Source organism: Coenobita brevimanus, chromosome 55 (genome assembly GCF_032717465.1).
Source record: "Coenobita brevimanus isolate Jiangsu-jjx chromosome 55, ASM3271746v2, whole genome shotgun sequence".
In the NCBI taxonomy this organism is placed as follows: domain Eukaryota; kingdom Metazoa; phylum Arthropoda; class Malacostraca; order Decapoda; family Coenobitidae; genus Coenobita; species Coenobita brevimanus.
The window spans coordinates 29,287,912-29,360,000 of NC_137008.1; positions in this window are offsets into that span (position 1 = coordinate 29,287,912).

Genomic DNA, 72,089 nt, shown 5'->3' on the forward strand with positions numbered 1-72,089 from the left:
AGTAGTGTGTGACCTTCTTAAGTCTTTTCAAGCAATGGGGTGCGATATGTCATTAAAGGTTCGTGTTTTAGATTCTCACTTGAGCTTTATTTCCAGAGAACCTGGGTTCGGTGAGCGATGAACACGGTGAGCGTTTTCATCAGGACGTTTCTTATATGGATGTGTGTTACCAAGACAACTGGAACTCCATTATGCTGGCTGACTACTGCTGGACTCTTAGGAGGGACATTCTTCAGGCAAAGTACCAAAGAAAATTAAACAAAGCTACTTTTTAAACTACAAGGTTATAGCTTTTAATGAGTATGTAAATATACGTTTTTGTCACCGACTCTCTTCAATCCTTTTCTATACGCCAAAAGGTTGCATGCTTTCTTCTTTTCTCTCACTATTATGATAACTGTTCCTCTGAATTCTCTGTCTTACTTTCCTTTCCATTACGGCCAACACACAGCAGCCATTTAGTTACAGAATCTCAACCACTCTCCGATGCAAGTCAGCCAGCACTCTCAGTCCTTCGTACCTGTATATGCTACTGGTCATCTCTGCAGTTGTCTTACACAGTCTGTCTTCCCCACTCCAAATAACCCTCAGTCGTTGAAAAGCGAATCTTAATTTTATTAATCAAAGACAAAAAGCAGGATTTGCATACTTTATTCCTTGGGTTACTTCAATCTTGTATATAGAAAGCAAAATCACACTTCGTTTATTTTAGTGGGCGCTAAGTTTGAAAGACAAATACGGTAAATAAACCGAGTTTTACATGTATTACATAATCTTACAATCAGCAATACTCTTATGATATTTAAAAAAAAAAAAAAAAAAAAAGGAAATTTATAGAAGAGAAACCTTTACTGAACGGAATACATTTAGAAAGGAGCACATTTATTATAGCCTCTTCACTCCAATGACGTTTTTATTCTCTTATTTTACTACGATATAGTTTTATTCAACTCCAGAGAAATTTTACGAACTAGTGGAAATAAATAAGACCTTGAACCCCGCCCCCTTCCCCACTTCAGATGGTCTGTGCTAAATTAGAAAAAATTTCATGGGGTATCAGGAATAAAGATTTAGAAGAACATTTGAAGTGGTCAGTTTTTGGCGATGAGTGCACACAAAGATGTTGAGTGGGAATGGGAAATGCATCTTGAAAAAGTGGGAGAAAGCAAACTGGTTATGTTAGGAAAAGACAAAGGAAATAGCTGCCCTAAGTTTTGTAACATAATTTTTTGGTTAGTTCTGCAACCTCCAAACTATTTTGTCCAGCATGGGAAAAATCTTTTGTTGTCAAAGGGTTTTTGAACCCTGCCTCATTATCCTTCAGTTCAGAGTCTCATAAGATGAATATTATTATCTGAAGGCAGTAAAAATATACTGCATAACAAGGAATAATCTTATTGACAGGACAAAAGGGGAATGAGGAAGGCCTTGGGGGTCAGCAGTTGGAGGTAAACAAGGGGTGAGGACGACAGTAATGGCAGGGTACACGGTCGCACGTCAGACGACGAGAGGGAGAGGAAAGCTGCTGGGGTTGTGGTGAAGGGACAGGAGAGATTGGGAGCTGCTTAGGAAGGGTAAGATTGTGAGCTGTCTTGGAAGGGAGGTCGGAGAGGATTGGGAGTTGCCAGGGAGGGGAAGGATTGGAAGCTGCCATGGAGGGATGGGATTGGGAACTGCCATGGAGGGAGAGGACTGGAGCTGCCATGGAGGGAGAGGATTCGAGGACGTCGTAGACGGAAAGAATGAGAGCTGACCTGGAGCAGGAACGATTGAGATCTGCAAGGATCTGAAATGAAGAAATGAGGAGGGATTGCGAACTATCGGCGTCTGAGAGAGAATTATAGAGGAAATCTGGGAACTGGTCAGACGTGTATTGGTGTGCTCCATTACCACGTAGCTATGTGTCTAATTTTTGTGTTAATTTTCGGCTTTACTTTATTTTCCTCGTGATATTGCTGCATTAAAGTGATTGGAGTTACTGTTTCGTAGGCAAAAATAATGTATGCACTATATTAACTGTTGATTTATCATCCGAATTTTGTTTAATGTGTATTGAAATTCCTGGCATTAATTTTAATGTTTGGCTGTATTATACTGATTAAGTGAATTGCTTTATTTCTGTTTGTGCTCTTTTGTGACTTTGTGTTGAATAGTTTCCAGTCGGTGTCCTTTATTGCTCCACTGAGAGAAATAAACCATATCTAAACAGCTTAATTACATTAGCTAGAACTTGGGTAGTAAGTGTAAAGTTACACTGACTTTCTTGTCATTTTTATCTTGTGATTTCATTGAATTTTTATATGTGCGAAAAGCGTAAATTATGAATATAAGTCGAGATATAAGTATTGAAATTTCTCATTGCCTAAATATTCACATCATATTATTATCATTTTAAATGTTGTAGGATTTCAAAACGAAAGTATTATGGGTCATAGAAACAAATGTGTCATATATTTTATATATTTAGAATGAACTATAACAGACAGTAATTTCACGTAGGTGTTCTTCATCGTTTTCAGTCAAACTGTATTGAATAAGGTTGAAAACCGGCAGCAAAGTTCCCATTTTCAGAGAATATATGTTTGACTAAATATTCTGAACTTTTTTGAGAGAAATCTTTGTAAATCGCATACAGTCCTCTATTTGCTGTGGAAGTTTTGCCATCTTATGCTGTATTACCCAGTGTTACGATCTTCTAAACTCTTTGTGTGAATCCGTGGTGTTTTTACAGCGTCCCCGTGGAGGTCTGTGAGTAAATATTTTTTTTTTTAATCATTTCAACTCGTGTTGAGAAATTCTGCAATGATGTAGTAAGATGGTGTTTCATTGTTGTTTATTTACTGCCTCAGTACTACGAAATGATTTGATAAATTTGTGAACTAGGTGTTTACATTAGCATCGTAGTGCTTTCAAGTTTCGACAACAGGTCATCATCTGTTATGCCGATTTTGGCAGAGTATAATCGTAATAATCAGTAATATTACCTTGAGGTAACTGACATGAAATATCGTTTATCATCACTGATTACATAGATAACAAATATTTACAATATTTTCCCTTTCTTTCAATATCAAATTTGTAGTTTGCTTTAATATTTGGAGTTACATCCATACATCATTAAATTTTCAAGAAATTAATTCATGTGTTAGTTAACACTGCACTGGTGACTGATTCAGAGGAGAGATTGAGACAGTTGGTAGAGGAGTTTGGAAGGGTGTGTGAAAGGAGGAAATTGAAAGTAAATGAGAATAAGAGTAAAGTGATGAAGTGTACGAGGTTGATAGATGGTAGGGGGATGAATATAGTTTTGAATGGTGAGTTGCTTGAGGAGGTAGATTGTTTTAAATATCTAGGGTCACATGTTGCTGTGGATGGAAGAATAGATGCAGAAGTGAAGTTTAGAATAAATGAAGTAGGAAAGGTGCTGGGAGGAATGAAAAAAGTGTTTAAATGTCGTTCGCTTAGAATGGATGTAAAGAGAAGGCTGTATGAGGGTGTTGTGGTACCGACTGCATTATATGGGGCTGAAACATGGAATATGGGTGTAGCAGAGAGGAAAAGTTTGAATGTAATGGAGATGAGATGTCTGAGGAGTATGTGTGGAGTGACGCGTATGGATCGGGTGCGAAATGATGAAGTGCGAAGGAGAACTGGAGTTGTTCGGGAGATGGCTGGCAGAGTTGAGCAGAGGGTGTTGCAATGGTTTGGGCATATGGAGAGAATGGATAATGAGCGATTGGTGAAAAAGATAACTAGATCTGATGTGAGAGGTGTAAGGCTGAGAGGAAGACCACGAATAGGATGGATGGACAGTGTGAAGAGAGCGCTGGATGCGAGAGGGATGTCTGTTGAGCAAGGAAGAGTGGCTGTGCATGACAGAAATAAATGGAGAGAAATTGTGAATGAATAAGTGATGACGCAGCCCTGAGGGGATATTCTCCCGCATTTGGTCTGATCAGCTAGTCAGGTCAGGTGCGGGTAAGGGGATGGGTCTGTTATGATGTGGCAGGGGTAAACCAGTTCTGCTGTCGGGCCCTGCTGCGGATGTCACTGATTGCATTGCCCAGTTGACCCTTGTGCGGTGTGGTGCGGTGAGGATCTGTCCGTTCTCCCCTTTGGGGCTAAGATGCGAATGAATGTGTTTGAATGGATGAGTAAATGGAGAGTGAGTCGTCCTGTCTCCGCTACCTCCCTTTCCTTGGGGGAAGCAGCCTAGGTATATAGATAGATAGATAGTTAGTTAACAATTGGATTCTTTCAGATATGGATTTTTCTCTTACTGCACCTGTAATATGACCTTCTTTCCCTTTCTCGCATGAAATAATAATTATGTATTTTCTTTGTGGGTACAGAATAATTAGCAAAGCTTTTTATACACAGGTGCTAACAAATAATTGAGATATTTCTCTCAAGAAGTGACACCCAAACCTAGCCAATAAAGCCTCTCACCTATGGCTACGGTACTAATATTACCAGTATTAAGCACTTTTTGTGCATAACGAGTAAACGACATTTTGTCATTGTTTTCCCTTTTGCACAAAGTATTGGCGCGGTAATGGGTCTGTGAATAATAAAATCCAAAATTGAATTCATTGACCTAGCATTTAGAGACAAAATTGCTGCTCTTCATTTATTAGGTGAAAAGTTACTAGTCTCTGAAAAGTGTGACGGTCGGATTGGGCTTAATGTAATTTTCCACCCAGATACAGACAGTAAACTTCGCTCGTTCGCTCAGTACTAAAATTTCTGGTTGTAAGTACTGTTAAACTAAGAACTTGCATAATAGTGCCGGTAATTGTTTTCACTCCTTAAGCAGTATACACTTCTTCGTCTTACATTCCAAGGGTGCTTGAGAAGGATGTCTTCACAGGGTGGCACCAACATAACAAGAAAAAGCACTCACTGCAACGGCCCGCGTCATAAAATGTGTAAAGGCCAGGGAGACGATCAGTGGGCATCTGTGGTTTTAGAGTATGGTACTGAAAAACTGTTGGAAAGTAATCGTGTATATACGATGAATTGAAGCACCTTACCCACTTCTGATCATGTGCTTTTAACACTAATCGTCATCAAGCTTCGAAACTGACGAGCAACGTGCTCAAACACAACAGGTCTCCACTGATCCAGTTGAAGGACGAATGTTTGTACACGCCCTGAACAACTGACCTTTGATTACTTTGAAAACCAATCAGTTCATCTCTACCAGATCATACAGCCATTCACCAAGCTGGGTTTAAACCAGATCAGAAGTGTTAGTTGACCTTATCATGTTGACCTTTTGCATATTGTTCTAAAAACAAATTATTTTCATCCTCGCTTAACCTTAAACCCTTCCGTCAAGCCTGATCCAAATCGAATAAGATCTGTTTAAATTCAAAGGCCGAATCTTTGAGCTTGTCCTGTGACCTTTACCTTATAGTGATTGTTTTGAAAACTCCATCGTTTCACTCCTTCTTGCAACCCTTCCATTAAGTGTGATCAAAACTGCATCAAGAGGTTTGAGATCACCTTGCCCTTCACTACCCAAGACCTTTTTAAAGATCATTCACGTTTCTTTCCAGTGGTCCTCATTCATTATGCCAAGTCTGGTGCAATCCCATCCCATCTTTTTAATGGAAGACAGATATACAGGAAAGCAGACATACTGGACCAAACACGTGATCCTCTCGCGCTGCGTGTGAATCTGTAACTGTGGCAGCTCTGATGCCCAGTTATACAAACGTTTCTCAACATCTTCCCTATCCCCAGAAAAGAGAATGGTGAACTGCATGTAATGCCGGAAAAGGGTCGTTTCTGACTGTAATCCAGTGAGTTCATGTTCTGAAGGACCTAGGGCCACAGATCCCACTAGTTTCCGTGATATGACATGCTAACTTTCATATTCAGAAAGATTCGTAATCCTGCCCGCATATGTGGCTCATTACCGAAGTCTGTAACAAAGTAACGTGAGCACAACATGGAAGGATGTACTGTTGTCCAGTTAAAAACTGAGCCTGTCTAAGGCAGCAATTCTGCCTCCCTCCTTTCTCCCACTGCACTCAAGCAGAGTGCATTTCAACCAGTGCAGGTTAGTTGCAAGAGTGATGAAGAAGCGACACACCATACCTGTCACCACTTCAGATCTTAGCTGATGGTGAAGAAGAGTCCTATGAGTGACAACCGAGGAGAAGGGACACCCTAACATTCGTGATCAGCTGGTAGAATTTTCTGGTAGGGCTTCTGGTAACAGTAGGCACTTTTGTATCCTAGGCGCAGGACTACATGATGTAACTGAGATAGTGGATGTTGTTGCTGAGAGAGCAATAAATGACAGTCTTATTATTCAGTTACATCCTAACAGCATAGTACGATCGCAGATATTACAGCTTCTGGAGATGAAGAAAAAGATGATCTATCATTATAAAGCAAAAGCTAAAATAATTCCAACTTCCGGTGCACAAGTTTAAGAACTACTGCAGAAAACAATCAAGTAAAGTCACATTGTCTGCAGGAATGTGTTGATTCGTCGGCACCAGGAACGATTTTAATAAAGAGTAAGCTATATTTTCTAATGACGTTCTCCAATTGAACACAGTTGGCTCTACTTGGCTTGGAATATCTCAGTCTGTCTGTATATCTGTCGCCAGACTCCTTAATCTTGTAAGGGCTGACCACAAACGAATCGTCTCCATGTCACCCTGTACTACCCTGTCTCCGTAATTCATATGCTTCTCCACACTGACCCTCCGTCTTACGCTTGGTTTCCTCATCCAACTCACTCACATGCACTCTCCTAGTCAGCCTTTCATTCTCCAGCCCCTCCGCACCGCTAAAGCATCTCAAAGTATTTTTCCTAATATTTCTAGCGCATCGATATCACCACTATAGAGCTCCGTAACATCCTTGTTTGCATGTTCATCTCCGCACGTAAAACTACATATTCCTCTTAGGTAACTATTTTCCACTGATCCCACTCTTAATTTCTGTCCTGCCAACAAGGTCTAAGCTTCAGGGCGGATCACAATGCTGTCATGCAGTAACGTTTGTACTCCCGTTCTCACTTCCCTGTTCATTATTACTCTTTTCAATGATATATGCAGTATGTATATTCTGGTGAAGAACCCTCACCAAAGGAGGCAAACAGACGAGTCAGCGTAGACGTTGTGTCTACAACCACAATAATTTAGGTAACCAAAGCTCTCTCCTTCAACAGTGTAAACATATTAACACCCTTGAGGCCCTGGCTCACATTTTATCTAATTTAGGATACTGCACCAAAGAAACTTGATATTGTCTGCGTCATGAGGCAGAAATCATGCCTTGGAACTTTTCATGCCCCCGATCGCTTCTCAGCAAGTGGACGTAGTTTTATTGTTATGAAATCTATGTAATCGAACGTAAAACAGCCTGAATTTTGTCGTGAACACATCCATACAGATCAATGAATAAATGCAATTTTGATTAGTATAAGTTAAAAAAGGTAGAGTAACGGTCACTTCCTACCCTCCCTGTACCGCCGGAAGTTGATGTATTTTCACAAACTTTGTATGGATAGATGAAGGAAGTAGTTAGGTGTCTAATGCAATAAGCAAAAATGAAAGGAACCCAAAAGTTTCGGGGCTGAATGAGTGTCAAGATAATTATCTTAGTTGCTCATTGAATGTATAAACATGTAGCACTCATAGCGGGTTTTAATTTTTATTGCAGATTCATACAGTAACAGTCTTTACGAGGAGAATAAAGTCACTAGATGTACATATCATAATTTCAACAAGAGATAGAGATTTTATTTTATACCAGGTCACAGAAAACAGCAGATGAAACGTTTCTCATCTTAACCGCTCGGATAGTAATGGTTCACTTCCCACCTTCCTCATATCGCCCCTAACTTGTATCATTGATATTGTTTACAAAGGCTCCAACATGCTTGCATGCGTCGGTCTTGGTCACCTAATGGCGGCTCTCCACGTTGTTTGATTTCTGGCAGCCTCCCTGTTCAATCTTTATCCCTGAGGTCAAACATTATGACCCGGTCCCAGGTCTTTTCTGGTCTGCCCTTCACAACCCTACCCTCGACGTCATTACACACACTGCACCTTCTCCACCCAACAGGCATCTTTCATCCTCTCAACATACCAAACCCATCTCAATTAACCCCTCCTCATCACAACACCCATCTTTCCTTTCAACTCTTCAATCGCAGTTCTAACCCCCTCAGGCCTCACATTCAAGGACACACTACATCTCCATCTAACCATTGCTATTTCTATATGTTTGATCCTACGGATATCCTCTTCCCCTTACTGCCCACGTCTCACTATCGTACAGCATTACACGCCTAACATATGCTGAATACAGGGATCCCTTAGCACAGAGGGAAAGTCCTCTCAGTGTTAGGAGAGACAACTCCCTGAACTTCCATCAACCACCTCTCACCCTAGCCTCAGAGCTAACCCTATTACCAGCACATAACATATCCCCGAAATAAGAATCTTCACACACTCAAACTGCACACACGAAATCAGCATTTATCTCGCAGCCTACCTCTTATACCATAAAATCTTTTACTCACCCACTTATCACAGAAACTGCACAAAATGCAATTACTCCCTACACTCTTGTGGGAAACTGTACAAGACCACACTCCCTCTGCTTTGACAGTACCCACACCAGCCGTACTTATCACCACTAATATTTTATCAACATTTACTCTTAATCCATTTGTGCCCCATTGTGTTTCTTCACATCCTATATCTTTCGTCTGCCTCCAGTTCATTATCTACAGTATAGTCAACACCAAGTCATGAGCATACACCATGTCCCATGGGAGTCTATTTCTGAAGTCACATGGGAGAGCTTCAAGCACAATGACAAACAATAAGATGCTCAAGACTGTCCATTGATGAACGCCAACATTCACGGAAAAACTCATCACGGAATCCTCGGTTCCCTATCACCTGGGTGTGAACACTCACATAAATAGTTATAACCACTCTCATCAGACACTCCTCGATCCCAAGCTTTCTTACAGTCCACTTCACATCCTCCTTAGGGACTCTGTCTAAGGCCTTCTACAAATCAACAAAAACAAAGTACAGCTCCATTTTCTTTCCTATATTTTTCCTGAAGCTGTCGCACAGTGACTATGGCATTAGTTGTCCCTTTGCCTGGCATGAACGAAAACTGCATCTCATTAAATTCACTCCTTCATTTTCATACCTTCTATGAAACTCCCCATCACCGTCATTATCTAGTCCAAAAGGTTTATGCCTCTATAATTTCCTCTTTCCGGGACATAACGATCCCCTTTATACACATTTACCTTCACACTCTTCAGTCGGTCATCAGGGGCAACACACTCATATATAATCGAGTTTATCAGTTCAGAAACTAAACCCACTCCTATAACTCCTGATGTTTTCAACATTTCAGCAGTCAACTCAGACAAACCTGCCACCTTCCCCAACTGCATCCGGCGTATTGCCGTGCTAATAGTAGAAGCATCAATCGAAGGTCAAGGGACACACACTGGATCTGCTGACTCCAAACCTTCCCTATTCCAGTCAAACCACTTATTCACCAGTTATAATGTTCTCTCCACTCCCCTTTAATTTACTCACTGTCCACCATTACCTTTCCTTTATGATTCTTCACACAGTGCTTGCAAATGGTATCTCTGTTTCCCCTCTTCAACTTATTTGTCGTCTTAAATACCACATAGTTTATTTTAGCGCGTTTTAGGTTATCCAGATAAGGTCTCTGAGACTCAGACTTTATCCTGCATATATACCTCCTTTCTGTCCCTCTTCTTAGCAGCCTCTCTGTTACCACCCCGTTTTTGTTCCCGGAAAAGTATTCTTTTCTCCTTTCTGCTGCGTCGTCACCCTCATCTCACCACCATGATGCCTGATGCTTAAAAAAAAAAAAAAAAAAAAGCTAGTATGGATGGCAAGAAGTCTCGGAGCATAATGCAGTGATCATACAAATAAATTAACTAAACCCAATAGAAACTAGGGGGCACTCAGGAGCGTATCTCTCCGACAAGGGCAACGTAATTTCCAAACCACTCATCAAAATGGGTTAGGGTTTCTCATCACTGATTAGGATTTCGTAAAAAGGTTTCTTTTTCAGGATCCAGAATTTGTATTACTATCCGGATCGGTGCCAAAAGTTAAACGATTTCTCCCCGGGACATGGGCTATCTACCCACCATATTTGGTCCAACTCTCTTTTAGTTTTTGAGTAATCCTGCTAACAGACAAACAAACAAACAAACAGGATTGAAAACATACTCTCCTTGTTAGAGATAATAAAGATCCAAGTTGTGCACGCGATAGTATACAATTGTAGCTACAGTGCTCATGGCGAGTTTTAACCTGTATAATGTCGAAAAAGTATCGATTTTTATTGTTGAATCGTACTGTATCCCTCATTATGCTTCCATTCACTCATCATTCAAGCTCCCGGAATCCTGGCTCTATCGAATACGCCAAAAACATTCACCACGTTCTGTAGCTTCACATAATCGTATCCGATAGAGTCAATCCAGATGCTGCCATGTTAAAAAGGGGTGTGGTAGGTGGGGGCGCCCACCATCCACTCACTCAATATAGAGGTGCCATATGATCTCTACACTGAGTGACAAACAAATGGTTTCCTGTACCCAGGAACCCATTTACTAAGCTGGATGGTAACCATATATGCTGGGTTTCTGGAAGGGTTAAGTGTCCCCCAGATCCCCCAATCCAAATTCACTTAATCTTGGCAGTCGTTGTTCTCAGTAACTTTGTAAAAAAATATAAAAGTACTTTTTCGACATTATACAGGTTAAAACTCGCCATGAGCACTGTAGCTACAATTGTATACTATCACGTGCACAACTTGGATCTTTATTATCTCTAACAAGGAGAGTATGTTTTCAATCCTGTTTGTTTGTTTGTTTGTCTGTTAGCAGGATTACTCAAAAACTAAAAGAGAGTTGGACCAAATATGGTGGGTAGATAGCCCATGTCCCGGGGAGAAATCGTTTAACTTTTGGCACCGATCCGGATAGTAATACAAATTCTGGATCCTGAAAAAGAAACCTTTTTACGAAATCCTAATCAGTGATGAGAAACCCTAACCCATTTTGATGAGTGGTTTGGAAATTACGTTGCCCTTGTCGGAGAGATACGCTCCTGAGTGCCCCCTAGTTTCTATTGGGTTTAGTTAATTTATTTGTATGATCACTGCATTATGCTCCGAGACTTCTTGCCATCCATACTAGCTTTTTTTTTTTTTTTTTTTTTTTTAAGCATCAGGCATCATGGTGGTGAGATGAGGGTGACGACGCAGCAGAAAGGAGAAAAGAATACTTTTCCGGGAACAAAAACGGGGTGGTAACAGAGAGGCTGCTAAGAAGAGGGACAGAAAGGAGGTATATATGCAGGATAAAGTCTGAGTCTCAGAGACCTTATCTGGATAACCTAAAACGCGCTAAAATAAACTATGTGGTATTTAAGACGACAAATAAGTTGAAGAGGGGAAACAGAGATACCATTTGCAAGCACTGTGTGAAGAATCATAAAGGAAAGGTAATGGTGGACAGTGAGTAAATTAAAGGGGAGTGGAGAGAACATTATAACTGGTGAATAAGTGGTTTGACTGGAATAGGGAAGGTTTGGAGTCAGCAGATCCAGTGTGTGTCCCTTGACCTTCGATTGATGCTTCTACTATTAGCACGGCAATACGCCGGATGCAGTTGGGGAAGGTGGCAGGTTTGTCTGAGTTGACTGCTGAAATGTTGAAAACATCAGGAGTTATAGGAGTGGGTTTAGTTTCTGAACTGATAAACTCGATTATATATGAGTGTGTTGCCCCTGATGACCGACTGAAGAGTGTGAAGGTAAATGTGTATAAAGGGGATCGTTATGTCCCGGAAAGAGGAAATTATAGAGGCATAAACCTTTTGGACTAGATAATGACGGTGATGGGGAGTTTCATAGAAGGTATGAAAATGAAGGAGTGAATTTAATGAGATGCAGTTTTCGTTCATGCCAGGCAAAGGGACAACTAATGCCATACCATCATAGAAGGTATGAAAATGAAGGAGTGAATTTAATGAGATGCAGTTTTCGTTCATGCCAGGCAAAGGGACAACTAATGCCATAGTCACTGTGCGACAGCTTCAGGAAAAATATAGGAAAGAAAATGGAGCTGTACTTTGTTTTTGTTGATTTGTAGAAGGCCTTAGACAGAGTCCCTAAGGAGGATGTGAAGTGGACTGTAAGAAAGCTTGGGATCGAGGAGTGTCTGATGAGAGTGGTTATGACTATTTATGTGAGTGTTCACACCCAGGTGATAGGGAACCGAGGATTCCGTGATGAGTTTTTCCGTGAATGTTGGCGTTCATCAATGGACAGTCTTGAGCATCTTATTGTTTGTCATTGTGCTTGAAGCTCTCCCATGTGACTTCAGAAATAGACTCCCATGGGACATGGTGTATGCTCATGACTTGGTGTTGACTATACTGTAGATAATGAACTGGAGGCAGACGAAAGATATAGGATGTGAAGAAACACAATGGGGCACAAATGGATTAAGAGTAAATGTTGATAAAATATTAGTGGTGATAAGTACGGCTGGTGTGGGTACTGTCAAAGCAGAGGGAGTGTGGTCTTGTACAGTTTCCCACAAGAGTGTAGGGAGTAATTGCATTTTGTGCAGTTTCTGTGATAAGTGGGTGAGTAAAAGATTTTATGGTATAAGAGGTAGGCTGCGAGATAAATGCTGATTTCGTGTGTGCAGTTTGAGTGTGTGAAGATTCTTATTTCGGGGATATGTTATGTGCTGGTAATAGGGTTAGCTCTGAGGCTAGGGTGAGAGGTGGTTGATGGAAGTTCAGGGAGTTGTCTCTCCTAACACTGAGAGGACTTTCCCTCTGTGCTAAGGGATCCCTGTATTCAGCATATGTTAGGCGTGTAATGCTGTACGATAGTGAGACGTGGGCAGTAAGGGAAGAGGATATCCGTAGGATCAAACATATAGAAATAGCAATGGTTAGATGGAGATGTAGTGTGTCCTTGAATGTGAGGCCTGAGGGGGTTAGAACTGCGATTGAAGAGTTGAAAGGAAAGATGGGTGTTGTGATGAGGAGGGGTTAATTGAGATGGGTTTGGTATGTTGAGAGGATGAAAGATGCCTGTTGGGTGGAGAAGGTGCAGTGTGTGTAATGACGTCGAGGGTAGGGTTGTGAAGGGCAGACCAGAAAAGACCTGGGACCGGGTCATAATGTTTGACCTCAGGGATAAAGATTGAACAGGGAGGCTGCCAGAAATCGAACAACGTGGAGAGCCGCCATTAGGTGACCAAGACCGACGCATGCAAGCATGTTGGAGCCTTTGTAAACAATATCAATGATACAAGTTAGGGGCGATATGAGGAAGGTGGGAAGTGAACCATTACTATCCGAGCGGTTAAGATGAGAAACGTTTCATCTGCTGTTTTCTGTGACCTGGTATAAAATAAAATCTCTATCTCTTGTTGAAATTATGATATGTACATCTAGTGACTTTATTCTCCTCGTAAAGACTGTTACTGTATGAATCTGCAATAAAAATTAAAACCCGCTATGAGTGCTACATGTTTATACATTCAATGAGCAACTAAGATAATTATCTTGACACTCATTCAGCCCCGAAACTTTTGGGTTCCTTTCATTTTTGCTTATTGCATTAGACACCTAACTACTTCCTTCATCTATCCATACAAAGTTTGTGAAAATACATCAACTTCCGGCGGTACAGGGAGGGTAGGAAGTGACCGTTACTCTACCTTTTTTAACTTATACTAATCAAAATTGCATTTATTCATTGTTCTGTATGGATGTGTTCACGACAAAATTCAGGCTGTTTTACGTTCGATTACATAGATTTCATAACAATAAAACTACGTCCACTTGCTGAGAAGCGATCGGGGGCATGAAAAGTTCCAAGGCATGATTTCTGCCTCATGACGCAGACAATATCAAGTTTCTTTGGTGCAGTATCCTAAATTAGATAAAATGTGAGCCAGGGCCTCAAGGGTGTTAATATGTTTACACTGTTGAAGGAGAGAGCTTTGGTTACCTAAATTATTGTGGTTGTAGACACAACGTCTACGCTGACTCGTCTGTTTGCCTCCTTTGGTGAGGGTTCTTCACCAGAATAAACATACTGCATATATCATTGAAAAGAGTAATAATGAACAGGGAAGTGAGAACGGGAGTACAAACGTTACTGCATGACAGCATTGTGATCCCCCCTGAAGCTTAGACCTTGTTGGCAGGACAGAAATTAAGAGTGGGATCAGTGGAAAATAGTTACCTAAGAGGAATATGTAGTTTTAGGTGCGGAGATGAATATGCAAACAAGGATGTTACGGAGCTCTATAGTGGTGATATCGATGCGCTAGAAATATTAGGAAAAATACTTTGAGATGCTTTAGCGGTGCGGAGGGGCTGGAGAATGAGAGGCTGACTAGGAGAGTGCATGTGAGTGAGTTGGATGAGGAAACCAAGCGTAAGACGGAGGGTCAGTGTGGAGAAGCATATGAATTACGGAGACAGGGTAGTACAGGGTGACATGGAGACGATTCGTTTGTGGTCAGCCCTTACAAGATTAAGGAGTCTGGCGACAGATATACAGACAGACTGAGATATTCCAAGCCAAGTAGAGCCAACTGTGTTCAATTGGAGAACGTCATTAGAAAATATAGCTTACTCTTTATTAAAATCGTTCCTGGTGCCGACGAATCAACACATTCCTGCAGACAATGTGACTTTACTTGATTGTTTTCTGCAGTAGTTCTTAAACTTGTGCACCGGAAGTTGGAATTATTTTAGCTTTTGCTTTATAATGATAGATCATCTTTTTCTTCATCTCCAGAAGCTGTAATATCTGCGATCGTACTATGCTGTTAGGATGTAACTGAATAATAAGACTGTCATTTATTGCTCTCTCAGCAACAACATCCACTATCTCAGTTACATCATGTAGTCCTGCGCCTAGGATACAAAAGTGCCTACTGTTACCAGAAGCCCTACCAGAAAATTCTACCAGCTGATCACGAATGTTAGGGTGTCCCTTCTCCTCGGTTGTCACTCATAGGACTCTTCTTCACCATCAGCTAAGATCTGAAGTGGTGACAGGTATGGTGTGTCGCTTCTTCATCACTCTTGCAACTAACCTGCACTGGTTGAAATGCACTCTGCTTGAGTGCAGTGGGAGAAAGGAGGGAGGCAGAATTGCTGCCTTAGACAGGCTCAGTTTTTAACTGGACAACAGTACATCCTTCCATGTTGTGCTCACGTTACTTTGTTACAGACTTCGGTAATGAGCCACATATGCGGGCAGGATTACGAATCTTTCTGAATATGAAAGTTAGCATGTCATATCACGGAAACTAGTGGGATCTGTGGCCCTAGGTCCTTCAGAACATGAACTCACTGGATTACAGTCAGAAACGACCCTTTCCCGGCATTGCATGCAGTTCACCATTCTCTTTTCTGGGGATAGGGAAGATGTTGAGAAACGTTTGTATAACTGGGCATCAGAGCTGCCACAGTTACAGATTCACACGCAGCGCGAGAGGATCACGTGTTTGGTCCAGTATGTCTGCTTTCCTGTATATCTGTCTTCCATTAAAAAGATGGGATGGGATTGCACCAGACTTGGCATAATGAATGAGGACCACTGGAAAGAAACGTGAATGATCTTTAAAAAGGTCTTGGGTAGTGAAGGGCAAGGTGATCTCAAACCTCTTGATGCAGTTTTGATCACACTTAATGGAAGGGTTGCAAGAAGGAGTGAAACGATGGAGTTTTCAAAACAATCACTATAAGGTAAAGGTCACAGGACAAGCTCAAAGATTCGGCCTTTGAATTTAAACAGATCTTATTCGATTTGGGTCAGGCTTGACGGAAGGGTTTAAGGTTAAGCGAGGATGAAAATAATTTGTTTTTAGAACAATATGCAAAAGGTCAACATGATAAGGTCAACTAACACTTCTGATCTGGTTTAAACCCAGCTTGGTGAATGGCTGTATGATCTGGTAGAGATGAACTGATTGGTTTTCAAAGTAATCAAAGGTCAGTTGTTCAGGGCGTGCACAAACATTCGTCCTTCAACTGGATCAGTGGAGACCTGTTGTGTTTGAGCACGTTGCTCGTCAGTTTCGAAGCTTGATGACGATTAGTGTTAAAAGCACATGATCAGAAGTGGGTAAGGTGCTTCAATTCATCGTATATACACGATTACTTTCCAACAGTTTTTCAGTACCATACTCTAAAACCACAGATGCCCACTGATCGTCTCCCTGGCCTTTACACATTTTATGACGCGGGGCGTTGCAGTGAGTGCTTTTTCTTGTTATGTTGGTGCCACCCTGTGAAGACATCCTTCTCAAGCACCCTTGGAATGTAAGACGAAGAAGTGTATACTGCTTAAGGAGTGAAGACAATTACCGGCACTATTATGCAAGTTCTTAGTTTAACAGTACTTACAACCAGAAATTTTAGTACTGAGCGAACGAGCGAAGTTTACTGTCTGTATCTGGGTGGAAAATTACATTAAGCGGCCCGGCTTGGCCCAATCCGACCGTCACACTTTTCAGAGACTAGTAACTTTTCACCTAATATATGAAGAGCAGCAATTTTGTCTCTAGATGCTAGGTCAATGAATTCAATTTTGGATTTTATTATTCACAGACCCATTACCGCGCCAATACTTTGTGCAAAAGGGAAAACAATTACAAAATGTCGTTTACTCGTTATGCACAAAAAGTGCTTAATACTGGTAATATTAGTACCGTAGCCATAGGTGAGAGGCTTTATTGGCTAGGTTTGGGTGTCACTTCTTGAGAGAAATATCTCAATTATTTGTTAGCACCTGTGTATAGAAAGCTTTGCTAATTATTTTGTACCCACAAAGAAAATACATAATTCTTATTTCATGCGAGAAAGGGAAAGAAGGTCATATTACAGGTGCAGTAAGAGAAAAATCCATATCTGAAAGAATCCAATTGTTAACTAACACATGAATTAATTTCTTGAAAATTTAATGATGTATGGATGTAACTCCAAATATTAAAGCAAACTACAAATTTGATATTGAAAGAAAGGGAAAATATTGTAAATATTTGTTATCTATGTAATCAGTGATGATAAACGATATTTCATGTCAGTTACCTCAGGGTAATATTACTGATTATTACGATTATACTCTGCCAAAATCGGCACAACAGATGATGACCTGTTGTCGAAACTTGAAAGCACTACGATGCTAATGTAAACACCTAGTTCACAAATTTATCAAATCATTTCGTAGTACTGAGGCAGTAAATAAACATCATTGCAGAATTTCTCAACACGAGTTGAAATGATTAAAAAAAATATATATTTACTCACAGACTTCAACGGGGACGCTGCAAAAACACCACGGATTCACACAAAGAGTTTAGAAGATCGTAAAACTGGGTAATACAGCATAAGATGGCAAAACTTCCACAGCAAATAGAGGACTGTATGCGATTTACAAAGATTTCTCTCAAAAAGTTCAGAATATTTAGTCAAACATATATTCTCTGAAAATGGGAACTTTGCTGCCGGTTTTCAACCTTATTCAATACAGTTTGACTGAAAACGATGAAGAACACCTACGTGAAATTACTGTCTGTTATAGTTCATTCTAAATATATAAAATATATGACACATTTGTTTCTATGACCCATAATACTTTCGTTTTGAAATCCTACAACATTTAAAATGATAATAATATGATGTGAATATTTAGGCAATGAGAAATTTCAATACTTATATCTCGACTTATATTCATAATTTACGCTTTTCGCACATATAAAAATTCAATGAAATCACAAGATAAAAATGACAAGAAAGTCAGTGTAACTTTACACTTACTACCCAAGTTATAGCTAATGTAAGTAAGCTGTTTAGATATGGTTTATTTCTCTCAGTGGAGCAATAAAGGACACCGACTGGAAACTATTCAACACAAAGTCACAAAAGAGCACAAACAGAAATAAAGCAATTCACTTAATCAGTATAATACAGCCAAACATTAAAATTAATGCCAGGAATTTCAATACACATTAAACAAAATTCGGATGATAAATCAACAGTTAATATAGTGCATACATTATTTTTGCCTACGAAACAGTAACTCCAATCACTTTAATGCAGCAATATCACGAGGAAAATAAAGTAAAGCCGAAAATTAACACAAAAATTAGACACATAGCTACGTGGTAATGGAGCACACCAATACACGTCTGACCAGTTCCCAGATTTCCTCTATAATTCTCTCTCAGACGCCGATAGTTCGCAATCCCTCCTCATTTCTTCATTTCAGATCCTTGCAGATCTCAATCGTTCCTGTTCCAGGTCAGCTCTCATTCTTTCCGTCTACGACGTCCTCGAATCCTCTCCCTCCATGGCAGCTCCAGTCCTCTCCCTCCATGGCAGTTCCCAATCCTATCCCTCCATGGCAGCTTCCAATCCTTCCCCTCCCTGGCAACTCCCAATCCTCTCCGACTCCCTTCCAAGACAGCTCACAATCTTACCCTTCCTAAGCAGCTCCCAATCTCTCCTGTCCCTTCACCACAACCCCAGCAGCTTTCCTCTCCCTCTCGTCGTCTGACGTGCGACCGTGTACCCTGCCATTACTGTTGTCCTCACCCCTTGTTTACCTCCAACTGCTGACCCCCAAGGCCTTCCTCATTCCCCTTTTGTCCTGTCAATAAGATTATTCCTTGTTATGCAGTATATTTTTACTGCCTTCAGATAATAATATTCATCTTATGAGACTCTGAACTGAAGGATAATGAGGCAGGGTTCAAAAACCCTTTGACAACAAAAGATTTTTCCCATGCTGGACAAAATAGTTTGGAGGTTGCAGAACTAACCAAAAAATTATGTTACAAAACTTAGGGCAGCTATTTCCTTTGTCTTTTCCTAACATAACCAGTTTGCTTTCTCCCACTTTTTCAAGATGCATTTCCCATTCCCACTCAACATCTTTGTGTGCACTCATCGCCAAAAACTGACCACTTCAAATGTTCTTCTAAATCTTTATTCCTGATACCCCATGAAATTTTTTCTAATTTAGCACAGACCATCTGAAGTGGGGAAGGGGGCGGGGTTCAAGGTCTTATTTATTTCCACTAGTTCGTAAAATTTCTCTGGAGTTGAATAAAACTATATCGTAGTAAAATAAGAGAATAAAAACGTCATTGGAGTGAAGAGGCTATAATAAATGTGCTCCTTTCTAAATGTATTCCGTTCAGTAAAGGTTTCTCTTCTATAAATTTCCTTTTTTTTTTTTTTTTTTATTTTTTTTTTTAATATCATAAGAGTATTGCTGTTTGTAAGATTATGTAATACATGTAAAACTCGGTTTATTTACCGTATTTGTCTTTCAAACTTAGCGCCCACTAAGATAAACGAAGTGTGATTTTGCTTTCTATATACAAGATTGAAGTAACCCAAGGAATAAAGTATGCAAATCCTGCTTTTTGTCTTTGATTAATAAAATTAAGATTCGCTTTTCAACGACTGAGGGTTATTTGGAGTGGGGAAGACAGACTGTGTAAGACAACTGCAGAGATGACCAGTAGCATATACAGGTACAAAGGACTGAGAGTGCTGGCTGACTTGCATCGGAGAGTGGTTGAGATTCTGTAACTAAACGGCTGCTGTGTGTTGGCCGTAATGGAAAGGAAAGTCAGACAGAGAATTCAGAGGAACAGTTATCATAATAGTGAGAGAAAAGAAGAAAGCATGCAACATTTTGGCGTATAGAAAAGGATTGAAGGGAGTCAGTGACTGGAGGAGAGATGATGAAAAGCCCCTGCTCCCCATCCTGTTTAGAAGTTCTACAGGGTTTGTGCCTGCATAACGGCAGAGACATTTCGATGAAGGTCCTTGAAAACAGTCAACAGTTAAATGGGCTTAACAAATACATGAAGTCGATTTTGCCGGATAAATCTCTGCAAAGCAGTTTGTGACAGAAATTTGATATGACCTAAATTAGTTATCGAGATGATGATACACGAAGAATATGAAGAAATCGTAAAGGACTGAGTTGTGTGTCATTGAAGTTAAGATGATAGAAATGTTGAATGTAGTAGAAGATAGGGCTTTTGATGCAGTAAAACTAAGAGATTTCCTTTTATCCAAACAAAAATAGACAAATTAGGAAACAGGTGTGCCAAAGCCTCATCCCGAGATTGCTGTTCTGCTTGTGGTGATGGGCGCTATGAGAAGTGGGTGGGGGGGTGAAGGGTGGTGTTATCATCACTACAGTAAATAAGGCTAGAAGAAATGTGCAGCTCAAAAAGTCATTGATGAGTAGTGGACAGGGAATTGTTGGAAAGTTATATGCTTCAGAAAGACCACTATTGATAATTTTCGAAGAATGGAGGGCTTCAACAACTGCAGTTATAACAATGGAAAAAAATCGTGTCCCAAGGATGAGAATACCTGATTCTATTTTATTTTTTGTACTAAATCCAGATATGTTTGCAAAGTTTCTTTTTCCACTAAGGTTTTTGAGTGACATGAAGTTAAAAAAGCATCCATCCATCATCTAATTCTACGTTGCCCCATGAGGAGCTAGGAGCCCGGGGCTAGGAAAGTTGGTCCTAGCATTTAAGATGAGAGTGACCAGCCTCGCTCATCCCTGAGTGGCATTACGTTATGAGGAGTAGACTGTAGCACCAGTCGAACAGGGCAGTACTCCCGAGGTTGATGGCAAGCTGGTGATAGGGAGAGCTGGAGCTCCCGTTTCACCAGCCCTCAGGACTTGATCCTGACCATCTCCCTTTTCTGAACATTTTCAGTGCATTCATTTACACAGAGAGTAGGCCAGCATGCTCTCATAATACCTCTACCTTCAACTGTCTACACCACACTACATGCGCATAACATGTCACACCTTCTATTCACATCTTTAGTAATGGCCGCTGCAATCTTACAATCAAATGAGGTGGTACCTCGGATTGCCACCACCGGCAGGGTAGGGCTGGAGGCACAGGGTCCTCCCGGTCGCCATCAAGCAACTGTGCCGGCAGCGACTGTTGCTATTTCCGGGAATGCTCATCGGCGAAGAGGTGACGGTGCGGCCTTATTCTTTACCAACATCCGCGGCCTTACCACAAATTTAAACTCAGTTCATTTTTTCCTTCAGTCCATATCCCCTTTGGCCCTTTTGCTCACAGAACCACAAATCTCACCCTCTACCGATATATCTCCATTTTGTTTTCCCAGTTACCATCTCCTTACAAACTTTCGAAACAAGGGCGGGACCTGTTGTTATATCAAATCCCAATATGCAGTTGATACTATTTTAAACTTCACTTCATCCAGTTTTGATTACTCATTATATAAATTAAATTGCCAAAACATTACCAAATATATCTGTGTAGTTTATCGTTCCCCCAATGCTTCTTCGGAACCCAGTGTATTTGATTCCATATCCACTCAGTTGAGTAACCTTGACCTTGCCCTTGGCAATGAAATTACCATTTTGGGTGATTTTAACATACACAATGTTGAATGGTTATTGCATTCTGCCCGGACTGACGACGCTGGTCTAGAATGCGAGCTGTTTGCGGAATCGTTTAATCTCACCCAGTTGGTAAAGCAACCAACCAGAATACCTGATAATCCTGACCATAATGCCCATCTCTTGGATTTATTCTTGACAAATAATCCAGATCAATACAGGATAGAGGTACTGTCACCACTTGGATCCTCTGACCACAATCTCATCAAAGCCTCATTAGTTAACCCTCCTATACCTCCCCATTCCGAACCTGTCAGGGTGACCCAATGGCACTTTGACAGGGCAGACTGGGATGGATTTAGAAATTATCTTGCTGATGTTCCACGGCAGTCTTTCTTCTCTAGTGATCCCAATTCTACCCAGTCCCACATTTGCGACTTAATTCTAGCTGGTATGGATTTATTCATACCAAGTCAACAATTCACTAAAAGATCAAACTCTCCAAAATAGTTTGATGGCAATTGTGCCAGAGCAACATCTCAAAAGTCATTAGCATATAACTCTTACTTAAAATCAAAAACATCTGAATCGCTCTCCCAATTTAAAATTGCTAGAAATCATGCAAAAGCTGTATTAAATCTATCTAAATCAAACTTTCTTCAAAAGCAAGCATCAAAACTACTTAACAACCCTAATGACAATAGAATGTTCTGGTCAGCTCTTAATCCTTTCAACAATAACTTTAACAAGTCATCTTCCATTCCCCCACTAAAATCTTCAGATGGCAATATTACAAATGGCCCACGTGGGAAAGCAGATATCTTTGCTAGTACCTTTGCAAGAAACTCTACCATAGATGATACCAGCCAGAGTGTCCCAGGACTGGAACTTGATTCTCCCGAAATTGCCCCACTTAAAATACAGACAAGATTCGTAAAATCCATCCTAGACAATTTACCTACCAACAAAGCTCCAGGCCCAGATGGAATTCCGCCAATTGTTTTGAAAAAGTGTTCCCCTGAACTTGCCTCTGTCCTAGCTAAATTATTCAGACTATGCATACGTACTTCTTTATTCCCAAATTCATGGAAAGAAGCCAATATCCACCCAGTTCCGAAGAAAGGAAGTTCGTCTGACCCCTCCAATTACAGACCAATAGCTGTCACATCTTCTCTTGGTAAGGTATTTGAAACTTTAATTAATAAGCATATTGTTAAACATCTTGAATCCAACAACTTAATTAGTGATAGACAATACGGTTTTCGCCGTGAAAGATCCACCATTGACATACTCAATCTCTTAATTCATACCATCCATCAATCAACTGATCTTTTTAGAGAAACTCATGCAGTAGCTCTTGATATTTCTAAAGCTTTCGACAGAGTATGGCACCGTTCCCTGCTGTCCAAACTCCCTTGCTATGGACTAACGTCTTTTGTTCCTTTGATTTCTTCTTATCTTAGTGACAGGAAAATAATAGTAAAAGTAGATGATGTATATTCGAATTTCCACTCAATTAACGCCGGCGTGCCACAGGGATGAGTTCTGGCGCCAACCCTATTTCTGGTTCATATTAATGATCTCTTATCTGTCACTCACAATCCCATTCACTCATATGCAGATGACTCAACACTACATAGTTCATTCACACTCAGATATCCAATCACAAAGTCTAATATCTCTACCTCTCAACTCAGTACAGCCATCTCCATAAATCAAGATCTATCTACAATCAGTGAATGGGGACAAAACAACCTTGTCTCTTTTAATGCTAGTTAAACTAAATATATACAGTTTACTAATAGACAGATATTACCAGATTCGTACATTACCTTCAGTGCTACTAATATTCCCATCTCCAAAAGTATTGAAATTCTTGGTGTCTCACTTAACAGTGCCCTCAGCTGGACCTCTCATGTCAGATCACTTGCTAAAACCGCCTCAAAGAAACTTGGATTATTGTACAGAGTCAGTAACTTCTTCGCCGATGAGCAGTTGGCTATAATTTATAAGAGTCATGTGCGCTCTCAGCTTGAATATTGCTCACCCTTGTGGAATGGTTGTGGAAAGGTTGCATTAAGACAACTAGACAAAATTCAGAATAAAGCTGTTAGAATCATTAACAACCCTGCCATTACATATAAACTACCTCCCCTGCAAGTAAGAAGGAATGTTGCCTCCCTTGCATTATTTTACAGATATTTTTTTGGCAAATGCTCAGACGAAGTTGCGTCCATGGTGCCACCTCTCCATGCCTTCCCTCGTGCTACACGGGCATCTGGTAGCGCTCATGACTGGAATGTCACTCAACCATATTGCAGAACTTCTGCCTATCAGAATTCTTTCATTCCCCGAACTGCTCTCTGTAACTCGCTTCCCCGGAGTTGTTTTCCTCCAAATTTCAACCTACAACTGTTCAAGTCTAACTGTTACAGATATTTTATGAAAAGAGGACACCAGTAATCTGGTGTATGGATTATTTTTTTTTCCCCATTTGTTTTTCCTTCCTCCGTTCTGTTATTTAAAAAAATAAAAATAAAAAAATAAACCCCAACCATACCTTGGATATAAACCTTCACCGGCTCAATCCGATTGGAGCACCTTTATTACCCATTAAACCACCAGGAGCCAAATTTTGGTTATATGGTTACCACCCAGCGTTGTAAATGGTTTCCTGTTGTACAGGAAACCATTTGGATTGTCACTCAGTGTAGAGTCACCCACAGGCAGAAGGAAGAGGAAAGAATGAAGTAAAGAAATTCACAAGAGGGAGTGTAAAGTCACCCGCAGGCAGAAGAAAGAGGAAGGAATGAAGGAAAGAAAGACAGAAGAGGATGGATGGAAAGAAGGATGGAGGAGAGGAAAGGGCAGACACCCGAGAACAGCATTACATCAAGTGAGTGGATGGTAAGCGCCCCCACCTACCACTAAGTTAAAAAACAAAAACGTATATTTACATACTCATTAAAAGCTATAAACTTGTAGTTTAAAAAGTAGCTTTGTTTAATTTTCTTTGGTACTTTGCCTCAAGAATGTCCCTCCTAAGAGTCCAGCAGTAGTCAGCCAGCATAATGGAGTTCCAGTTGTCTTGGTAACACACTTCCATATAAGAAACGTCCTGATGAAAACGCTCACCGTGTTCATCGCTCACCGAACCCAGGTTCTCTGGAAATAAAGCTCAAGTGAGAATCTAAAACACGAACCTTTAAAGACATATCGCACCCCATTGCTTGAAAAGACTTAAGAAGGTCACACACTACTTCAGGATAGTTTTTGACCCTGCAATTTCCCAAAAAGATTGTGCAGACATTTTTGGAACTCTACCACGCTGCTTTCTTATCTCCATTCAACTCTCCTTCAGATTTCTCATCTCTTAATAATTCTCTGATCTGACCGCCTACAAAAGTACTGTACCATCTTAAATTTTGGCATAACTTATCTGGGGAAACTTACTTTTCGAGCATGTGAATCCGGTTTGCACTTTATCCATCACTTTCACAAAGTTTTTCATAAGTTCAAGCTTGATGTGCAAAGAAGGAAAAAAACACTTTCTTAGGCTTAACAAGTGAACTGTGTACAACATATTTCATGCCCGGAACAAGTGAAGTATAGTCACTCATAAAAGTTGTGATCCTTCCCCAGGCAGCCCCTCGCTTTTGATGTGATAACACTGTAAGCCTTGTAGCTTCATATGGTTTAGGTGATGTTCTGAACCTCTGTGCCTGTCTGAACCTCAGTCTAGAAAGAAGGATCACTTCCTACATTAGGAGTGTAAATACTCGGTGATGTTGCCTGCCTTTATCAAATACAGTGCTGAGAAAGAACAATGAATGCTAAACAGATTTTACTACTTCTGTCTGGGAAAAACAAATCGAAGCTACAGCCGCGCATGTCTAAAAAAAAAAAAAAGCAGCAGATTTCTATGAAAGGCGTATTGAGCAGATGGGTGGAGTCAAGGGGACAGGGCCAAACGCCGAAGCAGCCAGCCAGAGCAGTGTGCAGCAATTTGAAACTGATTTAGACTAAAACTTGCTGCGAGGAAGAAGGCGCCCCATCATACGAATGAGAGTGTTTTGGAATGCCCGAAGTTTACATTCAAGCCAAAATTTGTCGTTCATGTAACACATACATATGGTGTGAAATCCGCACACATTATGAGAAACCTCCCCCTTCTACGACATCGATAACACGCCACCACATTACATCTTACCGCACAATACACAGCAAACACCGAACACCATAACACAATATAGTGTACACCACACAACACATCATAAATTAACACATAGAACACAGTACACCATACATACCTTCAAAAGAACATAACACACAGCATACCCACACCAAAACACACTTCACATCAAAGCACATCAAACACAACATACCACGTCCAAAACACACTTCACACCAAAGGACATTACACAACACCCAACCAAAACCAGAGAACCCCACCACATCACACACATGAAAAACACACCACACACACACACACACACACACACACACACACACACACACACACACACACACACACACACACACACACACATATATAGAAGCTCGCTGGTGCAGTGGTAACGTTCTCGCTTGCCATCTGGTAGACGGGAGTTCGCGCCTCGCTCAGGTTGCGAAAAGTTTCACTGACGAAGTGGGTGGTTACTGTCCCCCTTGAGCAAGGGGACGGGTGTGTGCGTGTGTGAAGGTCACAGTCTTGCCCTTAGATCGGACTATATGAGCTCTCAGCTCCCTTCCGGGAGGGTAAAAGCTGACGATCACAACCATCACGTGATCCCGACCGACCCGGTGAATTACACACACACACACACACACACACACACTATAAAACACACCACACCACACACATCTCACACACACGATAGAGCACACCACACCACGCACATCACACACACACGACAAAACACACCATACCATGAACTTCACACACACAACACACACCACACCACGCACATCACGCACACTCGACAAAACATACCACACCATGCACATCACACACACAACACATCACACCACGCACATCAAACACACACGACAAAACACACCACACCATGCACATCACACACACGACAACACATCACACCACGCACATCAAACACACACGATAAAACACACCACACCATGCACATCACACACACGACAGAACACCAAACACATAACACACAAGACAAAACACACCACAGCACGTACATCACACACACGGCAAAACACACAACACCTCGCACTTCACACACCACCACGCCAAACCACACCTGGCACACCACTACGCCATATCACACCACACCACACCACACCACATACCACCACGCAAAACCACATCACACACAGCACATATACCACACCATACCACAACATGTCTTTTTTTGCTACTCAACACACACTACATCACACCACCCTACAAACGAGGACGCACTTCCAGAAACAATAAATTTCACCACACCGCTAAACACAAAACTGAGACAGCAAGCACTCCATACTACACCACACCACATCACACACCATACCACACCACAAAACATTACACCACAATACACCACACCACACCACACCACACCACGCCACGTCACACTACACACAACACGCTGCACCACACACACATTCACACCACACTACACCACACGCACACTCACACCATACCACATCACACCACATAACACACACATTTGGACCACATCACACAGCACCACACACACACATTCATACCACACCATACCACACAACCACACTCACACATTCACACCACAACAAACCACACCATACCACACCACACACGCATTCACACCACATTTCACCACACATAAATTCGCACTACACCACACCACACATACATTCACACAACACCACACCACCCACACACATTAACACCACACAACACAACACACACACAATCACACCATACCACACCACACACGCATTCACACCACACACCACACATATCACACCACATACACCACCACACTGAATACACCACATTGCACATATAGCACTTTCATACCACATCACACCACACACCAATTATCACACACACACACACACACACACACACATATACACATGCACATACACACATATGACGCACACGCACACACATGCACACACACAAGCACACACAGACACATGCATGCACACACAAACACACATACACACACAAACACACACACACACGCACATACACACACAAACAAGTGTTCTGTATCGAAAAATGGAATAACCAAATCACTTCATCACTTAATGGGAGGATGCGGACACGAGGTCTTAGGCAGTGGTTCGAAACCAAGGATAAATTTACTCTTAAGGATAAAGGGAACTATAGCTTGGGTTAAATAGACCAACTCCAAAATTACAAATAAATATAGAAGGATGACATAAGGCATTAAATAAAGAAAAGTAAGTTCCAGCTTTAGTGAAATGCAGACACTAAGTCTTCCAAGTTTACCAGTTAAGATAATGTCAGATTTACATATCTTTTTACTGACACAGCATAAAACTCGTAGCTGTATTATAAGACTGTGTCTGTCTGTTTCTACTGTAAAGTGTTTTTACATCGATATCTAATATATCCTACACCTGATGTGGCTTCTTCACGGGGTAGGAAAACATCGTTGATAAAGTCATTGGTTTAAAGGACTTGACAAATATTCTAGCATCAGTAATGGAGATAAGTTCATTGATAATGAAAAAAAAAAAAAGGTATGCCTGTATTCGTAACAACGGCACTTCAAACCCTACGTATTATAGGTATGATCTATCCTTTTTGACACGAATTGTATAATTAGGATATAATATTTAAACATTCGTTATGGTGCAGTTTTTTTTTACTAACATAAATGATTGTGCTTACGCTACAAAAGAAACAATAATGGTAAGGGTTTTTGAGCAATCTCCATTAGAATTTCAGTTCCAGAAAACTTCCCTAGGTTGAATAAGTAGCTCGTCAATAGTAGGAATAGACTAAGGACCAACGAAATGAAGTAGTTAACTTGCCAGGGTGTGATATAAATGCAACTAAGAATGTGTGGACCATGATGGTTAGGACAAGGGCATCGGAGATCAAAAGGACCCTTGCCACGACTATTAATTTTGCAAGAGACAAATGAAATGTCTTCGCACGCCTTCCCAACGATTCGCAGTGATTTGTGGGATTAATGCAGTGGAGGTAAGATATAATTAGATCAGAAAATGGGCTTTGGAGTAAGCATTAGATCAGAAATATCTTCACTGACCCTCGACGACTGTATTCAACAAGGACTTCTATTTATTTGCAAGAACTATTTATGCCCTATTTTGCTCCAGATTGCTTTTAAATAATCATTTGCACTCGTGTCATCATTAATATTTTGATTTTAGTCTTTATTAAACAAAGGGTCTGTAAACTACTGAAGATCACATAGCATGACATTACATGCTTCAGACTCACCGTTATCTTTTCTACCCGCCACCTGTCTCTATGATCACACAGATTCTGTCAAATGTGAGTCGGATTTGGTTAGACATACGCTGCCACTATTCAGTCCAATATCCTATTGAAATCTTACTTTCTCCCCAGAGGAAAACGTAATGTTTAAGATATTAATTACTTACTTGATAGTGTAGACTAATGCATACTGTATAAATGAATTACTGACTTTTTCAATACGCCTGAATTTGCTGAAATTTTAATGTATGCATGTAGCTAAATATAGCATTTTCAGTCAAGTATGAATATTAAAATTAAATGTAATTGTTTCATAAACGGATCACGAATTTCTGCGACATCTTTGCCATGGAAGATTACTACTTAACACGAATAAGATTAACATGCACATTATTAATAAATCTATATCTATATTTATCTATCTATTTATCTATCTATCGATCTATATAGATAGTTAGACAGATATATATATATATATATATATATATATATATATATATATATATTTATATAGTTACATAGCCTATGATTTCATCATCCTCTGTGTAATTTTAACGCACAGTATGCTGCATGTTTGATCATGAGCGTGTTCTGCCCCAGTCCCCCCCTTCTACCGTTATAGTAAAGTAAGTCGTCCTTTCTGTTGTTCAGAGTGGGATTGTCAGCTCTTTGTCCCCTATGGCTTCATTTGCGCGTCCTTCTTACAAGTTGTATCAAGCTCTGCCGGCCCCTATATAATGAGCTCAGTCTCTGCATCATTGCCACTTAGATCTACTCCTCATTTTGTTCACATCTCTGTCCTCCCCCGTACAGTGCTCAGGAAGTCTCCAACCATCTAGCAGCCGTGTAATTTGAGTATAAGTGTTATTGCATTTTTAATTGTACTGTGTAGTATAAGGTTAATTCTTAGGCCTAGTGAGGTTTTTGTAATTTGTGTAAGGTTCCTATTGTCAGCCATCATTAATAATATTTTGTATCTGTAATAATATATCTGGCATTCACTGAGTATTATCTGGTATCTCATTTTAACAGGGCTGACTTAGATAAATTTACTTATGCTAATTTCGTGTTAATAGAGGCTATTGCAGTTAACCATATATTTAACCTGTTTTTTGCCATTACATTATCCTCATGAGTCCTGAATGTTTTGTTGTTAGTTTGAGCATTAAACTTTAACTTGTAATTTTACCTAACTCTTTTGTTTTGAACCTGGAACTTTACGGGACAGTAGTGACTCTTAGTATTCTCACTTAATGTGTACATTATCTTTCTCTGTTCCGTAACATAAATTTGGCGACCTCGCCAGGATATTCAGGATATTGTCATATGGATATTGCTTGATATTTTGTGACTGTGATTTATTCATGATGTCTACTATTTCTACACTTGATGAAGCCAAAGATTTTTTGTCAAATGTGCAAACAGTGTGTGATGTAGAAAACAGAACAAAGAATGAACTTAAGCTTCTTGCTCAACAATTGGGAATTGCTGTTCGCTCTCATCATTCTAAAGATCAAATTGTTGACATGATTAATGAAAGCTTGTTTAATGTAACTCCTCCAAATGAGCAAACGCAGATTGAATTAGCTAAGTTACAGCTAGCCCTGCAGGAGGCCCGTGCTAAGGAGGCTGAATTTCAGGCAAATGCTCGAATTCAAGAGGCACAGGTACAGGCTCAGACACAAATTGAACTTGCCAGGATTCAGGCAGACCATGAGAATCGCATGAAACAAGGTGGAACTGGATCATCTAGCTCTGATGATTTTGATGTGGCTAAAAATGTTAAACTTGTCCCTCCTTTTAATGAATCTGATTTAACAAAGTATTTTCAGTTGTTTGAGAGGGTAGCTACAGGTTTTAATTGGCCCAAAAAGTATTGGCCAGTACTCCTTCAAACTGTTCTCACCGGTAAAGCTCAAGTAACTTATGCATCTTTGCCTCAGGATCATACAGCCATTCACCAAGCTGGGTTTAAACCAGATCAGAAGTGTTAGTTGACCTTATCATGTTGACCTTTTGCATATTGTTCTAAAAACAAATTATTTTCATCCTCGCTTAACCTGTGTATAAAAAGCTTTGCTAATTATTCTGTACCCACAAAGAAAATACATAATTATTATTTCATGCGCGAAAGGGAAAGAAGGTCATATTACAGGTGCAGTAAGAGAAAAATCCATATCTGAAAGAATCCAATTGTTAACTAACTATCTATCTATCTATATACCTAGGCTGCTTCCCCCAAGGAAAGGGAGGTAGCCGAGACAGGACGACTCACTCTCCATTTACTCATCCATTCAAACACATTCATTCGCATCTTAGCCCCAAAGGGGAGAACGGACAGATCCTCACCGCACCACACCGCACAAGGGTCAACTGGCCAATGCAATCAGTGACATCCGCAGCAGGGCCCGACAGCAGAACTGGTTTACCCCTGCCACATCATAACAGACCCATCCCCTTACCCGCACCTGACCTGACTAGCTGATCAGACCAAATGCGGGAGAATATCCCCTCAGGGCTGCGTCATCACTTATTCATTCACAATTTCTCTCCATTTATTTCTGTCACGCACAGCCACTCTTCCTTGCTCAACAGACATCCCTCTCGCATCCAGCGCTCTCTTCACACTGTCCATCCATCCTATTCGTGGTCTTCCTCTCAGCCTTACACCTCTCACATCAGATCTAGTTATCTTTTTCACCAATCGCTCATTATCCATTCTCTCCATATGCCCAAACCATTGCAACACCCTCTGCTCAACTCTGCCAGCCATCTCCCGAACAACTCCAGTTCTCCTTCGCACTTCATCATTTCGCACCCGATCCATACGCGTCACTCCACACATACTCCTCAGACATCTCATCTCCATTACATTCAAACTTTTCCTCTCTGCTACACCCATATTCCATGTTTCAGCCCCATATAATGCAGTCGGTACCACAACACCCTCATACAGCCTTCTCTTTACATCCATTCTAAGCGAACGACATTTAAACACTTTTTTCATTCCTCCCAGCACCTTTCCTACTTCATTTATTCTAAACTTCACTTCTGCATCTATTCTTCCATCCACAGCAACATGTGACCCTAGATATTTAAAACAATCTACCTCCTCAAGCAACTCACCATTCAAAACTATATTCATCCCCCTACCATCTATCAACCTCGTACACTTCATCACTTTACTCTTATTCTCATTTACTTTCAATTTCCTCCTTTCACACACCCTTCCAAACTCCTCTACCAACTGTCTCAATCTCTCCTCTGAATCAGTCACCAGTGCAGTGTTAACTAACACATGAATTAATTTCTTGAAAATTTAATGATGTATGGATGTAACTCCAAATATTAAAGCAAACTACAAATTTGATATTGAAAGAAAGGGAAAATATTGTAAATATTTGTTATCTCTGTAATCAGTGATGATAAACGATTTTTCATGTCAGTTACCTCAAGGTAATATTACTGATTATTACGATTATACTCTGCCAAAATCGGCATAACAGATGATGACCTGTTGTCGAAACTTGAAAGCACTACGATGCTAATGTAAACACCTAGTTCACAAATTTATCAAATCATTTCGTAGTACTGAGGCAGTATCGACATTATACAGGTTAAAACTCGCCATGAGCACTGTAGCTACAATTGTATACTATCACGTGCACAACTTGGATCTTTATTATCTCTAACAAGGAGAGTATGTTTTCAATCCTGTTTGTTTGTTTGTTTGTCTGTTAGCAGGATTACTCAAAAACTAAAAGAGAGTTGGACCAAATATGGTGGGTAGATAGCCCATGTCCCGGGGAGAAATCGTTTAACTTTTGGCACCGATCCGGATAGTAATACAAATTCTGGATCCTGAAAAAGAAACCTTTTTACGAAATCCTAATCAGTGATGAGAAACCCTAACCCATTTTGATGAGTGGTTTGGAAATTACGTTGCCCTTGTCGGAGAGATACGCTCCTGAGTGCCCCCTAGTTTCTATTGGGTTTAGTTAATTTATTTGTATGATCACTGCATTATGCTCCGAGACTTCTTGCCATCCATACTAGCTTTTTTTTTTTTTTTTTTTTTTTTTTTAAGCATCAGGCATCATGGTGGTGAGATGAGGGTGACGACGCAGCAGAAAGGAGAAAAGAATACTTTTCCGGGAACAAAAACGGGGTGGTAACAGAGAGGCTGCTAAGAAGAGGGACAGAAAGGAGGTATATATGCAGGATAAAGTCTGAGTCTCAGAGACCTTATCTGGATAACCTAAAACGCGCTAAAATAAACTATGTGGTATTTAAGACGACAAATAAGTTGAAGAGGGGAAACAGAGATACCATTTGCAAGCACTGTGTGAAGAATTATAAAGGAAAGGTAATGGTGGACAGTGAGTAAATTAAAGGGGAGTGGAGAGAACATTATAACTGGTGAATAAGTGGTTTGACTGGAATAGGGAAGGTTTGGAGTCAGCAGATCCAGTGTGTGTCCCTTGACCTTCGATTGATGCTTCTACTATTAGCACGGCAATACGCCGGATGCAGTTGGGGAAGGTGGCAGGTTTGTCTAAGTTGACTGCTGAAATGTTGAAAACATCAGGAGTTATAGGAGTGGGTTTAGTTTCTGAACTGATAAACTCGATTATATATGAGTGTGTTGCCCCTGATGACCGACTGAAGAGTGTGAAGGTAAATGTGTATAAAGGGGATCGTTATGTCCCGGAAAGAGGAAATTATAGAGGCATAAACCTTTTGGACTAGATAATGACGGTGATGGGGAGTTTCATAGAAGGTATGAAAATGAAGGAGTGAATTTAATGAGATGCAGTTTTCGTTCATGCCAGGCAAAGGGACAACTAATGCCATAGTCACTGTGCGACAGCTTCAGGAAAAATATAGGAAAGAAAATGGAGCTGTACTTTGTTTTTGTTGATTTGTAGAAGGCCTTAGACAGAGTCCCTAAGGAGGATGTGAAGTGGACTGTAAGAAAGCTTGGGATCGAGGAGTGTCTGATGAGAGTGGTTATGACTATTTATGTGAGTGTTCACACCCAGGTGATAGGGAACCGAGGATTCCGTGATGAGTTTTTCCGTGAATGTTGGCGTTCATCAATGGACAGTCTTGAGCATCTTATTGTTTGTCATTGTGCTTGAAGCTCTCCCATGTGACTTCAGAAATAGACTCCCATGGGACATGGTGTATGCTCATGACTTGGTGTTGACTATACTGTAGATAATGAACTGGAGGCAGACGAAAGATATAGGATGTGAAGAAACACAATGGGGCACAAATGGATTAAGAGTAAATGTTGATAAAATATTAGTGGTGATAAGTACGGCTGGTGTGGGTACTGTCAAAGCAGAGGGAGTGTGGTCTTGTACAGTTTCCCACAAGAGTGTAGGGAGTAATTGCATTTTGTGCAGTTTCTGTGATAAGTGGGTGAGTAAAAGATTTTATGGTATAAGAGGTAGGCTGCGAGATAAATGCTGATTTCGTGTGTGCAGTTTGAGTGTGTGAAGATTCTTATTTCGGGGATATGTTATGTGCTGGTAATAGGGTTAGCTCTGAGGCTAGGGTGAGAGGTGGTTGATGGAAGTTCAGGGAGTTGTCTCTCCTAACACTGAGAGGACTTTCCCTCTGTGCTAAGGGATCCCTGTATTCAGCATATGTTAGGCGTGTAATGCTGTACGATAGTGAGACGTGGGCAGTAAGGGAAGAGGATATCCGTAGGATCAAACATATAGAAATAGCAATGGTTAGATGGAGATGTAGTGTGTCCTTGAATGTGAGGCCTGAGGGGGTTAGAACTGCGATTGAAGAGTTGAAAGGAAAGATGGGTGTTGTGATGAGGAGGGGTTAATTGAGATGGGTTTGGTATGTTGAGAGGATGAAAGATGCCTGTTGGGTGGAGAAGGTGCAGTGTGTGTAATGACGTCGAGGGTAGGGTTGTGAAGGGCAGACCAGAAAAGACCTGGGACCGGGTCATAATGTTTGACCTCAGGGATAAAGATTGAACAGGGAGGCTGCCAGAAATCGAACAACGTGGAGAGCCGCCATTAGGTGACCAAGACCGACGCATGCAAGCATGTTGGAGCCTTTGTAAACAATATCAATGATACAAGTTAGGGGCGATATGAGGAAGGTGGGAAGTGAACCATTACTATCCGAGCGGTTAAGATGAGAAACGTTTCATCTGCTGTTTTCTGTGACCTGGTATAAAATAAAATCTCTATCTCTTGTTGAAATTATGACATGTACATCTAGTGACTTTATTCTCCTCGTAAAGACTGTTACTGTATGAATCTGCAATAAAAATTAAAACCCGCTATGAGTGCTACATGTTTATACATTCAATGAGCAACTAAGATAATTATCTTGACACTCATTCAGCCCCGAAACTTTTGGGTTCCTTTCATTTTTGCTTATTGCATTAGACACCTAACTACTTCCTTCATCTATCCATACAAAGTTTGTGAAAATACATCAACTTCCGGCGGTACAGGGAGGGTAGGAAGTGACCGTTACTCTACCTTTTTTAACTTATACTAATCAAAATTGCATTTATTCATTGATCTGTATGGATGTGTTCACGACAAAATTCAGGCTGTTTTACGTTCGATTACATAGATTTCATAACAATAAAACTACGTCCACTTGCTGAGAAGCGATCGGGGGCATGAAAAGTTCCAAGGCATGATTTCTGCCTCATGACGCAGACAATATCAAGTTTCTTTGGTGCAGTATCCTAAATTAGATAAAATGTGAGCCAGGGCCTCAAGGGTGTTAATATGTTTACACTGTTGAAGGAGAGAGCTTTGGTTACCTAAATTATTGTGGTTGTAGACACAACGTCTACGCTGACTCGTCTGTTTGCCTCCTTTGGTGAGGGTTCTTCACCAGAATATACATACTGCATATATCATTGAAAAGAGTAATAATGAACAGGGAAGTGAGAACGGGAGTACAAACGTTACTGCATGACAGCATTGTGATCCGCCCTGAAGCTTAGACCTTGTTGGCAGGACAGAAATTAAGAGTGGGATCAGTGGAAAATAGTTACCTAAGAGGAATATGTAGTTTTACGTGCGGAGATGAACATGCAAACAAGGATGTTACGGAGCTCTATAGTGGTGATATCGATGCGCTAGAAATATTAGGAAAAATACTTTGAGATGCTTTAGCGGTGCGGAGGGGCTGGAGAATGAAAGGCTGACTAGGAGAGTGCATGTGAGTGAGTTGGATGAGGAAACCAAGCGTAAGACGGAGGGTCAGTGTGGAGAAGCATATGAATTACGGAGACAGGGTAGTACAGGGTGACATGGAGACGATTCGTTTGTGGTCAGCCCTTACAAGATTAAGGAGTCTGGCGACAGATATACAGACAGACTGAGATATTCCAAGCCAAGTAGAGCCAACTGTGTTCAAGTGGAGAACGTCATTAGAAAATATAGCTTACTCATTATTAAAATCGTTCCTGGTGCCGACGAATCAACACATTCCTGCAGACAATGTGACTTTACTTGATTGTTTTCTGCAGTAGTTCTTAAACTTGTGCACCGGAAGTTGGAATTATTTTAGCTTTTGCTTTATAATGATAGATCATCTTTTTCTTCATCTCCAGAAGCTGTAATATCTGCGATCGTACTATGCTGTTAGGATGTAACTGAATAATAAGACTGTCATTTATTGCTCTCTCAGCAACAACATCCACTATCTCAGTTACATCATGTAGTCCTGCGCCTAGGATACAAAAGTGCCTACTGTTACCAGAAGCCCTACCAGAAAATTCTACCAGCTGATCACGAATGTTAGGGTGTCCCTTCTCCTCGGTTGTCACTCATAGGACTCTTCTTCACCATCAGCTAAGATCTGAAGTGGTGACAGGTATGGTGTGTCGCTTCTTCATCACTCTTGCAACTAACCTGCACTGGTTGAAATGCACTCTGCTTGAGTGCAGTGGGAGAAAGGAGGGAGGCAGAATTGCTGCCTTAGACAGGCTCAGTTTTTAACTGGATAACAGTACATCCTTCCATGTTGTGCTCACGTTACTTTGTTACAGACTTCGGTAATGAGCCACATATGCGGGCAGGATTACGAATCTTTCTGAATATGAAAGTTAGCATGTCATATCACTGAAACTAGTGGGATCTGTGGCCCTAGGTCCTTCAGAACATGAACTCACTGGATTACAGTCAGAAACGACCCTTTTCCGGCATTACATGCAGTTCACCATTCTCTTTTCTGGGGATAGGGAAGATGTTGAGAAACGTTTGTATAACTGGGCATCAGAGCTGCCACAGTTACAGATTCACACGCAGCGCGAGAGGATCACGTGTTTGGTCCAGTATGTCTGCTTTCCTGTATATCTGTCTTCCATTAAAAAGATGGGATGGGATTGCACCAGACTTGGCATAATGAATGAGGACCACTGGAAAGAAACGTGAATGATCTTTAAAAAGGTCTTGGGTAGTGAAGGGCAAGGTGATCTCAAACCTCTTGATGCAGTTTTGATCACACTTAATGGAAGGGTTGCAAGAAGGAGTGAAACGATGGAGTTTTCAAAACAATCACTATAAGGTAAAGGTCACAGGACAAGCTCAAAGATTCGGCCTTTGAATTTAAACAGATCTTATTCGATTTGGATCAGGCTTGACGGAAGGGTTTAAGGTTAAGCGAGGATGAAAATAATTTGTTTTTAGAACAATATGCAAAAGGTCAACATGATAAGGTCAACTAACACTTCTGATCTGGTTTAAACCCAGCTTGGTGAATGGCTGTATGATCTGGTAGAGATGAACTGATTGGTTTTCAAAGTAATCAAAGGTCAGTTGTTCAGGGCGTGCACAAACATTCGTCCTTCAACTGGATCAGTGGAGACCTGTTGTGTTTGAGCACGTTGCTCGTCAGTTTCGAAGCTTGATGACGATTAGTGTTAAAAGCACATGATCAGAAGTGGGTAAGGTGCTTCAATTCATCGTATATACACGATTACTTTCCAACAGTTTTTCAGTACCATACTCTAAAACCACAGATGCCCACTGATCGTCTCCCTGGCCTTTACACATTTTATGACGCGGGGCGTTGCAGTGAGTGCTTTTTCTTGTTATGTTGGTGCCACCCTGTGAAGACATCCTTCTCAGGCACCCTTGGAATGTAAGACGAAGATGTGTATACTGCTTAAGGAGTGAAGACAATTACCGGCACTATTATGCAAGTTCTTAGTTTAACAGTACTTACAACCAGAAATTTTAGTACTGAGCGAACGAGCGAAGTTTACTGTCTGTATCTGGGTGGAAAATTACATTAAGCGGCCCGGCTTGGCCCAATCCGACCGTCACACTTTTCAGAGACTAGTAACTTTTCACCTAATATATGAAGAGCAGCAATTTTGTCTCTAGATGCTAGGTCAATGAATTCAATTTTGGATTTTATTATTCACAGACCCATTACCGCGCCAATACTTTGTGCAAAAGGGAAAACAATTACAAAATGTCGTTTACTCGTTATGCACAAAAAGTGCTTAATACTGGTAATATTAGTACCGTAGCCATAGGTGAGAGGCTTTATTGGCTAGGTTTGGGTGTCACTTCTTGAGAGAAATATCTCAATTATTTGTTAGCACCTGTGTATAGAAAGCTTTGCTAATTATTTTGTACCCACAAAGAAAATACATAATTCTTATTTCATGCGAGAAAGGGAAAGAAGGTCATATTACAGGTGCAGTAAGAGAAAAATCCATATCTGAAAGAATCCAATTGTTAACTAACACATGAATTAATTTCTTGAAAATTTAATGATGTATGGATGTAACTCCAAATATTAAAGCAAACTACAAATTTGATATTGAAAGAAAGGGAAAATATTGTAAATATTTGTTATCTATGTAATCAGTGATGATAAACGATATTTCATGTCAGTTACCTCAGGGTAATATTACTGATTATTACGATTATACTCTGCCAAAATCGGCACAACAGATGATGACCTGTTGTCGAAACTTGAAAGCACTACGATGCTAATGTAAACACCTAGTTCACAAATTTATCAAATCATTTCGTAGTACTGAGGCAGTAAATAAACATCATTGCAGAATTTCTCAACACGAGTTGAAATGATTAAAAAAAATATATATTTACTCACAGACCTCAACGGGGACGCTGCAAAAACACCACGGATTCACACAAAGAGTTTAGAAGATCGTAAAACTGGGTAATACAGCATAAGATGGCAAAACTTCCACAGCAAATAGAGGACTGTATGCGATTTACAAAGATTTCTCTCAAAAAAGTTCAGAATATTTAGTCAAACATATATTCTCTGAAAATGGGAACTTTGCTGCCGGTTTTCAACCTTATTCAATACAGTTTGACTGAAAACGATGAAGAACACCTACGTGAAATTACTGTCTGTTATAGTTCATTCTAAATATATAAAATATATGACACATTTGTTTCTATGACCCATAATACTTTCGTTTTGAAATCCTACAACATTTAAAATGATAATAATATGATGTGAATATTTAGGCAATGAGAAATTTCAATACTTATATCTCGACTTATATTCATAATTTACGCTTTTCGCACATATAAAAATTCAATGAAATCACAAGATAAAAATGACAAGAAAGTCAGTGTAACTTTACACTTACTACCCAAGTTATAGCTAATGTAAGTAAGCTGTTTAGATATGGTTTATTTCTCTCAGTGGAGCAATAAAGGACACCGACTGGAAACTATTCAACACAAAGTCACAAAAGAGCACAAACAGAAATAAAGCAATTCACTTAATCAGTATAATACAGCCAAACATTAAAATTAATGCCAGGAATTTCAATACACATTAAACAAAATTCGGATGATAAATCAACAGTTAATATAGTGCATACATTATTTTTGCCTACGAAACAGTAACTCCAATCACTTTAATGCAGCAATATCACGAGGAAAATAAAGTAAAGCCGAAAATTAACACAAAAATTAGACACATAGCTACGTGGTAATGGAGCACACCAATACACGTCTGACCAGTTCCCAGATTTCCTCTATAATTCTCTCTCAGACGCCGATAGTTCGCAATCCCTCCTCATTTCTTCATTTCAGATCCTTGCAGATCTCAATCGTTCCTGCTCCAGGTCAGCTCTCATTCTTTCCGTCTACGACGTCCTCGAATCCTCTCCCTCCATGGCAGCTCCAGTCCTCTCCCTCCATGGCAGTTCCCAATCCTATCCCTCCATGGCAGCTTCCAATCCTTCCCCTCCCTGGCAACTCCCAATCCTCTCCGACTCCCTTCCAAGACAGCTCACAATCTTACCCTTCCTAAGCAGCTCCCAATCTCTCCTGTCCCTTCACCACAACCCCAGCAGCTTTCCTCTCCCTCTCGTCGTCTGACGTGCGACCGTGTACCCTGCCATTACTGTTGTCCTCACCCCTTGTTTACCTCCAACTGCTGACCCCCAAGGCCTTCCTCATTCCCCTTTTGTCCTGTCAATAAGATTATTCCTTGTTATGCAGTATATTTTTACTGCCTTCAGATAATAATATTCATCTTATGAGACTCTGAACTGAAGGATAATGAGGCAGGGTTCAAAAACCCTTTGACAACAAAAGATTTTTCCCATGCTGGACAAAATAGTTTGGAGGTTGCAGAACTAACCAAAAAATTATGTTACAAAACTTAGGGCAGCTATTTCCTTTGTCTTTTCCTAACATAACCAGTTTGCTTTCTCCCACTTTTTCAAGATGCATTTCCCATTCCCACTCAACATCTTTGTGTGCACTCATCGCCAAAAACTGACCACTTCAAATGTTCTTCTAAATCTTTATTCCTGATACCCCATGAAATTTTTTCTAATTTAGCACAGACCATCTGAAGTGGGGAAGGGGGCGGGGTTCAAGGTCTTATTTATTTCCACTAGTTCGTAAAATTTCTCTGGAGTTGAATAAAACTATATCGTAGTAAAATAAGAGAATAAAAACGTCATTGGAGTGAAGAGGCTATAATAAATGTGCTCCTTTCTAAATGTATTCCGTTCAGTAAAGGTTTCTCTTCTATAAATTTCCTTTTTTTTTTTTTTTTTTTTTAATATCATAAGAGTATTGCTGTTTGTAAGATTATGTAATACATGTAAAACTCGGTTTATTTACCGTATTTGTCTTTCAAACTTAGCGCCCACTAAGATAAACGAAGTGTGATTTTGCTTTCTATATACAAGATTGAAGTAACCCAAGGAATAAAGTATGCAAATCCTGCTTTTTGTCTTTGATTAATAAAATTAAGATTCGCTTTTCAACGACTGAGGGTTATTTGGAGTGGGGAAGACAGACTGTGTAAGACAACTGCAGAGATGACCAGTAGCATATACAGGTACAAAGGACTGAGAGTGCTGGCTGACTTGCATCGGAGAGTGGTTGAGATTCTGTAACTAAACGGCTGCTGTGTGTTGGCCGTAATGGAAAGGAAAGTCAGACAGAGAATTCAGAGGAACAGTTATCATAATAGTGAGAGAAAAGAAGAAAGCATGCAACATTTTGGCGTATAGAAAAGGATTGAAGGGAGTCAGTGACTGGAGGAGAGATGATGAAAAGCCCCTGCTCCCCATCCTGTTTAGAAGTTCTACAGGGTTTGTGCCTGCATAACGACAGAGACATTTCGATGAAGGTCCTTGAAAACAGTCAACAGTTAAATGGGCTTAACAAATACATGAAGTCGATTTTGCCGGATAAATCTCTGCAAAGCAGTTTGTGACAGAAATTTGATATGACCTAAATTAGTTATCGAGATGATGATACACGAAGAATATGAAGAAATCGTAAAGGACTGAGTTGTGTGTCATTGAAGTTAAGATGATAGAAATGTTGAATGTAGTAGAAGATAGGGCTTTTGATGCAGTAAAACTAAGAGATTTCCTTTTATCCAAACAAAAATAGACAAATTAGGAAACAGGTGTGCCAAAGCCTCATCCCGAGATTGCTGTTCTGCTTGTGGTGATGGGCGCTATGAGAAGTGGGTGGGGGGGTGAAGGGTGGTGTTATCATCACTACAGTAAATAAGGCTAGAAGAAATGTGCAGCTCAAAAAGTCATTGATGAGTAGTGGACAGGGAATTGTTGGAAAGTTATATGCTTCAGAAAGACCACTATTGATAATTTTCGAAGAATGGAGGGCTTCAACAACTGCAGTTATAACAATGGAAAAAAATCGTGTCCCAAGGATGAGAATACCTGATTCTATTTTATTTTTTGTACTAAATCCAGATATGTTTGCAAAGTTTCTTTTTCCACTAAGGTTTTTGAGTGACATGAAGTTAAAAAAGCATCCATCCATCATCTAATTCTACGTTGCCCCATGAGGAGCTAGGAGCCCGGGGCTAGGAAAGTTGGTCCTAGCATTTAAGATGAGAGTGACCAGCCTCGCTCATCCCTGAGTGGCATTACGTTATGAGGAGTAGACTGTAGCACCAGTCGAACAGGGCAGTACTCCCGAGGTTGATGGCAAGCTGGTGATAGGGAGAGCTGGAGCTCCCGTTTCACCAGCCCTCAGGACTTGATCCTGACCATCTCCCTTTTCTGAACATTTCCAGTGCATTCATTTACACAGAGAGTAGGCCAGCATGCTCTCATAATACCTCTACCTTCAACTGTCTACACCACACTACATGCGCATAACATATCACACCTTCTATTCACATCTTTAGTAATGGCCGCTGCAATCTTACAATCAAATGAGGTGGTACCTCGGATTGCCACCACCGGCAGGGTAGGGCTGGAGGCACAGGGTCCTCCCGGTCGCCATCAAGCAACTGTGCCGGCAGCGACTGTTGCTATTTCCGGGAATGCTCATCGGCGAAGAGGTGACGGTGCGGCCTTATTCTTTACCAACATCCGCGGCCTTACCACAAATTTAAACTCAGTTCATTTTTTCCTTCAGTCCATATCCCCTTTGGCCCTTTTGCTCACAGAACCACAAATCTCACCCTCTACCGATATATCTCCATTTTGTTTTCCCAGTTACCATCTCCTTACAAACTTTCGAAACAAGGGCGGGACCTGTTGTTATATCAAATCCCAATATGCAGTTGATACTATTTTAAACTTCACTTCATCCAGTTTTGATTACTCATTATATAAATTAAATTGCCAAAACATTACCAAATATATCTGTGTAGTTTATCGTTCCCCCAATGCTTCTTCGGAACCCAGTGTATTTGATTCCATATCCACTCAGTTGAGTAACCTTGACCTTGCCCTTGGCAATGAAATTACCATTTTGGGTGATTTTAACATACACAATGTTGAATGGTTATTGCATTCTGCCCGGACTGACGACGCTGGTCTAGAATGCGAGCTGTTTGCGGAATCGTTTAATCTCACCCAGTTGGTAAAGCAACCAACCAGAATACCTGATAATCCTGACCATAATGCCCATCTCTTGGATTTATTCTTGACAAATAATCCAGATCAATACAGGATAGAGGTACTGTCACCACTTGGATCCTCTGACCACAATCTCATCAAAGCCTCATTAGTTAACCCTCCTATACCTCCCCATTCCGAACCTGTCAGGGTGACCCAATGGCACTTTGACAGGGCAGACTGGGATGGATTTAGAAATTATCTTGCTGATGTTCCACGGCAGTCTTTCTTCTCTAGTGATCCCAATTCTACCCAGTCCCACATTTGCGACTTAATTCTAGCTGGTATGGATTTATTCATACCAAGTCAACAATTCACTAAAAGATCAAACTCTCCAAAATAGTTTGATGGCAATTGTGCCAGAGCAACATCTCAAAAGTCATTAGCATATAACTCTTACTTAAAATCAAAAACATCTGAATCGCTCTCCCAATTTAAAATTGCTAGAAATCATGCAAAAGCTGTATTAAATCTATCTAAATCAAACTTTCTTCAAAAGCAAGCATCAAAACTACTTAACAACCCTAATGACAATAGAATGTTCTGGTCAGCTCTTAATCCTTTCAACAATAACTTTAACAAGTCATCTTCCATTCCCCCACTAAAATCTTCAGATGGCAATATTACAAATGGCCCACGTGGGAAAGCAGATATCTTTGCTAGTACCTTTGCAAGAAACTCTACCATAGATGATACCAGCCAGAGTGTCCCAGGACTGGAACTTGATTCTCCCGAAATTGCCCCACTTAAAATACAGACAAGATTCGTAAAATCCATCCTAGACAATTTACCTACCAACAAAGCTCCAGGCCCAGATGGAATTCCGCCAATTGTTTTGAAAAAGTGTTCCCCTGAACTTGCCTCTGTCCTAGCTAAATTATTCAGACTATGCATACGTACTTCTTTATTCCCAAATTCATGGAAAGAAGCCAATATCCACCCAGTTCCGAAGAAAGGAAGTTCGTCTGACCCCTCCAATTACAGACCAATGGCTGTCACATCTTCTCTTGGTAAGGTATTTGAAACTTTAATTAATAAGCATATTGTTAAACATCTTGAATCCAACAACTTAATTAGTGATAGACAATACGGTTTTCGCCGTGAAAGATCCACCATTGACATACTCAATCTCTTAATTCATACCATCCATCAATCAACTGATCTTTTTAGAGAAACTCATGCAGTAGCTCTTGATATTTCTAAAGCTTTCGACAGAGTATGGCACCGTTCCCTGCTGTCCAAACTCCCTTGCTATGGACTAACGTCTTTTGTTCCTTTGATTTCTTCTTATCTTAGCGACAGGAAAATAATAGTAAAAGTAGATGATGTATATTCGAATTTCCACTCAATTAACGCCGGCGTGCCACAGGGATGAGTTCTGGCGCCAACCCTATTTCTGGTTCATATTAATGATCTCTTATCTGTCACTCACAATCCCATTCACTCATATGCAGATGACTCAACACTACATAGTTCATTCACACTCAGATATCCAATCACAAAGTCTAATATCTCTACCTCTCAACTCAGTACAGCCATCTCCATAAATCAAGATCTATCTACAATCAGTGAATGGGGACAAAACAACCTTGTCTCTTTTAATGCTAGTTAAACTAAATATATACAGTTTACTAATAGACAGATATTACCAGATTCGTACATTACCTTCAGTGCTACTAATATTCCCATCTCCAAAAGTATTGAAATTCTTGGTGTCTCACTTAACAGTGCCCTCAGCTGGACCTCTCATGTCAGATCACTTGCTAAAACCGCCTCAAAGAAACTTGGATTATTGTACAGAGTCAGTAACTTCTTCGCCGATGAGCAGTTGGCTATAATTTATAAGAGTCATGTGCGCTCTCAGCTTGAATATTGCTCACCCTTGTGGAATGGTTGTGGAAAGGTTGCATTAAGACAACTAGACAAAATTCAGAATAAAGCTGTTAGAATCATTAACAACCCTGCCATTACATATAAACTACCTCCCCTGCAAGTAAGAAGGAATGTTGCCTCCCTTGCATTATTTTACAGATATTTTTTTGGCAAATGCTCAGACGAAGTTGCGTCCATGGTGCCACCTCTCCATGCCTTCCCTCGTGCTACACGGGCATCTGGTAGCGCTCATGACTGGAATGTCACTCAACCATATTGCAGAACTTCTGCCTATCAGAATTCTTTCATTCCCCGAACTGCTCTCTGTAACTCGCTTCCCCGGAGTTGTTTTCCTCCAAATTTCAACCTACAACTGTTCAAGTCTAACTGTTACAGATATTTTATGAAAAGAGGACACCAGTAATCTGGTGTATGGATTATTTTTTTTCTCCATTTGTTTTTCCTTCCTCCGTTCTGTTATTTAAAAAATAAAAATAAAAAAATAAACCCCAACCATACCTTGGATATAAACCTTCACCGGCTCAATCCGATTGGAGCACCTTTATTACCCATTAAACCACCAGGAGCCAAATTTTGGTTATATGGTTACCACCCAGCGTTGTAAATGGTTTCCTGTTGTACAGGAAACCATTTGGATTGTCACTCAGTGTAGAGTCACCCACAGGCAGAAGGAAGAGGAAAGAATGAAGTAAAGAAATTCACAAGAGGGAGTGTAAAGTCACCCGCAGGCAGAAGAAAGAGGAAAGAATGAAGGAAAGAAAGACAGAAGAGGATGGATGGAAAGAAGGATGGAGGAGAGGAAAGGGCAGACACCCGAGAACAGCATTACATCAAGTGAGTGGATGGTAAGCGCCCCCACCTACCACTAAGTTAAAAAACAAAAACGTATATTTACATACTCATTAAAAGCTATAAACTTGTAGTTTAAAAAGTAGCTTTGTTTAATTTTCTTTGGTACTTTGCCTCAAGAATGTCCCTCCTAAGAGTCCAGCAGTAGTCAGCCAGCATAATGGAGTTCCAGTTGTCTTGGTAACACACTTCCATATAAGAAACGTCCTGATGAAAACGCTCACCGTGTTCATCGCTCACCGAACCCAGGTTCTCTGGAAATAAAGCTCAAGTGAGAATCTAAAACACGAACCTTTAAAGACATATCGCACCCCATTGCTTGAAAAGACTTAAGAAGGTCACACACTACTTCAGGATAGTTTTTGACCCTGCAATTTCCCAAAAAGATTGTGCAGACATTTTTGGAACTCTACCACGCTGCTTTCTTATCTCCATTCAACTCTCCTTCAGATTTCTCATCTCTTAATAATTCTCTGATCTGACCGCCTACAAAAGTACTGTACCATCTTAAATTTTGGCATAACTTATCTGGGGAAACTTACTTTTCGAGCATGTGAATCAGGTTTGCACTTTATCCATCACTTTCACAAAGTTTTTCATAAGTTCAAGCTTGATGTGCAAAGAAGGAAAAAAACACTTTCTTAGGCTTAACAAGTGAACTGTGTACAACATATTTCATGCCCGGAACAAGTGAAGTATAGTCACTCATAAAAGTTGTGATCCTTCCCCAGGCAGCCCCTCGCTTTTGATGTGATAACACTGTAAGCCTTGTAGCTTCATATGGTTTAGGTGATGTTCTGAACCTCTGTGCCTGTCTGAACCTCAGTCTAGAAAGAAGGATCACTTCCTACATTAGGAGTGTAAATACTCGGTGATGTTGCCTGCCTTTATCAAATACAGTGCTGAGAAAGAACAATGAATGCTAAACAGATTTTACTACTTCTGTCTGGGAAAAACAAATCGAAGCTACAGCCGCGCATGTCTAAAAAAAAAAAAAGCAGCAGATTTCTATGAAAGGCGTATTGAGCAGATGGGTGGAGTCAAGGGGACAGGGCCAAACGCCGAAGCAGCCAGCCAGAGCAGTGTGCAGCAATTTGAAACTGATTTAGACTAAAACTTGCTGCGAGGAAGAAGGCGCCCCATCATACGAATGAGAGTGTTTTGGAATGCCCGAAGTTTACATTCAAGCCAAAATTTGTCGTTCATGTAACACATACATATGGTGTGAAATCCGCACACATTATGAGAAACCTCCCCTTCTACGACATCGATAACACGCCACCACATTACATCTTACCGCACAATACACAGCAAACACCGAACACCATAACACAATATAGTGTACACCACACAACACATCATAAATTAACACATAGAACACAGTACACCATACATACCTTCAAAAGAACATAACACACAGCATACCCACACCAAAACACACTTCACATCAAGGCACATCAAACACAACATACCACGTCCAAAACACACTTCACACCAAAGGACATTACACAACACCCAACCAAAACCAGAGAACCCCACCACATCACACACATGAAAAACACACCACACACACACACACACACACACACACACACACACACACACACACACACACACACACACACACACACCGCTCGCTGGTGCAGTGGTAACGTTCCCGCTTGCCAACCGGTGGACGGGAGTTCGCGCCTCGCTCAGGTTGCGAAAAGTTTCACTGACGAAGTGGGTGGTTACTGTCCCCCTTGAGCAAGGGGACGGGTGTGTGCGTGTGTGAAGGTCACAGCCCTGCCCTTAGATCGGACTATATGAGCTCTCAGCTCCCTTCCGGGAGGGTAAAAGCTGACAATCACGACCATCAAGTGATCCTGACCGACCCGGTGAATTACACACACACACACACACATATATAGAAGCTCGCTGGTGCAGTGGTAACGTTCTCGCTTGCCATCTGGTAGACGGGAGTTCGCGCCTCGCTCAGGTTGCGAAAAGTTTCACTGACGAAGTGGGTGGTTACTGTCCCCCTTGAGCAAGGGGACGGGTGTGTGCGTGTGTGAAGGTCACAGTCTTGCCCATAGATCGGACTATATGAGCTCTCAGCTCCCTTCCGGGAGGGTAAAAGCTGACGATCACAACCATCACGTGATCCCGACCGACCCAGTGAATTACACACACACACACACACACACACACACACACTATAAAACACACCACACCACACACATCTCACACACACGATAGAGCACACCACACCACGCACATCACACACACACGACAAAACACACCACACCATGAACTTCACACACACAACACACACCACACCACGCACATCACGCACACTCGACAAAACATACCACACCATGCACATCACACACACAACACATCACACCACGCACATCAAACACACACGACAAAACACACCACACCATGCACATCACACACACGACAACACATCACACCACGCACATCAAACACACACGATAAAACACACCACACCATGCACATCACACACACGACAGAACACCAAACACATAACACACAAGACAAAACACACCACAGCACGTACATCACACACACGGCAAAACACACAACACCTCGCACTTCACACACCACCACGCCAAACCACACCTGGCACACCACTACGCCATATCACACCACACCACACCACACTACATACCACCACGCAAAACCACATCACACACAGCACATATACCACACCATACCACAACATGTCTTTTTTTGCTACTCAACACACACTACATCACACCACCCTACAAACGAGGACGCACTTCCAGAAACAATAAATCTCACCACACCGCTAAACACAAAACTGAGACAGCAAGCACTCCATACTACACCACACCACATCACACACCATACCACACCACAAAACATTACACCACAATACACCACACCACACCACACCACACCACGCCACGTCACACTACACACAACACGCTGCACCACACACACATTCACACCACACTACACCACACGCACACTCACACCATACCACATCACACCACATAACACACACATTTGGACCACATCACACAGCACCACACACACACATTCATACCACACCATACCACACAACCACACTCACACATTCACACCACAACAAACCACACCATACCACACCACACACGCATTCACACCACACTTCACCACACATAAATTCGCACTACACCACACCACACATACATTCACACAACACCACACCACCCACACACATTAACACCACACGACACAACACACACACAATCACACCATACCACACCACACACGCATTCACACCACACACCACACATATCACACCACATACACCACCACACTGAATACACCACATTGCACATATAGCACTTTCATACCACATCACACCACACACCAATTATCACACACACACACACACACACACACACACACACACACACACAAATATACACATGCACATACACACATATGACGCACACGCACACACATGCACACACACAAGCACACACAGACACATGCATACACACACAAACACACATACACACACAAACACACACACACACGCACATACACACACAAACAAGTGTTCTGTATCGAAAAATGGAATAACCAAATCACTTCATCACTTAATGGGAGGATGCGGACACGAGGTCTTAGGCAGTGGTTCGTAACCAAGGATAAATTTACTCTTAAGGATAAAGGGAACTATAGCTTGGGTTAAATAGACCAACTCCAAAATTACAAATAAATATAGAAGGATGACATAAGGCATTAAATAAAGAAAAGTAAGTTCCAGCTTTAGTGAAATGCAGACACTAAGTCTTCCAAGTTTACCAGTTAAGATAATGTCAGATTTACATATCTTTTTACTGACACAGCATAATACTCGTAGCTGTATTATAAGACTGTGTCTGTCTGTTTCTACTGTAAAGTGTTTTTACATCGATATCTAATATATCCTACACCTGATGTGGCTTCTTCACGGGGTAGGAAAACATCGTTGATAAAGTCATTGGTTTAAAGGACTTGACAAATATTCTAGCATCAGTAATGGAGATAAGTTCATTGATAATGAAAAAAAAAAAAAAGGTATGCCTGTATTCGTAACAACGGCACTTCAAACCCTACGTATTATAGGTATGATCTATCCTTTTTGACACGAATTGTATAATTAGGATATAATATTTAAACATTCGTTATGGTGCAGTTTTTTTTTACTAACATAAATGATTGTGCTTACGCTACAAAAGAAACAATAATGGTAAGGGTTTTTGAGCAATCTCCATTAGAATTTCAGTTCCAGAAAACTTCCCTAGGTTGAATAAGTAGCTCGTCAATAGTAGGAATAGACTAAGGACCAACGAAATGAAGTAGTTAACTTGCCAGGGTGTGATATAAATGCAACTAAGAATGTGTGGACCATGATGGTTAGGACAAGGGCATCGGAGATCAAAAGGACCCTTGCCACGACTATTAATTTTGCAAGAGACAAATGAAATGTCTTCGCACGCCTTCCCAACGATTCACAGTGATTTGTTGGATTAATGCAGTGGAGGTAAGATATAATTATATCAGAAAATGGCCTTTGGAGTAAGCATTAGATCAGAAATATCTTCACTGACCCTCGACGACTGTATTCAACAAGGACTTCTATTTATTTGCAACAACTATTTATGCCCTATTTTGCTCCAGATTGCTTTTAAATAATCATTTGCACTCGTGTCATCATTAATATTTTGATTTTAGTCTTTATTAAACAAAGGGTCTGTAAACTACTGAAGATCACATAGCATGACATTACATGCTTCAGACTTACCGTTATCTTTTCTACCGGCCACCTGTCTCTATGATCACACAGATTCTGTCAAATGTGAGTCGGATTTGGTTAGACATACGCTGCCACTATTCAGTCCAATATCCTATTGGAATCTTACTTTCTCCCCAGAGGAAAACGTAATGTTTAAGATATTAATTACTTACTTGATAGTGTAGACTAATGCATACTGTATAAATGAATTACTGACTTTTTAAATACGCCTGAATTTGCTGAAATTTTAATGTATGCATGTAGCTAAATATAGCATTTTCAGTCAAGTATGAATATTAAAATTAAATGTAATTGTTTCATAAACGGATCACGAATTTCTGCGACATCTTTGCCATGGAAGATTACTACTTAACACGAATAAGATTAACATGCACATTATTAATAAATCTATATCTATATCTATCTATCTATTTATCTATCTATCGATCTATACAGATAGTTAGACAGATATATATATATATATATATATATATATATATATATATATATATATATTTATATAGTTACATAGCCTATGATTTCATCATCCTCTGTGTAATTTTAACGCACAGTATGCTGCATGTTTGATCACGAGCGTGTTCTGCCCCAGTCCCCCCCTTCTACCGTTATAGTAAAGTAAGTCGTCCTTTCTGTTGTTCAGAGTGGGATTGTCAGCTCTTTGTCCCCTATGGCTTCATTTGCGCGTCCTTCTTACAAGTTGTATCAAGCTCTGCCGGCCCCTATATAATGAGCTCAGTCTCTGCATCATTGCCACTTAGATCTACTCCTCATTTTGTTCACATCTCTGTCCTCCCCGTACAGTGCTCAGGAAGTCTCCAACCATCTAGCAGCCGTGTAATTTGAGTATAAGTGTTATTGCATTTTTAATTGTACTGTGTAGTATAAGGTTAATTCTTAGGCCTAGTGAGGTTTTTGTAATTTGTGTAAGGTTCCTATTGTCAGCCATCATTAATAATATTTTGTATCTGTAATAATATATCTGGCATTCACTGAGTATTATCTGGTATCTCATTTTAACAGGGCTGACTTAGATAAATTTACTTATGCTAATTTCGTGTTAATAGAGGCTATTGCAGTTAACCATATATTTAATCTGTTTTTTGCCATTACATTATCCTCATGAGTCCTGAATGTTTTGTTGTTAGTTTGAGCATTAAACTTTAACTTGTAATTTTACCTAACTCTTTTGTTTTGAACCTGGAACTTTACGGGACAGTAGTGACTCTTAGTATTCTCACTTAATGTGTACATTATCTTTCTCTGTTCCGTAACATAAATTTGGCGACCTCGCCAGGATATTCAGGATATTGTCATATGGATATTGCTTGATATTTTGTGACTGTGATTTATTCATGATGTCTACTATTTCTACACTTGATGAAGCCAAAGATTTTTGTCAAATGTGCAAACAGTGTGTGATGTAGAAAACAGAACAAAGAATGAACTTAAGCTTCTTGCTCAACAATTGGGAATTGCTGTTCGCTCTCATCATTCTAAAGATCAAATTGTTGACATGATTAATGAAAGCTTGTTTAATGTAACTCCTCCAAATGAGCAAACGCAGATTGAATTAGCTAAGTTACAGCTAGCCCTGCAGGAGGCCCGTGCTAAGGAGGCTGAATTTCAGGCAAATGCTCGAATTCAAGAGGCACAGGTACAGGCTCAGACACAAATTGAACTTGCCAGGATTCAGGCAGACCATGAGAATCGCATGAAACAAGGTGGAACTGGATCATCTAGCTCTGATGATTTTGATGTGGCTAAAAATGTTAAACTTGTCCCTCCTTTTAATGAATCTGATTTAACAAAGTATTTTCAGTTGTTTGAGAGGGTAGCTACAGGTTTTAATTGGCCCAAAAAGTATTGGCCAGTACTCCTTCAAACTGTTCTCACCGGTAAAGCTCAAGTAACTTATGCATCTTTGCCTCAGGATCAATCTGATAATTATGATGTAGTTAAGAGCTTGATTCTTAAGGCCTATGAGCTTGTTCCTGAAGCCTATAGAGTAAAATTTAGGACAACTTATAAGCAAGATAAGCAATCCCATGTTGAGTATGCAAAAATCAAAGAAGATCTGTTAGAGCAGTGGTTAAATTCTAAGAATGTGGGTTCTGATTTTGGTAAATTTAAGCAGATGATTTTGCTGGAGGACTTCAAAAGGTGTATTAGTAAAGATGTAAGCCTATATCTTGATGAGAGAAGAATAGATAATTTGTCTGATGCTGCAGTTTTAGCTGATGAATATGTTCTCACTCACAAGAGATATTCTAAAGAAAAAGGGAAAGCTGAGAGTAAGTACGTTGCCTCTACTCAGAGTACAGGTAACAGGAAAGAGAATAAAGATGATGTTTCTCAGGAAGTAAATACCAGCTTCACCTCTAGATTTCAGAAAAGTAAATGTACTTATTATAGTAAGTTTGGTCATACTACTGAGAAATGTTTCAGGAGACAGCGTGATGTGAACAAAAAGGAGTCTTTAAATATTCAGTCAATTGGTCTAGTGTCCACTCTTGAGAGTTCCCATAATTCTTTAACTGAGTTAACTGAACCTGCTTTGAGGGGTAACTTAAATTCTCATGATGGAGCTCCTCTTTTGAGCAGTAACGTGGGTGACACTCTCAAGAGTTCATGTGCTAATTTCCTGTCTGATGGTTTTGTCAGTCCTCTGGACAGTAATGACAGGAAATCAGTTAAAATATATCGTGATACAGGTGCTTGCCAATCCCTTATGCTGACCAGTGTTCTAGGCTCTAATGTTAATTCCTCTGATGAAACTGTAATCTTACAAGGTGTAGGGAATAATTACTTCTCTGTCCCTCTGTGCAGAGTGAATTTAGAGTCTGGTTTTGTTAATGGTTCCGTTATGGTTGGGTTGGTTGAGACACTCCCAATGTCAGGTGTAAGTTTCTTACTTGGAAATGATATTGGTGGAAGTCAAGTGTGTCCAGCTCCTCAGTTGTCTAGTGAGCCAGTGGCTGCGACCCAGGATTGTGATGTCCCTGATGTGTTCCCTGCATGTGCTGTCACTAGGGCTAAGTCTAAAGTTACTGGTGATTTAGAGGATAATGATGATGATGATGTTATCCTAGCTGACACTTTTCTTGCTAATTTGGACCACTCACCAGATGAGGCAGTACCCCGTAGTGTTGATAATTTGTCTCGTCAAGAGTTGGTTGAGTTGCAGGTTGCTGACCCTGAGTTGAAAGGTCTAGCTAACTCTGCTTGCAGTGAGGAAGAGTCAGCTGGTGCTTCTACTTGTTATTATATAAAGTCAGGAGTACTTATGAGGAAGTGGAGACCCCCAACAGCATCAGCCGACTGTGAGTGGGAGGTTGTACATCAAGTTGTCATCCCTCGTGTTTGTAGGCAGGATATCATTAGAGTGGCTCATGATTCCAGTTTGGCAGGACACCTTGGAGTGAGGAAGACTGTGGCACGCATTTTGAAACACTTCTACTGGCCAGGTATCTTCAGAGATGTTTCCTGGTATTGTAAGTCTTGTCACACCTGTCAAGTTGTGGGGAAGTGTAATCAGACCGAGAAGGTTGCACCTCTAGTTCCCATTCCTCCTTTTGAGGCGCCTTTCACCCGTGTGTTGGTGGATATTGTGGGCCCTCTTCCTAAGACTTCTTCAGGATTTTCTTATGTGTTGACCCTGATTGATATGGCTACTCGTTATCTGAGAGCCATTCCACTTAGAAATATCTCAGCAAAGAACGTGGTTAAGGAAATGCTAGGGTTCTTCACAAAGTTTGGTCTGCCCAAGGAGGTACAGTCAGACCGGGGAAGTAATTTCATGTCAAATGTTTTCAAGCAGTCTCTGAAAGAGTTGGGCATCACCCAGATCACGTCTTCAGCTTACCATCCCTAGACCCAAGGAGCGTCGGAGAGATATCATCAAACACTCAAATCGATGCTCAAGAAATACTGTTTGGAACATCAGAAAGACTGGGATAAAGGTCTTCCATTCGTTGTGTTTGCTGCAAGAGAATCTCCAAATGAATCACTGGGCTTCTCACCTTTTGAACTACTGTTTGGCCATGAAGTAAGAGGACCTCTTAAGTTACTCAAGGAATGCTGGCTGTCGGAGGAAGATGACGTCAACCTGCTGGAGTATGTGATGAAGTTCAAAGAATGGCTGTCCACTGCTTTACAACTGGCGCGAGAGAATTTAGGAGCTGCTCAGGAGAAGATGAAGACTTGGTATGATAAGAAGTCCAGGTTATGCCACTTTCAGCCAGGAGATCAGGTTTTGATTCTGCTAGCAGTTCATGGGCAACCTCTTCAAGTCAAGTTTAGTGGTCCTTATTTCGTGGAGAAGAAACTCAGTGATGTCAACTATGTCATCGCCACACCAGATCGTAGAAAGAACAAGCAACTATGTCACATCAACATGCTAGAGTTATATCACAGGCGGGACGAAAATAACCCAGTCTGCACTGTAGCTCTTCCACCCGAGTCTGCAAGTGAAGTTCTCCCATGCAGCATGAGCCTGAGTGATAGTTTGGGGAAGAATCCTGATATCATGAATGATCTCCAGACTAAGCTTTCTCATCTATCTCTCGAGGAAAGGCAGGAGTTTTCGGCATTACTGCAGGAGTACCCGCAAGTGTTCCGTGCCACTCCAGGAAGAACCACTGTGTTGATGCATGATGTCGATGTTGGAGACGCAAAGCCAATTAAACTGCCTCCTTACCGTGTGAACCCAGTGAAAGTTCCTCTCATCCAGAAGGAGCTTGGCTACCTGTTGGACCACAAGATGATTGAGCCCTGTCAGAGCGAGTGGAGTTCTCCTGTCACTCTAGTCCCTAAGCTAGGTGGGTCACAGCAGCTTTACATCGACTACAGACGTGATAATCAGATAACCAAAACAGACACTTACCCTCTCCCTCGTGTGGAAGATTGCATGGACAAGATCGGAAAGGCTAGGTACATAAGTAAGTTTGATTTGTTAAAGGGATACTGGCAAGTACCTATGACTGAACGCGCTAGGGAGATCTCATGTTTTGTAACACTAGGAAAGACTTTTGCATGTTCTGTAATGCCATATGGTATGAAGAATGCACCAGCCACATTTCAGAAGCTCATGAATGTTGTAACAGAGGGTTTGGCAGGGTGTGTTGTTTATATTGATGATGTATTAATCTTCAGTGACAACTGGAAAGATCACCTATGCCATGTCAGTAAATTTCTTGAGCGTTTGGTTCATGCTAATCTTGTAGCTAATTTATCAAAGTGTGAGTTTGGTCAAGCTAAAGTTCAGTACCTTGGGTATGTACTTGGTGATGGACATGTTGCACCACCAGGAGCTAAGGTTCAGGTTATAAGTGATCTTCCCAGACCTAAAAGTAGGAAAGAGCTACAAAGATTTTTGGGAATGGTAGGTTATTACAGGATATTTGTTCTTAACTTTTCAATTCTTGTATCACCACTTACAGACCTACTGAAAAAGGGAGTTAAATTTGTCTGGACCGATAACTGTGAATCCTCTTTCAGCAAACTTAAAGCTATCCTATTAAGTCAGCCAGTGCTCGCTACTCCAAATTTTGCTACGCCTTTTAAGATGGCTGTTGATGCAAGTGATATAGGAGCTGGGGCTGTTTTCCTGCAAGAGGATGATCAGGGTATTGAACATCCTGTATCTTATTACAGGAAGAAGTTCACTCCACCTCAAAAGAACTACTCAACTATTGAGAAAGAGCTTTTGGCCTTGATTTTGGGTTTACAGCATTTTTCATTTTATTTGTGTTCTGGCTTTGACCCCATAGTCATTTATACCGATCATAACCCACTGAAATTCCTTAGTAAGTATAAAGATAAAAATCAGAGATTGACAAGATGGAGTCTACTTCTTCAGGAGTATTCATTAGACATACAACATGTCAAGGGGAAAGAAAATGTTATTGCAGATTGCTTATCTAGACTTTAGACAGATTGTTTTAGAGTAATAAGAAATTTCCTTTGTAAATTTCTTTTTCTTTGTGGGGAGGTGTTACATAGCCTATGATTTCATCATCCTTTGTGTAATTTTAACGCACAGTATGCTGCATGTTTGATCACGAGCGTGTTCTGCCTCCGTTCCCCCCTTCTACCGTTATAGTAGAGTAAGTCGTCCTTTCTGTTGTTCAGAGTGGGATTGTCAGCTCTTTGTACCCTATGGCTTCATTTGCGCGTCCTTCTTACAAGTTGTATCAAGCTCTGCCGGCCCCTATATAATGAGCTCAGTCTCTGCATCATTGCCACTTAGATCTACTCCTCATTTTGTTCACATCTCTGTCCTCCCCTGTACAGTGCTCAGGAAGTCTCAAACCATCTAGCAGCTGTGTAATTTGAGTATAAGTGTTATTGCATTTTCACTTGTACTGTGTAGTATAAGGTTAATTCTTAGGCCTAGTGAGGTTTTTGTAATTTGTGTAAGGTTCCTATTGTCAGCCATCATTAATAACATTTTGTATCTGTAATAATATATCTGGCATTCACTGAGTATTATCTGGTATCTCATTTTAACAGGGCTGACTTAGATAAATTTACTTATGCTAATTTCGTGTTAATAGAGGCTATTGTAGTTAACCATATATTTAACCTGTTTTTTGCCATTACATTATCCTTATGAGTCCTGAATGTTTTGTTGTTAGTTTGAGCATTAAACTTTAACTTGTAATTTTACCTAACTCTTTTGTTTTGAACCTGGAACTTTACGGGACAGTAGTGACTCTTATTATTCTCACTTAATGTGTACATTATCTTTCTCTGTTCCGTAACAATATATATATATATATATATATATATATATATATATATATATATATATATATATATATATATATATATGTGTGTGTGTGTGTGTATGTGTGTGTGTCTAGATAGATAGATAGACAGATACATATGTATATATATATATGGCAGTTAAAGACTGGGATAATATACAAACTGAAATCCATGAGGATCTATGGATACAATGTAAGAAACCTCGCAGTAGATTACAAACTTCGTAACTTAATGATTGAACCGGAAAACATACTGTAGGTTTGAGTGCGACCCACAGAAAAGAAGAAAAAGTAATTCGGCTCCAAGACAGCGACCACCTATTTTACTACAGAGGAAGGCAAAATGAAAGAGGTAGTCATGTAGGATTTCTACTTAACACAAATCTTACAGACAGCGTTGTTAAATTCAGCAATATATCTGACAGAGCAGCATTTGTTATAATCCAGATCAATACAGGATAGAAGTACTGTCACCACTTGGATCCTTTGACCACAATCTCATGAAAGCCTCATTAGTCCCCCCAAACCTCCCCATTCTGAACCTGTCAGAGTGACTCGATGGCACTATGATAAGGCAAACTGGGATGGATTTAGAAATTATCTTAACATTCCATTGCAGTCGTCTTTTCTTGTGATGTCAATTCCATCCAGTCCCACATTAATGACTTAATACTAGCTGGTATGGATTTATTCATACAAAGTCAACAGTTCACTAAAAGATGAAACTCTCCAAAGCGGTTTGATAGCAACTGTGTCAGAGTAACAGCCCAAAAGTCATTAGCATATAACTCTTACTTAAAATAATAAACCTCTGAATCACCCTGTCAATTTATAATTGCTAGAAACCATGCAAAAGCTGTAATAAATCTCGCTAAATCAAACTTTCTTCAAAACTACTTAACAACCCTAATGACAATAGAATATTCTGGTCTACTCTCAATTCTTTCAATAATAACTCTAACAAGTCATGATCCATTCCTCCACTAAAATCTTCATGTGGCAACATTACGAGTGAGCCGCGTGAGAAAGTGAATATATTTGCCTGTTCTTTTGCCAGAAATTCTACCATGGAGGAAGTCGGCCTGAGTGTCCCAGTACTAGAACTTGACGCTCTCGAAATTGTTCCACTTAAAATACAGACAAGATACATAAAATCCATCCTAGACAACTTACCAACCAACAAAGCTCCAGGCCCAGAAGGAAGTCCTCCAATTGTTCTGAAAAAGTGTTCCCCAGAACTTGCCTCTGTTCTAGCTAAATTATTCACTCAATGCATACGAAGTTCTTCATTCACTAATTCATAGAAAAAAGCCAATAGCCTCCCAATTCCAAAGAAAGGAAGTTCCTCTGACCCCTCTGATTACAGACCAATAGCTGTCACATCTTCTCTTGGTAAAGTATTTGAAATCGTTAAACATCTTGAATCCAACAACTTAATTAGCTATAGACAGTATGGTTTTCGCCACGAAAGATCCACCATTGACATACCCAATCTCCTGATCCATACCATCCACCAATCAATCGACCAACATGGAGAAACTCATGCAGTAGCCCTTGATATTTGTAAAGCTTTCGACAGAATGTGGTACCGTTCCCTGCTGTCCAGACTCCATTGCAAAGGAGAAACGTTTTTTGTTCCTCTACTTTCCTCGTATCTCAGTGACAGAAAACTAGAAGTAGATGATGTATATTCCAATTTCCACTTAGTTAATGCCGGCGTGCCACAGGGATCAGTTCTGGTGCCAACCCTGTTCCTTGTTCATATTAATGATCTCTTATTTGTCACTCATAATCCCATCCATTCATATGCAGATGACTCAACCCTACACAGTTCATTCACACTTAAACACCCATTTACAAAGTCTAATATCTCTAACTCTCAACTCAGTACAGCAGTCTCCATAAACAACGAATTATCAACGATCAATGAATTGGGACAAAACAGCCTTCTCTCATTTAATGCTAGTAAAACCAAATATATACAATTTACTAGTAGACAGATATTGCCTGATTCGTATATTACCTTCAGTCTATCTATCTATCTATCAATTACCAGACGCCTTAATCCCGTCAGGGGTGGGCACAAACAAATCGCCTCCATCTCGCCTTGTCCCTCATCATTTCACTGCCTTGCTCCCAGCTCATACCCCCTTGTCTCATATATCTCTCCACTTCATCCCTCCATCTCATCCTTGGCCTACCTTCAATGCTACTAATATTCCCATCTCCAAAAGTATTGAAATTCTTGGTGTCTCACTTAACAATGCCCTCAGCTGGACCTCTCATGTCAGATCACTTGCTAAAACCGCCTAAAAAAACTTGGCTTGGATTATTGTAATGAGTCCGTAACTTCTTCCCTGACGAGCAGTTAGCCATAATTTATAAAAGTCATATGCGCTCTCAGCTTGAATCTTGTTCACCCTTGTGGAGTGGATGTGGAGGGGTTGCATTAAAACAACTAGAGAAAATTCGGAACAAAGCTGTTGGAATTATTAACAACCCTGCTATTATAAATAAACTACCTCCCCTACGAGTAAGAAGGAATGTTGCCTCCCTTGCATTATTTTACAGTCATTTTTATGGCAAATGCTCAGACGTAGTTGCGGCCATTGTGCCACCTCTCCATGCCTTCCCTCGTGGTACACGGGCATCTGGTAGCGCTCATGGCTGGAATGTCACACAGCCATATTGGAGAACTTCAGCCTATCAGAATTCTTTTATTCCCCGAACTACTCTCTGGAACTCGCTTCCCCAGCGTTGTTTCCCCCCCCCCAAACTTCAACCTACAGCTGTTCAAGTCCAACTGTTACAGATATTTTATGAATGAAGGGCGCCAGTAATCTGGTGTATGGATTATTTTTTTTATTCAATTGTTTTTTTCTTCCTCTGTTCTGTTATTTAAACAAAAATTGACTATGCAAAAAATATGCCCTGAAAGTAATACAACTATAAGCACCAACTTTTCAAAAGTCAGATGAAAAAATAGAAACATTCTATGACGATATCTCCCAGATATTGAAACAAGAAAATACCACATATACTATACTCATAAGAGACTGCAATGCAAAAGTTGGGAAATAAAAAAAATGGAGAAGCATGTATTGGAGAATTTGGAGTGGGAGAAAGGAATGAGAGATGAGAAACGGTGGTAAATTTTGCTAAAATATATATCATGAGAACAATGAACACATTCTTCACAAAAGAACAGGGAGAAAGTGGACCTGGAGAAGCCCAAATGGAGAAACAAAGAATGAAATTGACTTCATTATAGCAGATAAGAATAACACGATCACAAATGTCACAGTTATCAACAAAGTAAATATAGGAAATTACCACAGAATGGTGGGTTACACATCCAGATTCAATTTCAGAAGTGAATGAAAGATGATTAAAGATAAAAAGATACGCATAATAAAAGTAAACGAAAACAAAGCAGTCTTTCAGTTGGAAATAAGGAACAGATTTCAGGCTCTAAGTAATGCTGAATGTGACACTGATCAGCTGAATGACAGACTAACAAAAGTGCTAAGAGAATCAGGGGAGGTAGTAGGAAAACCTAATACAACCAAAGCCAAGAAGTATTCAGAATAGACACTCGAGCTCATGAAAAAAAAAAAAAAAATGAAAGTACAAAGAAAGAAAGATGAAACAGAACGAGCAGAATTAATATGCTAATTAACAAGAGATAAGCTGAAAATAAAGGAAAGAGAAACATGGATCAAATCAAAGAAACCATCAAAGAAAGGAAAAGTTCTGAAACAGGTCCGAAGTAAAATGTCACGAGGAAAGCAAGAAATTTCATAACTGAAAGAAAAAAACGGTGAAGTCATAAGATGATGAAGAGAGTTGAAGAATTTTACAAAGAACTATATGCATCAATGACTGCAGTACCAGTAGCTAACTTTTCAGTTGACGCAAGTGAAATACCTGAGGTAACATCATAGTAAATATTTCTCTTAAAAATATGAAAACAGGGAAGGCTCCGGGAGATGGAATAGTAACAAGGAAGTATAATTAAATGGGGCAAATACTGAAATTAACGAAAGATCATGATGGCGAAATAAAAAGACACATTACAATTGGATGGAATGCGTTCGGTAAACATAAAGACATTATGAAAAGTAGCTGGCCAGTTTGTATGAAACGAAAAGTATATAACGAATGCATAATTCCAGCTATGACGTATAGTTGTGAGACCTGGAAACTGACAAAATCGATGGAAAATAAATCAAATTCTTTCTCAGAGAACAATGGAAAGGTCAGCGTTGGGAATATTTTTAAGAGACAGGAAAAGATAAACTTGGGTGAGAGGGCAGACTAAAGTCAAAGACATTATATAAGTTGTTAAATAACAGAAAAGGAGTTGTGCAGGCCAAATAGCAAGAATAAGGGATAACCAATGAAGCAAGAAGCTGACTGACTGGATACCAAGAGATTGTATGCGTTGCAGAAAAGGCCAGACAAGAAGTGGAGAGATGAGATAACGAATACTGCAGGGAAAATGTGGCGAAGATTGGCGCAGTCAAAGAATTAGTGGAGAAGGTCGGGTGAGGCCTTTGTTCTGCAGTGGACTTGTTATGGCTGATGATTATATATATATATATATATATATATATATATATATATATATATATATATATATATATATATATATATATATATATATATATCCCAGTGAAGCCCAGTGTCACAAGAATTGGACAGAACTTGGATTTTTCAAGTCTATATAAAGTAGTGAACCCCCGGGTAGGGACCTATGAGCTTCACGACTATGGGCCAACAGGCGGTGAGTGGTACGCTTAGGGCCCTCCCAGTGCAATGCCTCGTCCAGCACCCCTTGGATCCAATGGGTTTTATATATATATATATATATATATATATATATATATATATATATATATATATATATATATATATATATATATATATCAAAGCATGTCTTTTCACCAAGGAACTCCATCATTGCTTTATCTGTATGTCGTGTCTACTCACCCAAAAGTATCCGGTTTAGTTTGTTACTGGCGTATTATTCATTTTGACCAAAAAAAAAAAAAAAAAGATCCGTCTGTATTGATATATCCCATTTTTCTATAATATATTTAATATAAGAATATGATGACACATTTATTTTATATTCTCTTATTCAGCATAATTAAGACTAACAGCAGTAAGAACAATTGCCATCATTGTGCAGTGAGTAATTTTTCACTTGGATATATTATTTTGGGGAGGCGGTGGCTCAATCGGTAGAGAGGTGGCCTGCAGTTCTAACGGACCCAGGTTCGAATCCCGGCTGGGGCAGGGAACAGTTTAAGGATTTGAATTTCATTAAATCAGGTTTTACTGATCTACCAGAAGACCCGCCGACATGTCGTAAAAATACCCCTGCTAATATCAATACACCAGTCCTGTATGAGACAGCCCTAGCATGTATTCAATATGGACGGTGGATGTTAGCGCCGAAGTGGTGACATGTAGAGGTGTATGGTATGTAGGAGGACTGCTGGGCCTTGATAGCAGGCTGTGAAGCCTATGCCCAGAGTCGGACGCATAAAAAAAAAAAAAAAAATCTAGGGTAAACAAGAAAGTGATGTGTAAGTATACTTATCACATGATAACTACCCTTCTAACCCCTGCATGGCTGCCGGCGTTTAATGACGTTTAGCCGATCAATGGCCGCAGGCGTCGTTTGAGCGCAGCCTTTAAAAAACTGCAAGAATTTTTGGGAACTGAACGAACATCCTGAACGTCTTCACACTGACCTACACTACACTCCCATACACCTCATCAAGCAGTTCAAAGCCTGCTGCCTGTGATGAGTGGATTTTCGATTTTTCCACTCCTAGCCATGCCTAAACAAGGACAACTACACCCATTATCTCGACCCAGGCAGAACATAATTATCATCTTTGTCATCTCTTGCAAAACACACACAGCCACCTGTTTATGATTATGAAGTATTACAGGCACATACAAAAAAGACATGATAAGTGAAAAATACATTTTTGCCTTGGTATCTTTACCTATTTGCTCAGGTTTGCTGTAATGGTTTGGATCATTTGATGCAGTGCAACTTGTAGAAAACTGTGAAAACCTTCGGGATGTGAACGAAAATCTGGGACATGAGACTGACCTTGACTTCACCCTCTCACATAACATCTGTCAGTTCACCACCTGCTGTCATGATGAGAGGATGTACGATTTTTTCGCTCGTGGCCACACATAGTTACACTCATTATCTCGACTCAGAAAATACAATCTTTTTCCTCCCTTGCAAAACACATTCAACCACCCTGTTTACGAGACAGCAATATATATTGCGATAATAACAAGGTAAAATGATAAAGATGAACGTAAAATGATAGAGAAAGATGAACATGTTATTACGGAAAAAATACATTTTCCCCCGTCTGTAAACTTATTTATTTCTGCTTTGTATCCGTATTCGTAATAATTAGATTTCTGAAACTGCATAACGATTCTATTTGTAGCCATGCTCGTGGTGTGGGAGCTGGAAGTTGCGACTCAACTTCCGTATTGCTAATCGGATCTGACCTTCCACTTTATTCTCCTGTGGCAGAGTCTAACCTTGGAGGACGTGCAGTTTTCTCATTTAGGACCGAAAATTCAACTCTTTCGCTCCCTTTTCCAAGCATGGGCACAACGATAACATAAAAAATAACTTGAAACGACCATATATTTTATTTCAAAAAGATGAAAAAATATTCATAACAATTTTTATTCCAGCCATTCCTAACAGATTATGTACTGAAATCATTCGATATCATCATATCTCATATATGCACAACATTTCAACACCATTCGCATTGTTCTTGGAGGTAAGAAAAAAATAACAACCCCTGCCCAGTTGTGTTGCAGCAGTGCCCCTGAGCGGCGATATCGGATGCCGATTTTTCTGCAACTTCTGTGCTCCATTGCAAGCCATAAAATGCGTCTAGGAAGCTGGGATTTGTGCTGTTAGGTGCATGTGAACTTTCTCTTCAATATGGTAAGAAAATAAAATAAATTTTCGAAACTTCAAACAATGGCGTGGGCATCGGCCTGGTATGTACGGAAAATATTGGGCCTTCGGCACGGAGGGGTTAAGTACTGGAGTAATTAAATTTGTCAGATATTGTGTGGTTGTGTGCAATGGATGCCAAGTGCCAGCTGTTCTCACTGTATTTCTGACATCATAGGCAGAGTATTCCATAATCGTAACAGACAACTTAAGCAGTGTTATCTTGTGATCTTGTTTTTGCTTTTCCTTAGAGGTAACAATATGCGGGCTCCTGGCCTTTGGGTCCTTCTTCCTTGCATAAAACAATGGTTAAGGAACTTCCTAGGCAATAAATTTCGAATATAAAATTAAGCAGAAATCCTACATTAACATGTCCTTCCCATGTGTTTCTAAAAATGGTAAATAAAATTCAAGAATGGCCATCTCTTAGAGTATTTTAACCCGCTGTGTCCCGTTGATGTACAGTATATATACATCCGAACGTTTTATCATGGTGACTCCCATTGACGTATATAAACGCGCCACAATTGCAAGGTCTGTCATTTGCACATTTTTCAAATTTCGCACGTGATTTTTGGTACGTACACACGGGACACCTTCCTGTACAAGATGCCAGGCAGGGACCATGCCTTACCCCGCATGACCTCCACCCCCCACACGCCATTGTTTCGGCAATCCACCTGTTACCAGTGACCTGGCCAGTAAAGACATGTTGTGCCATGGTTCAAGATTCAAGGTCAGAGTGATTCCCTAATCGATGGCAATGTGGAGGACAAAGTTTACGTAGCAGTAGAGGAAGAAATAGTCAGAAACGATGATCAGGTAATGTCACCAAGAAAGATTAGGTATGTTGATGTGTTTGATGAGTCAAACAATGCTTATATTGCCTATGTTACTGTTTGAAAACCAATACACTCCCATACTACATAAAAATTTGTACCAAATAAAGAAATTAATACCAATTATAAGTGGTGTGGAATAGTTATCCTCCCAGAGAACTCGTTTTCTTTGGAGCCAGCCTGATAGAAAACCCAGTAAGGTAAGGGGAACTGCTACTTGTATCCAGTACTTTAAACCTCAGGTGAGTGATTTCTCTATGAATTTTCGATGTTTCTCACCAAAAACGGAAGTTTGAGCCAAAATTTTTTTTTCCAAAATTGGTCGGGATTTGGGGGAGTCAGTGGTGAAAAATCGTTCGGGATGGGGCGGGGTAATGACCATCTCTTATTTTAATGATCATCGTTGTTCGCACCTGTGATATTTTCTGAATATACTAGCTGTAGATTATGGGTATGATTCTCAAAACTCTTCAAACGTTGAGCTAAAGTTGGTGGCATATCTGATATGGAAATTCATACCTTCTGATATCACAATTATTCCATACTCCATGTTAACCCATACAATCCCGCTGTCAGCATGGTGCCGACTGTACAAAACATCTCGAGTAATCCCAGCGATGTGATGGTGCCAACAACATAATTCGAGCACTGTAGCGCTTCTCTGACTGCTTCTAGTTAATTTTTTGCTGAGGAGTAGCTTAATGTATTGGCAACATTGTGCACAAGCACTTGTAGCACTGAGTTTAGTTCTGCATGGCTGGATGACAATTCAGTGTGCCACTCTCCATCACAGCGTTAGAATGTCGCGGAAGTCACGCCATTTTTCCGCCTCATAGGGCTGGAGGAGGTGGTTTACACTGTCACATGGACCCTCTGTCCCTTCATTAAGTGATTCTTTAGAAGAGGAAGACCTGGACAACTCTTCTGGGGAGGAATATGAGCCAATGGAGAAGGATATTGAGAATGGGGATTCCTCCATTCTCCTCCCTGGTTCACTCTCATCCCGCCGAGCTGGGTGGGAGAATGTAGCTCACGGCTTGGGAAACTGGGCTAGAAATCTGATGGACGGCCATCCTGCACTTATTTCTCCTATAAGGAGTACTTTTTTTTGCTTTTTCTTGATTTATATGTCCTTTTGAATTGTTTTGTGCAATAAAAATTCTTTCCATTTTTGGTTCAGGATTGGGTGGGTATAAAATTGCAATAATGCCTGGGATGGTACGGGTTAAGCATCACATAGTGGACAAAGATAAACCCTATGTATTGGATTACAGGTATTTAAAAAAAAAATGGGTTCATGTTCCATCAGTCAATGCCTGGGCTTTTATGTATATAGCCTAAAGTAGAGTACCTATATACCGGGAGAGTAGCGACATAGGAGGTACCGGACGCTCAGCTGATGACTGCCATTTTCCTGCCAAATTCGCATGCCGCCTGACTGAGACTCAGGCGCAAGCATTCCGTTAGCATTAGTTCATGTTTTTTTGTAGCTGAGAGTGAGCGTGATGCCGGGCTGTTCTGCTTATGGGTGTGCCAATCGACCGGAGAAAGGCTTTAAAATGTTCACATTTCCATCTGACCCAAAAAGAAGGAAATTATGGAGGAATAAAGTCAATCGTCTGGGGTGGGAACCAACTTCTAAATCAATCTTATGTGAGGTATGGTATGCTTAATGAATATTTTCATGTAATTTGCTGGAAGTTTGTTCCTCTCTGCCGTAGAAATAAATGAACTGTCGGTGTAAGAGGGAACCACTAAAGTGGGTAAGAGTATCAGGACGGGTTAATCATTGAGAATGAATTTGCGTAAGAAGTGATGACTCACAAATTCACGGTTTTTTCATACTATGTTGATATTAGTTGTTTATGGTTGGTTATGCATATCTTGCATATGTATTATTATACTTCCTGTTCATATGAGTGCATTGTGTTACCTGTGTATTATGCCTACATGGAAAAAAAGTATTATTCACAAAATAATAGTGCGCTCTTCATACCAAGGTAGCCTACCATTATACTATCCTACTTTTATACTGTCGTAGGCTACTGTTCATATGTGTATGACGTTTACCTTTCGTGTGTTTATTATCACATGTCTTGTGTTTTTACGCATATTCTTACGTGCATTATCCGTACAGAATCTTCTGATGTGTATTCTACATGTACTCTTATTATTTCGTGTGTTCTGACAATACGTGGGACGTGCATCGTGTTTTTTTTTTTTCGTGTGCTACTGTATACGTGTACTACGTGCATTTTATGTACTGTATGTTATGTGGACGTGTACCTACGTGACTCTTCAGTTAACCGTCTATGAATGTTACAAGTTTCTAAGGGGTCCAGTAGAACATACAGTTTACCTGAGAGTACCTATATAGGTACTCTAGTTTACTTCTAATATTATTGGTTACTTAGAAGCTGTAACACTTTTTCACGTGAGTCTGAAGTCAGCATAATAACCTTCACAGATGAAGGTCAGCAGGACTTGTCAGTGACAGAGAGTGATTCTTTGTACAAGTTTATAGGCTACTGTGTTCACTGTAAAAAACACGGAGACCACCTGTGACGAGTGCCTGGGAGATGTAATATCATCACCCCATCAGACAGCTCATAAAGCAGCAGACTTCACTTTACTCAAGGAATACAAAAAAGGAGGACTTATAAAGTATATGAGATGCTGCATATAGTCGAGCTGATGTTCAGGAAAGGTCAGTGTGCTTTTGACAGGAAAGGATAACATTAAGAAAACCCTGATGAATGAAGCAGTAAACCTAACCAAAACTTATGATATTCCTACCAGTCACAACCTCAAAAACAAACTTCTAAGCAAGTTTATCAATGCTCGCTTGCATTTCTACTGCAAAAAGATTAATGAAGAAGAAAAAAGAAACACAGAAGAAAAATACAGAACCAGTAAAAGTGTAGCCATGAGGAAACTTGTACAGAATATAATCAAGTCCTGTCCCTCAACAGGTTACTGCTATAATATAGTATATTGTTAAACATTCCCTTATAAACATTGATTGTAAGCATCCTACCTCTCATTCATCATCTTCTCTTATATTATGCTTTCGTCAGTATTTATAGCAACTATCACCAGCTGGAGAGAGAGAGAGAGAGAGAGAGAGAGAGAGGACAGCAGGTCGCCAGGCAGGGAGTCGATGCGCGCTGCACGTTTGGCAGGAAAATGGCGTCCTATCGGGGAGTTGTCGCTACTCTCAGTATATAAGTACTCTAGCCTAAAGCAATGATAATGTTTGAATTGTAAGAGTCGGCTTGCACTCCCTCTGATATGGAGGGCCGTTCTATTTGCATGTAATGTTTTAGAAGTCGTGAAAGACAAGTAATCTGTTGGGCTGGTGAACACACCTTTATTTCACTAAAAATCTGACTTACTCCATCCTGTGCTTCACGCATGCGAATGCAGGTTGAGAAGTGCATAGAAGCTGTGTTGTAGTGGATATCACTTGAGTGAGAAAATAATGTCTTTAACACGCCCATACCCATACTTGTATATACTGTAAGTCTTGAACCCTTTCATCTGCATGAACTTTTTTTTTGGGGGGGGAGGGAGAGGGGGGGAGGGAATAACTCACACAAACATTTAGTCCATGGGTATGTGATGTTAAATCACATACCACGATGAGGGCAGATTTTACCTTTATGACAAACACAATCTCGACTACTGTGATACACACAAAGCAATTAAACCCTTATGAGAAATATTTGTGGGAAAGGACATAATCTGTGCATTGTTTGGGCTGAAATGGGTATTAGGTGAAATAAGATGAGGGTTATTAAGACTAACATGTCGAACAGTGATGGTTTATCCAGTTCACTTCAATATTTCTTATATTTCATAATCAGCATGAGGCCTACAGTGAACCCAAATTGATATCTGAAAGATAAGAGGCTGCACGGCCTTAAGTATCACATAAAATCATGACAGTAATGTATATTTAAACTCTGATATCGCCATAAATTCACTACAGTAACAATAAATGCTTCATCAGAAACGTACCGTAGCCTATGAAACCAGATAATGTCACGGTAATAAAAACATATTATGACAAGTAATGAGTCATGAGGTGAATATAGTGTTGTCAGTAAACAGAGCAAGCACCCATAGCCTGCTGGGCGTATTATTTTGTACCCTTGGTGTGATTAATAAATTCGTGCTATTAGCATTTGTTTTGCATTTATTCAGTTCATGGAATAGGACATCATTTAACCTAATCCAGATGATCATCGAGATCACAGTTATTTATAAGTCATTCCAAAACACATCAAACCATAATTGTAAACAGGGAGTCACTACTACATCATACTTAAGTAGTTTCTCTAAAAATTACCATTTTTTTTTTTTTAATGTGAGGAAGAAGGAACCAAATGCCGCGAGCCCGGAAGATTGTTCCTTCCAATAGAAAAACAAAATACAAGAGCGAGCCAAATTCAAGATCCGATCATGATGCCTAAAAATATTCGTAACCTCAAGAGATTTTTTTAATAGCTGAAGATAGCAGAATGCAAGTCAGTACATACATAATTAATGACGTTCCTGGGATATGTTCTAACAGGGCGGCTCCCAGTTGCTAGTGTCACCATGAATTATGATACGTAACATCACAGGTTACAGGATGAGATGTTATCATTACTGCATGAGTAAATCTGACTCCGTTTAGAGAATATGGAATTCATAAGGAAATGCTCGGTCAGTTCGTTTCAGTGTAAAAAAAAAGAGTTGGAATATTTTTTCCAATTATCTTTGTACGGAATGTCATCAGTGCCTCCAATATGATGTTGTTATAATGTTAATAATCAAAGCAAAATCATGAGTATTTTAACATTTGCGAATGCTACATTAGTCGACCAGGAAATGAAAACATATATCAGAAACCGGGGTCCACTCATACATAAGAGCTCATATCATCACCCGAATCATCTGAGACAGTAAGACCTACAGTATTACCACACTGTACCAAACACAGAGGGGCTGGCGGGTATCACTTCTTTTATGAGTGACTGCGCAGTTCGTCTTGGCTAATCCTTTTGAACGCAATATCTTTGCTTGTCTCTACTTTCCACTCAAAAAAAAAAAAAAAAAAGTACTTTGTAGAGCATAGCATCAATCCTCGGAAAAGTGCAACGACCTTTAGATGTCCACTCATATTTCTGATACTTAGCCTTTTCTAAAAGCAACTTCATGTTGTCGTATGACTCTTTCATGTTTGCAGCATGTGCAGTAGGTACAGAAGGAAATTTTTTCCGTTTTGAAGAAGGACTGCTTTCAAGTTGACTTTTGAGGAGTCAAGGAACGAGCACAACTCGTCCACACTGTGTTCATAACCATGAGCCTCAATGACTGAATGACCATATTTACAAAGCTCAAGTATATCCTCTTGAGAGAAGCATTTGTTTACATCATCATGGTGGCTGGGGAAGAAACAAACTCTGGTATCGTGCTGCAGTAGATTCCAACCCTATAATCTTGAAGCTCAAGTATATCCTCTTGAGAGAAGCATTTGTTTACATCATCATGGTGGCTGGGGAAGAAACAAACTCTGGTATCGTGCTGCAGTAGATTCCAACCCTATAATCTTGAACTTTTAGATCACCCTGCTTCCTAGATAAATCCAGGGCACGATCAAGGTCATTCTGATCTTGTGACAGTTAATGTAGTCACTGAAAGAACAGGTAGCCTAGAATGTTAGATCAGAAATGCCTTCATCTTTTTCCACGTGATTTGCTCCTGCTTCGTCTGTCTTCTCATCACTTGAAGTTACATGCTCTGGAGGATTTGGTAATGAAAGTTCAGCTCTGTGTGAAACTGGTCTCACTGCAGATGGTAGTTTTGGATATTTGACTAAGCTCATTGTTTCCGAAGTTATCCCTTTTGGAACTATTTTTCTACAGCCCGACGCCCTAATCCCGCAAAGGGTGGCCGCAGACATATCGCCTCCAAGTCGCTCTGTCACCTACCATTTGACTGCCCTCCCCCCAACTCACTCCCCCCACCCCCATATACCTCTCAACTCCATCCCTTCACCTGATCCTCGGTCTTTTGGAATTCCAAGGTAGAAATAGCAGTTTGTTGTGATCTTAGGATACCCTCCAAATCACTGGAACAGCAAATGGCATGTGACGTGAACTGTTTAGCCATCCTGTGAGTAATCTTGCACATGTCACGCAACAAATTGGAGGGGCCCAACTCTTGTCTTGATCACCCACGTTACATCCGAGACGAAAGTTCATTGTTTTTTCATACGAATGGTGCAAAATTCCGTTTCTGGAATTTAAATTTTGCTCACCACATACATAGCAGAAGGAATTGGGGTGATGAAGGCATTTCCGCGGCATGAGAGAGCATCTAGCTAAACACAACACTGGTGTAGAATAAAAAGAAATAACACTTATGAACACAGCAACACACACTAGCTCAGGGGTTCTTAACCTGGGGTCCATGGACCCCTTGGGGGTCCGTGGATGGGCTTCAGGGGGTCCGTGAAGGTCAGAAAAATTGAGAACAATTTAGCGATATTGCATAATGCCATTTGGCA